General features: G+C 35.9%; 2 protein-coding genes across 4 annotated transcripts; both read left to right on the top strand.

Moving 5' to 3' along the window:
- Positions 1-16,119: 16,119 nt before the first annotated feature.
- Positions 16,120-34,834, top strand: mapk13 (mitogen-activated protein kinase 13). The gene is made up of 12 exons (XM_067394473.1): positions 16,120-16,491; positions 21,662-21,791; positions 22,204-22,262; positions 22,488-22,593; positions 23,821-23,850; positions 26,357-26,404; positions 26,492-26,606; positions 28,363-28,434; positions 29,644-29,723; positions 29,985-30,063; positions 32,228-32,401; positions 32,497-34,834. The coding sequence occupies exons 1-12, from the start codon at positions 16,379-16,381 to the stop codon at positions 32,574-32,576; spliced, it is 1,086 nt and encodes a 361-aa protein (XP_067250574.1). The 5' UTR covers positions 16,120-16,378; the 3' UTR covers positions 32,577-34,834.
- A 401-nt stretch (positions 34,835-35,235) lies between these two features.
- On the top strand, positions 35,236-52,456 carry brpf3b (bromodomain and PHD finger containing, 3b). 3 transcript variants are annotated; one of them, XM_067394474.1, is made up of 13 exons: positions 35,239-35,607; positions 38,770-40,306; positions 42,714-42,870; positions 43,283-43,414; positions 44,942-45,070; positions 45,560-45,872; positions 46,125-46,406; positions 46,836-47,411; positions 48,278-48,356; positions 48,453-48,547; positions 48,629-48,717; positions 50,528-50,682; positions 50,828-52,456. In XM_067394474.1, exons 2-13 carry the CDS (start codon positions 38,805-38,807, stop codon positions 51,009-51,011), a joined length of 3,693 nt encoding a protein of 1,230 aa, XP_067250575.1. In that variant the 5' UTR covers positions 35,239-35,607; positions 38,770-38,804; the 3' UTR covers positions 51,012-52,456. The 3 variants fall into 3 exon arrangements, 2 of the variants coding, with proteins under 2 accessions (XP_067250577.1, XP_067250575.1); XR_010895946.1 differs by lacking the exons at positions 48,629-48,717; positions 50,528-50,682; positions 50,828-52,456 and adding an exon at positions 48,096-48,130 and having other exon boundaries at positions 35,236-35,607; positions 48,453-48,472; XM_067394476.1 differs by lacking the exons at positions 48,453-48,547; positions 48,629-48,717; positions 50,528-50,682; positions 50,828-52,456 and adding an exon at positions 48,096-48,137 and having other exon boundaries at positions 35,236-35,607.
- The last annotated feature ends 2,405 nt before the right edge of the window (positions 52,457-54,861 follow it).

Below are 54,861 nucleotides of genomic sequence, written 5' to 3' on the forward strand. Positions count from 1 at the left end.
ATTGTAGTTCTAGACTAAATGTGAACTTGCTTTTACTCATCTCACTTGCACAAAAACAGATTAAGTATTCCTCAGAATGAATAAAAACAGAGAAATGCAAACTCAGTATATTACGCAAAGCTGCAGTTATGTTAAATAACACAAATATACTTTATGTATTTAATCTCACTTTATTAACCAATATCTTTGCTGCTGACCTTCCATGATCCAGATCAGCCATACTAATAATTTTTGTCACAATTGTTAAATTATTTTTATGTATTTATTTATTTATTTATTGCTGAAGTAATAGTGTTTAACTTTATTCACCTGTGTCTTTTTTTTTTTTTTTTTTGAGCTGTGCCCTCTACTGTACAGGCATTTACAGGCATGAATTAGCATTTCCTTCAGCCTGAGGCTTATTCATTTATTCAGGGCCTTTACAGTTGCCAAAAATAGGCAGGCCATCCCAGGTGAGAAAAAGTAACACAAAAGTAATGAAACATATTACTCAGTTAGTTCCTTTTTTAAGGAGTGTAACAATATTGTAATGCATTATTTTTAAAATAACTCTCCCCAACACTGAATATAAAAAGGTGACTATAAATAATGAATAAAAGGCAGAAGTAACAAATAAAAGACACATGAAATATGCTTATTACTGCATTTTGTGTAGTTAATTAATTTATTTATTTTATTTTATTTTTTTTACGCAATTAAACCTTTAGCATTCCTGTAAAATTTGCCTAAAATGCCTAATATATATATATTTATATTTATTTATATATAATATTTATTTTAATTTTTTTCCTTTAACATTTTTATATTTTCTGCAAGACTGCTTTGGAACAATTAAGTAAGCTATAACTATAAGAACAACAAAGTGTAGTAAACTGTGAAACTATTTGCACTTCAAACCAGTGTGTTTATGATTGTGATAATAAATCAAAATTATATGAAAACAAGAACCAGTTTACAACATCAAGCAATATAACAGACTAGACCAGGCTAAAATAACTGGAAGCAGATGACACCGGTTTAAAATGGCAACTCCTATGTTAAAAATAAGGTGGATACAAAATAAATAGAAATTGAAACCTGTTTTAATATAAAGTTTGTTTCAATACAAGCACACAAAACTACAGTTTATGTTCTATGCGTTTTGTTGATAGGTTCATGTAAAAATTGTTCTATATTCCATTAACCCTTAAACAAAATATGAAATTACTTTGGATTAAAGAACCCAAACTCAGAGACTTTGCCTTCTTACTTCAGAAGCCTTCAGTAACTCTCTTAGACAAGCAAGGTGAAATATCACTATGTGCCGTTGGTTGTTTTGGTTTTCAGTTGTACTGACTACTGTATTGAAGTATGACTCTCTTTGGATATCCTATGTGAGTATGAGGTACTAAGTGATGCCAAACTGAAATTTGGGAACTTTATCATGCATAAGCCATATTTGCTACATACTTTGGCATGCCTATGAGCCCAAAATAATGTGAAGTACTAAGGTGAAACTGAAATTTTGGAACTTGCATAATTAATACTAAATAATTGTGGAATCGATCATTTGTAACAAGTTTTTGAGTCATGCTGGCACACATAGAGGCATTAGTGTAATGATTCACACTGTTCTGTACACTTTGTACCCCGGGGAAAATGCCGTTGACATGTAGACAAAGTGCAAGAAAGAACGGGAAAAAAATTGTCATCATCCTGCAGGCGTGCCCTGATTCTAAGAATTATTTTCTGTTTCAAGTCCAGGCCTGAGCTGTTCAGATCTAACCAACAGAGAGAGAACGAAAGAAAACTAGTCCCCTAAGGACATTTCAAATCAGGGTAACAACCATAGTTAATGTTGAATTACAACGCCCATAAAGTTTTATTCATTCGACATGATGGTTGAAAGAAAACGGTTTTACATGGCAAGGTATGAATGTAATATTTCCCCGGTTTCACAGACAAGGCTTAAGCCTAGTCCCAGACTAAAATGCATGTTTGAGCTGTTTTAACTGAAAGCAATTTTGTTTTGCATTATTTTGTCTCAAAATGCACACCATAATGTTTTTTTTTTCTAGGCATTTTTATGAAAGATATATATATATATATATATATATATATATATATATATATAAGTGAACCAAGGCCTAATCCTGGCTTAATCTAATCCCTTTTTGTGAAACCAGGCCTTTGAATTCGATTGCTTAAAGGTGCCGTAGAACGTGTTTTCAAAAGATGTAATATAAGTCTAAGGTGTCCCCTGAATGTGTCTGTGAAGTTTCAGCTCAAAATACCCCATAGATTTTTTTTTAATTCATTTTTTAACTGCCTATTTTGGGGCATCATTAACTATGCGCCGATTAAGGCTGCGGCCCCTTTAAATGCTCGTGCTCCCCGCCCCCGAGCTCACGACTGCCTTAAACAGCATAAACAAAGTTCACACAGCTAATATAACCCTCAAAATGGATCTTTACAAAGTGTTCGTCATGCAGCATGTCTAATGTATTATATTATATATACCATTATATAATTTTTATTGAAAATGAATGGATCAAAATAATCTGTGTAAACAATGGTAAAAGAAGTCTATTTTGATTAAAAATCATGTTAATGGCTGATCATCATGTATCATGACTGATAGTGTGAATACAGGGACAATATGGTAACATTTGTCACTATGCAACTGATTTTGAGCAATATATTATTATGTTTAATTATTTAAAATAACCATGACAGCAAATGGTAAACAAATTGTCTGTATTTAATCACATTTCCTAAGATTGTACTCAAGTGACATTTATTCGAGATACATACACCCATATCTTTACATTTCAGCTATACTCATGTCTTTACTCTAGTCTACATGTCAAATGATGTCAGTGTAGTTGTGTTGGTACTTAAGAAAAATGTAATTAATACAGGTAAGCCAGACTAGAGCATGCAATTCTTAAAAGATGCATTATTTTACCAAACAAGTTCTTTTCCAGCACTTCCTAGAACATGTTCTGTATAATGCTAACTGTATTAGGAAATGCTTTTAAGAGTCTGCCTTGACAACGTAATATGTCACTTTAGACATACTGCGGCGGAAGTCAGTAACTCAAGAGCAATGTGCAAGAACCACATTACTGTAATTCTCTCTTCCTCCATTTGTGTGTGTGTGTGTGTGTGTACATAGCACGCAGGCACTTTGTTATAGGTGTGACATTAAACAGGATTGTGAGTGCTAATTTGCACCCCAAACGTGACAAACAGAAAAGCTGTGAACTATAAAACACAAGCAAAGTCTTTGTTCTTCACTCTTTTTTTTAACACATAGCAATCAGTGTTTCTCTCATTAAGGAAAACATCACCTTCTCTCCCACATCACAGTTTTAAAGTTCCCAACGGTAACCTTTTATTCATACATATAGTTAGAATGTCTGTTTCTGCCAGTTGCTTTTTACAAAAGCATGTTGCAAAAACCGCATATGCTTGTAAAGGGGGGGTGGGGGGGTGTAAGCAGGCAGCTATAGGTGCAAGTCAGGTGTCATATGAAGTGGGGACTTTTACATATTTATTTATTTAATTAATGTCAATAATTTATTGTGACTTTTACTTCAGTATATTTTTTATTATATAAAATAAATGTTAAAGGGTTAGTTCACCCAAAAACGAAAAGTCTGTCATTAATTACTCACCATTGTAGTCACATGAACTGTTTAATACGTCTTAAACTTTCTGGGCATTTGAAAGTGTTAATTATCTTGCTGGCAATGGAGGCCTCACTGAGACATTGATTTTATCAAAAAATATCTTAATTTGTGTTCTGAAGATGAACGTCTTACGGGCGTGGAACAACATGACGGTGAATAATTATTGACAGAATTTTCATTTTTGGGTGAAGTAACCCTTTAGCATAGGAATGATTTCCATAAACTCCATTAATCAACTTATATATATATATAGGTCTTGACAACAGTCAATTATACAATTTAGCAATAATAAATCATAAAACATGTGATGCCATAGTTGTAGCAATAGAGTGATGTATACATACAGTCTCTATACATACAAACTCTATAGATGGCGCAGGCTGATGGGTCCTTAACACTAGCTGATAATACTTACAGTGTTAACTACTAGCACAAGCTGATTGGTTCATGTTGCATCTGCAGCCAATGAGCTTGCTGCTTTTAAATGGCTGGTTATCATTCACTATAGCAATTGCTGTGTGCTTTTAGAATTCGTCCAAAACCCCAGCTCCACCAGTATAGATCTGCTATGGGTAATTGATATATGCTATTTGTGCAGCACCAGTATGTCTTACATGCTTACAACAGTGTATCAGCATATGTGTTTGTAGTAGCAGCAGCAATAATCAACAGCAGCAGTGTAGCAGACCTATTCCGTCAAGACCGCAAATACATTAACATTGTCATCCATACCATGATAAAATCTTCCAAGAGTTGTCATGATAGAAATATTATTTAATATTAAAATTATATATATATATATATATATATATATATATATATATATATATATATATATATATATATATATATATATATATATATATATATACATATACATATACATATATATACATATATATATATATTGGGGACAAGTTACTTTCTGCAAGTTTTCATGCAAGTAAATATATATATATATATATATATATAAGAGCTGAGTGAGTCAGACAGGAAGTAGCACAAAGTGCTGAGAAGGACGTAGAAGTAATCATTAGTAGTGCTATTTAGAAGAATCACACAACCATTAGGTTTTGTTTTTGCACTGGCAGTTAAAGCACTTTGAGCACAATCAAAAAGCTCGACATTAAGCTTGTCCAGGTAGGCTACTTATTTGATTACTGATCATTTACTTGCATGAAAACTTGCAGAAAGTCACTTGTCCCCAAGCATTTTAGCAATACTGATTCAGCGCATTAAATTTATTAGCAAAATGGTATGAGCCTTTTGAAATATCAAGTCTGCATCAAAGTCAGTCAACTTGAATTTTAGCTATACAGCCCTGCTTGTAGGTCTTATGTACCCTCTCCCAGGTCAGATGTGAGACATGAAGTCAAGGACCTGACGATTGGGATGGAAGACAAGAAGGGTCTCTTTCCATCTCTGTCCCTGTCTCTCTCTCACAGGTGCTGGCCTCCTGGGCCCCACTGTCAGGCATGGAGCATCACTGTCACTTAACGGTCCGGAGCCGGCTGGGGGATGACAGGCGTGAGTAACACATTATTTTTTTTACTGACTTTAATATATAGTGACACGCAGTGCCCACATTCACTCAATCAGAAACAGACATCTGAATGCCCACCCAAAAACTAAAACGCACATATGCATTCTATTTATGTACAGACAAATATATGCAGACATCTGATGGACACACATATGTCATATCTAACTGGTCTTCTCATATCTGCAGAATAGCAGTGTGTGTGTAAATAAAATTCTGTCATTTTATTTACTCACCCTACTGCAAATCGTTTTTTCCCCCCATGCTGGCATAATGAATAGTTAATTGAAATTTCAAGCTGCAAAACGGATGCAAACACACCATAAAGGTAGTCTCAAATGTGAGCCCAAGTCCAGATCCTTGAGTGAGTCAAAGAGCACTGGATTGAGAACTGGATCAGACTGATTAATTCAGTAAAAAGATTTGACTTGAATTTTTCTATAATATGCAAAGTTAACTATAAATTCATTGGCTAATTCCCCTGAAAAGTGTAAACACCATGATTCCTGCACTTCAAAACTCTGCTCTGTAGGGCTTTTCACACTTGAAATAGTTAACCCTGGGTCATTCTAAATCCGAGATAAATGGAATCCTGGGTTATCTTTATTCACATTTTGCTCTGCTCTTACTCTTACCCAGGGTTAACAGTTAATACTGGGTATTCATAAGGTGCTGTTTCACACTGTACATTCCTAAACCCCAGGTTAAAGTCCTTATTTGCATATTTGTGGTGTCAGTGTTACTGACTGGACAAACGCAGCACATGACCTGTTTACATAAAAGCTCTAACATTGCATGTCCTCATTGCTGACTGGAATATCAAGTTTTTTTCTGAACTTTTTGAACTATAAAGGTAAGAATGATGGTCTCTTCTTCACTCCAATTGACCCTTCGCCGGGAGTTTGATTGACAAGCGATCTAACCAGTCATAACGCCAAATCTGCCATTTTGTTGGACAAAACAGTCAGGAGATAGAAAATTAACCTTGGTGGACTTGAAAATGGTGTGTATTTACGTCTTTCCACATTTTAAATGACATTCCTTCTCATGTTCATTCATGTTTATTTGATGCTATAAATTAACTAGTAGGAAGAGATGATCGTTCCCGAGCCGCTTGAGCTGAAGCACCACAGCCTGTCACGACACATTAAAGAGCCACAAACCATTTTTATTGTTTGAATTTCTTAAAAAATTACACAATTTGAAAGTTGGGACTTTGTTTAATATCATAAGTAACCTGCTCTGTCTTGTCTGTTGACGTGTTGTCAGTGTCCTCTTTGCTCCGTGATGTATTTTGCACTGCGTATGGCGTGACAGCACCATGGCTTGTTGGACAAAGCAACAGTAACTAAGGGGGGGCGGGTCTTTGTCACGTTTTCCATCGCTGTTTGACATTTTTCCTATCATATGCAAAAACTACTGTTTATATACATTGCACAGTGTTTCCATGACTGCCCAAAGCTTGTCGGTTGCTAAGCATCTAGTTGTAACATTCTAACACTGCATCGTTTCACACTGTACAAATTTAGCTCCGCAATGCAGAGTTAACGCAGCTAAAGTGGTGCTAACCTGCTCCAGAGCAGTGTATCATAACCCCAGGTAAAAAGCGATGCTACCCCCGCATCTAAATTACAAGTGTGAAATGCTCCTTTACCCGGGGTAAAGCCTTGTTTAGAACGACGATAAAAGCGCAGTGTGAAAAGCCCTTGTTTGCCTCTGAGCTAGTAATGGTCATTTTGCTTTTGAAACACTGCTTCATGAAGCTTTGAAACCTTTGTGAATGTTCTGTTTCAAATCTGGTTGGTTTGGAGCCAAGTCACATGATTTCAGCAAACAAGGCTTCACTGCCATTAGGTGTGTTTGACTTGAAGTGGCGCTGCACAGACCGATCGGTGTATGACATCAAAAGAGTGATGAGTGCAGACGGCTTTGTATGCTTTTGAATCGCTCTCACGGTACTGTGATGTCATACACCGATCGGTCTGTGCAGCGCCACTTCAATTCGAACGCACCTATTCACAAATTTTCACCTGTGGCCTCATGGGATAGTAAAGTGTCCATCCGGAATTTTCATTTTTGGCTGAACTAACCCTTTTATAAGCGAACAGTGACCTAAATAGCCATCTGAGTAGGCCAACTACAAATTCAATTAATAAAAACACAAATTATACAGAACACTTTATATTTAATTGTATTTAATGATTTTACATTTAATAGATTACTTTGATAAAAGTGTTTTTGTTTTTGGTTTGTTAAAGGTGTCTGTTGGTATGTTTGAGTAGACTTTTCATTGTATTTATACCATTTTGACCAGCAGGTACTGTCAGCGGGTCATGAGTGTTCAAAACAGTGAATCATTTTGCAAAGCAATTAGTTGTATTGATTCAGCGTTTCGAGCTTTGGGTTTTCCATTACTAATCTGAGCATCTGCACTAGCCTGTCATTGGCTTAACCTATGCTGTGAGTTAGTTTGACCAATGGAGAATTCGAGGAAACCTGTTTGAAACTATTATTTTCCCCAATACAATTTGGTGACCCTAGAGATGCAGAAATCACAAAATTCTGACCTCTTTTGTTTACAAACCAGATTCCAAAAAAGTTGGGACACTGTACAAATTGTGAATAAAAAAGGAATGCAATAATTTACAAATCTCATAAACTTATATTTTATTCACAATAGAATATAGATAACATATCAAATGTTGAAAGTGAGACATTTTGAAATGTCATGCCAAATATTGGCTCATTTTGGATTTCATGAGAGCTACACATTCCAAAAAAGTTGGGACAGGTAGCAATAAGAGGCCGGAAAAGTTAAATGTACATATAAGGAACAGCTGGAGGACCAATTTTCAACTTATTAGGTCAATTGGCAACATGATTGGGTATTGGCCAATCACGTGATTGGCCTCTCAGAGTGGCAGTGTCTCTCAGAAGTCAAGATGGACAGAGGATCACCAATTCCCCCAATGCTGTGGCGAAAAATAGTGGAGCAATATCAGAAAGGAGTTTCTCAGAGAAAAATTGCAAAGAGTTTGAAGTTATCATCATCTACAGAGCATAATATCATCCAAAGATTCAGAGAATCTGGAACAATCTCTGTGCGTAAGGGTCAAGGCCGGAAAACCATACTGGATGCCCGTGATCTTCGGGCCCTTAGACGGCACTGCATCACATACAGTAATGCTACTGTAATGGAATTCACAACATGGGCTCAGAAATACTTCCAGAAAACATTGTCAGTGAACACAATCCACCGTGCCATTCGCCGTTGCCGGCTAAAACTCTATAGGTCAAAAAAGAAGCCATATCTAAACATGATCCAGCAGCACAGGCGTTTTCTCTGGGCCAAGGCTCATTTAAAATGGACTGTGGCAAAGTGGAAAACTCAAAATCAAAATTTGAAGTTCTTTTTGGAAAACTGGGACACCATGTCATCCGGACTAAAGAGGACAAGGACAACCCAAGTTGTTATCAGCGCTAAGTTCAGAAGCCTGCATCTCTGATTGTATGGGGTTGCATGAGTGCGTATGGCATGGGCAGCTTACACATCTGGAATGGCACCATCAATGCTGAAAGGTATATCCAAGTTCTAGAACAACATATGCTCCCATCCAGACGCCGTCTCTTTCAGGGAAGACCTTGCATTTTCCAACATGACAATGCCAGACCACATACTGCATCAATTACAACATCATGGCTGCGTAGGAGGAGGATCCAGGTACTGAAATGGCCAGCCTGCAGTCCAGATCTTTCACCCATAGAAAACATTTGGTGCATCATAAAGAGGAAGATGTGACAAAGAAGACCTAAGACAGTTGAGCAACTAGAAGCCTGTATTAGACAAGGATGGGACAACATTCCTATTCCTAAACTTGAGCAACTTGTCTCCTCAGTCCCCAGACGTTTGCAGACTGTTATAAAAAGAAGAGGGGATGCCACACAGTGGTAAACATGGCCTTGTCCCAACTTTTTTGAGATGTGTTGATGCCATGAAATTTAAAATCAACTTATTTTTCCCTTAAAATGATACATTTTCTCAGTTTAAACATTTGATATGTCATCTATGTTGTATTCTGAATAAAATATTGAAATTTGAAACTTCCACATCATTGCATTCTGTTTTTATTCACAATTTGTACAGTGTCCCAACTTTTTTGGAATCGGGTTTGTAGTCTGACACTAAACAAAAGTCTCAGTTTATAAGCTTGGCTGAGCCATATCATTTCATTTTTGTGATCTTGGATGAAATTCAGCCCTCTGTATTTATCAGTTTTGGCTCATTATAGCTTTGTTTGTTTTGTAGAGTGTTTCATCTTCTCTGTCAGAAAAACATGACAATGAGGGGTAAGTGCTGTAGTCGAATAATGAAGGACCCAAAATGTTTCGTGTTTAATTTCCCAATGAATCCAAATTAATGAGTAAATAAACCCATGCATAAATAATTGAGATACATAAATGACCAGCGCAGCAGCCTCTGCAGCACAATAGTGTCTCATTAAGTGTTTATAACAATGATACAATGAGAAAAAGAAAGCGAGAGAGGGACCCTGGCAACGGTGTGGTAAAAGACTCGTCAGGTCCATCTCTTAATGTAATGGATGGTAATGACAGTGCTTACTGTTGCCCAAATGTACATTGACCGGTCACACAGTTCAGGGCCGCCAGCACTGTCGAACATAATTAAAAATGTGTGTGTATGTTTGCAAAGAGGAAAAGAAAAAATGATTGTGTGGATGCATGCATGTGTCTGTGGGGGAATAGAAAGAAAGCTTATTACCCATCTGCCATCCAATTTCAATCTCTTTAAAACAAATGAAACATTCACAAGACCAGAGACTTTTCATTATCTCTATTCTCGGCCCTAAAAGGAGCCTTTTTACTGCCAATGACTAAACACCAGCGAAGGAGGAAGTGGAGGTGAAACGAAAGGAAATGAAGAGCTAGAGGCAGGAGAAATCTGAACTTAGCAAATGGCATTTACATAGCCTTTACCATGCAGGTCACACCGCCAAAGCCGAGCAAATCAGCTCGTAAATGAGGCGAATTAAACAAGAAACCTGTTGCTTAGCGGAACGGTTTGGATCATAGTACGTTCCACGTAATCTCTGAATCATGAAGATGCAGTTACTCGTTCTCATGTTTGAAACATCATTCCCAAGGTGCCTTGTCGTCTTAAAAAGAACATGCTGAGCTCCGACAGCACCAAACAGAGCAGTTAGTGAGCCGTAGCGTGCTGTTGCCTGATCTCCTGTGGATTGTTGGTAGTATTAGCATGCTGAGGGCTCCTTATAAAACTTCCTGTCCTGAGGTCACATCTAAATGGAAGAGATTTGAGAAGAGGAGTCTGGGTCATGGAGAAGGTCATCGCCATTAATCATGCTTGAGTCTTTTTACCGCCAGTCCCAGATAGCATCATTGATTGAGGCCAGTGATTAATTCCTCGGTAAAGCAGGTGGAACTTGTGAAATCACATCTTTAATTTGTTTCTAATCACTGCCTGGATGGTCACATGGCATCCAGGACTCACAAAAAAGATGATAAGCTGTGTTCTGCTTCATAGCATCCCTGAGCAGTGTTCAATGTTTCCTATGGCAAGCGAGTTTCACTTGATTTGTGTGTTATTTAGGCAGCATCTGAAATTGCATACTTCCCTACTATATAGTAGGCGAAAAACTATTGTGGCAAGAGTAGCATGTCCAAATTCACATACTAAATGCGCACATGCGCATTTAAATTTTTTTTTTTTTGCAGTAATTAGTTTCTCCACAAGGTGGCAACTGTGCCCTGGGGGTGTTGATTCACAAGGTAGTCAAAGAAAAACTGCATAAACAGATCAGACCAGTGTAGTGACCATAGTGACAAATTTTGGATCCACGTGGTTCAAATTGCTTTTAATAGGTACTCTCTTTAGCGCCTGATTACAATTCCTACAAAATCATGTAAATACTTTTTCAACTAGGTTATGACTATTTATGTCTTATTATTAGTTATTTGTATTAGTTAGCTTATATATTAGCATAGCATACAGATAAGCGATTAGCCTGATAGCTTAGTTTATACACACATTTGCACTAACCTATATTCTCAATCATCTTTAATGTAATTATGTGTTAAATTAAGGGTTAAATGTCCAAATATTTAAGTTATAAAACAAAATAATGATGTTTAATTATTTACTTAATATGCTATTATTATTATTATTATCAGACAATTTATTAATTAACAGTTAATCAAGTGTAAGAAATTATGTTCAATTGGTTTTATTATCCACTAATGTGTTTTCATATGCATTATGAGACCTGATTTTAAGGAAGGACCCGATTTGTCATGACACCGGAACGCATGCAAGCTACAGCGACAATGGAGGCCTACATAGACGAGAGATTGTGCGAAGAGGTTACAAAGTACCCTCATTTGTACAACTCTAGCTTGAAAGAATGTTTACATGGGCAAGAGATTGCTCAAAACAAACACCTGTGTACATGTGTGAGTCGAAATATACTTTGCAAGGCTGTACTTTCCACTGTCTGTGCACTAGTGGAAGGAAATTTCAGTAACTCTTTCTGCAGGTAACATCATTACGCCAATAGGCTGCGACAAGTGAATATCTTTATAAGCAAGTCATTATGTGAATCATTTACTGATTTGTTCAACAACACTGGTTCATTCAGGAATGAATCAAGAATGGTTGCATCCAAAATCACATACTTCTCTAATATATAGTAGGTGTTTGTATAGTAGGCTTTTTGTAACAGTATGTGACAAAAAAGCTATGTCCGAATTCACAGTACCGAGTACACAGAAGGCAGAAAGTACTTTACTTCTGGCCATATTCTGAGTGTGCATATGATGTGTACGCAACTGACGCTGGTAGGTCACGTGACAATGACAACATGGTGAATGTTGTAAATCCGGATTACATTCACAACATCATTTTTTAGTGTCAAATTAAGTAAGAGAATATGCAATTTTGGATGCATCTACTGTCTTCATGAGCCAGTCATTGACTCAACAGCACTGATTCGTTCAGGAACAGTACAAGCGATTTGCCTTTATGAGTGAGTTATTGAATCATTCATTCAACCGATTTGTTCCAAAACAATGATGAATTCAAGAACAAAACAAGCGTGTCCTGAATGTGGAAGACTTCTGATTCATTAGCCGCTTTTGGTAAACAACTAGAAGAATAACGACATGCAGTAAATGGTGAAACTATTTGCGCTATAAGCCAGCTTTATTATGATTACTATAATAAATCTAAATAAAATGCTATCAAACAACATCAAGCAGCATAATAGACTGTTTTTGACCCCGGAAGCCTTACATATTCAAGTTGAAATGTTTAATCTTATGTATGCATCTTCTTAACTGTTATGTAACCAATTGTCATTTAGAAGTCTAGACAAATTTCATGCAGTAATGAGCACAATGACTGATGGGTACATTTCCCACTTCATATCCTGTTAGTTTCAAAACATTTGTTCCATATGCCGTGTCTTTCTGAGCATAAAAACTCCCTTAGATTTGAAATCTCACTAGACCGAATAGCATCTGAAGTCCACTTCGCAGGGCATTCTCTGGTATTTGGAACACAGCCCAACATAACCTCCACTTGTTTCCTGCATCCCTCAGCTTTTCCTCTCTCTCACATCACATCTAAATATGCACAAACTGAAAAGAGGATCAGAAATGCCAGTCAAGCAGTGTAATTTTCTAGAAGCAGAACGAACTGCTGATCTGATTACAAGAGGGATTTTAACAAGTGAAAATAATGAATGATTTGTTTGTTTGTTCTAACCCCTCTATATGACTGCAGTTCCCCACAGACAAGCAGCCAGTCATCTTCAATGTCCTTCTTTTACGGCAGAACACAGAAAATGTCTAAATATGCTCTAATATGAAATCTCATGCTCTTTAAATTATTCATGAGTTGAGAGGCAAACTAACCTGACACACTTCTTCCATTCTCCGAACTCTCTTTAGAGAGAAAGTGGAGTAAATTGGGTTGTTAGAAAAAAAAGACAAAGATTTGATACAGTTTTATACAGAAAAAAAACCTTAATATATGGTGAATGCACTGCATTTTAGTTTGTCCATTAAATTGTCCTTAACTGGTGGTTCATGACCCAAAAATGTGTTGCATGTCTGTTCTGATAGGGTAGAAATGAAATGCAACTATATAATAATACATAGTTATGCTTTTAAAAGGGAAGAGAAATGTTGTGGATGTCAGAAGGCATTCAAACTTTGTTTTGGGGTGTAATTCATTACTAATTAGAAAGCTATGACAATGTCAGCCAGTTGTTGTCTAAGTAAAATCTCAAAAATCCTTATAAAAGCCAGTTGGGAGCCACTATCTTACACCTGTCAAATTTTCTGTTGAAAACAGCCTGCAAGATTTAAATGCATTAAAACCTACGCTGAATGTTTTATTAAGACTCCCGAATGCATTATAATAGTGCATTATTCCAATAAACAAGATAGAAAAGCCTAAATGTATTCATTTGAAATGATTTGCAAATGTGTCAGTCCGGGTTTAAATGTGTATTTTAGCTGGGGTTTACATCACCACCCAGATCTTTTAATAAATAAAACCCTCCGTGTTATGAATACATATTAGAGCGACACTACTGACATTTAGATCTGGTGTGATTAGTCAGAGAGGATAAAGAGCCAAAGCCCCCCCACAACCGTTAGTTCAGGAAGGAAGAGCCCACCACAACGCAGTCTGCTGCTAATGAGCCAATTATCTCTGCACTGCAACACAGGAAGTCGTGGCCGTAAAAAAAAGTGACTTTTTATTCATCATTTTTACAAGAGCATGTCATGTTTCTGACACTGAAAATCTTAGATGTTTTTAGAAGGGCTTATTAGACAAGGCAAGTTTTTAATGCTTTTATGTTACTTTTTTACCAACACATCTTAATATTTATATATTAAACTTAGTGACCTTATAAGTTTTCATTGGTTCACAACCTAAAAGATGGAAAATGCAGTAAAGTTGGGTCATGAATCTCACATAATATATTTGCAATGACGGCGTCATGACTAATGTTACACTGCTGTCACGTTTAAACCAATGATGCTGCTCACATTATGACTGTCTGACAGTGCCATCTAGTGGCCAACAGATGTTTAAATAAATAAGCTTTCATTTATGGGCCAGTGCAGAGCCTGTAAGAATTTATTTTTGTCTTTCACAGTTATAGCCTTCAAATAATTGAGTGGTTCAGTGCCCATAAAACTGGTAAAGAGATGAATATGCCCCAAAGGGAATATTCAAGAAATACTGCTCCCAGATTCTCCACTGCATTTAATTTTGTGATGGCTCACTATAACCTTTACTGTACTATCCATCACATTGGTTTAACTGTCCTGATGTACCAATAGGATGTGCCAGTTTCCATTACAGCCAAGCCGAATATTATTCCCGTATCTTCTGATGTCCCATGAGTGAATTTGGGCCTCACAGATTTGCTTTTGAATGAATAATATGTAGGCTAATATGCAATTAAGCACATTTTTAACAATTTCACTTAGCTATGTTTGTCCAAGTTTATATATATATATATATATACACTACCAGTCAAAAGTTTGGAAACATTACTTTTTTTAATGTTTTTGAATGAAGTCTCTTATGCTCATTAAGGCTGCATTTATTTCATAATAAATGCAGAAAAAACAATAATATTGTGAAATATTATTACAATTTAAAATTATGGTTTTCTATTTTAATATCCTTTAAAATATAATTTATTTCTGTGATCAAAGCTGAATTTTCAGCATCATTACTCCAGTCTTCAGTATCACATGATCCTTCAGAAATTTTGATTTGATACTCAGTTATTATCAATGTTGAAAACAGTTGTGTTGCTTAACATTCTTTTTGGAACTTTTTTCAGGATTCATTGATGAATAAAAGGTTAAAAAGAACAGCATTTATTCAAAATATAAATCTTTTCTAACAATATAAATCTTTACTATCACTTTTTATCAGTTTAACACATCCTTGCTGAAAAAAAAGAAAGAAAAAAATTACTGATCCCAAACTTTTGAACGGTAGTGTATATTGTTACAAAACATTTCTATTTTAAATAAATGCTAATATTTTTTATTCATCAAAGAATCCTGAAAAAGTATCACAGGTTATAAAATAATATTAAGCAGCACAACTGTTTACAACATTGATAATAAACCAGCATATTAGAATGATTTCTGAAGGATCATGTGACACTGAAGACTGGATTTAATGATGCTGAAAATAAATAGAAATAAATTACATTTTAAAGTATATTAAAATAGAAAACCATAATTTTAAATTGTAATAATATTTCAATTAATATTTCCAAACTTTTGACTGGTTGTGTATATATAGGCCTAGCATATATTTTGTTTTTACCTTTTTATTTTCCTAATTTTTAAATGTTTTTGCTGAATTTCTCAGTTATTACTTTTTAGTTTCCCCTCAAATACATTTATAAAACCGGACAACATACTTTTTATAAGAGTCTAAAAATCATACTTTTAATTAATTCGGTTTGATTATTATTGTTTTATAACAAAGAATTATTTCAAAGATTCTTTCAGAGAACAAGATAGATACTTCAACAGAGTTTATATGATTATTGATCATCAACGTCATTCATCGAAAATCTGAGGATCACAAATATAATTTATTTTAAGATGTATTTATTTATTTATTTGTAAGAATTAGCGAATGTTGAACCCATCATTTTCTTTTCAGGTTTTTTATTATATTGTTATTATTTTTGATTTTTAATTAGCTAACATGTTGTGTCAAGTGAACTTTAAAATAACCCAGATATGTGTTTACATGAAGGTGAGCAGCAGTGTGTCAATCAAAGCGGCTGTTGCTTGAATCGAAAGTGGGCGTCTGCGGGATCATGACGTCAGCGTCAGACAGATCTCAGCGCGTTCGATTACAGCGACCTTTTCAAAGTTTCAATGGCTCGTGATTTAAAACGTCGAATCCGCGGCCAATCCGCACTACATAGAACCAGATAGACGTCCGTTCTATTTTGGCGTGAATTAGAATCGTTCCTACGCAGTGACCTTTTGGTGCTCGAATGCAGAATATCGCGTAGGAGTCGCTGTGCGCGCGGTGAACGTTTGATTTCTGCCTGTTTTCCTTCACAGCTAAATGGAGTCACGGGTGGAATTCAGTCGACAGGAGATCAACAGTACGGTATGGGAAGTTCCGGAAAAGTACATTTGCTTGAAGCAGATCGGAACTGGAGCGTATGGCAGCGTGTGGTGAGTTCCTTACAGACAGGTATGAGCTGCATCTCAACAGGTTCCCACATGAAGCAGGAGGACGCTGTGTGGCAAGCCGTATTAGCATTCATTGCTTTCAACTAACTACTAGTATTAATTCCGATAGTCTTTAGTACTTTTTACTAGTCACTATCCCAATACTTAAGTATTTCATACGTAATGTTTAGTTACTCATTACTAAATGCTTAAATAATAAGTACTAGTTACTATCTGTCTAGTGAATTTTTACTTGTAAACCCGCAATAGTTACTAGCAACGATTGAAATACATTATTGCAAGACAACAGGGCAACACTACAATAATGTCCCATTAGTTAATGAATTAACTAATGTTATTTAAGTACATTTATTGCTGTGTTTATTAATCTTTGTTTACATTAGTTAAATGTTCAATGTTAATTCGTGTTAGCTCAAGTCCATTCAATAATATTAACAACATAGAAAGCATGCACATCCAAAAATATCTGAAACAGTTGACCAAAAAAAAAAAAAAAAAATGTTGTGGGAGCAACAGCACGCTAACTTTGTTTTTTATTATTAACAAATGGCTTAACAATATTGTTCATGTGAACTATTACTAATGTGTTAACAAATGGAAACTCGTTGTAAAATGTTACCTTCAGTGGCTAAAGTTTGCAATTTGTTACCGGTAACAATGAAATAGTTACTTGTAATAAGTACTAGTGGCATCTTAAAAGATGCTAGTCACTATTGGATTCACTTCAGGGCTTTTCATATTTGAAATGGTTAACCCTGGGTCATTTGAAGTGGTTAACCCTGGGCCATTCTAAACCCTGGGTAAGCAGAATCCTGGGTTATCTTGCTTCACTGCTCATAATTTACCCGGAGTTATCGATTAATCCTGGGTATTCATAATCAGAAGTTTCACATTGTACATTCCTAAACCCCGGGTTAACGTTTTTATTTGCATGTCATTGATTGGATAAATGCAGCACACGACTGTTTACATAAAAGCTCTAGCATTGCGCAAATCCTCTTATTGCTCACTGTACTATCGAGTTTACTGAATGGATATTTTAAGACTATAAACGTAAGAATGAAACGGTCTCTTCTTCACTCAAATTGTCGCATTTTCTCTCAGTATTTGACATTTTACTTCTCAAATGCTGAATTTACTGTTTATATACAATGCGCAGTGTTTCCATGAAGTTTAATATGAGTACGCGATTGGTTGTCTGTTGCTAAACGTCTAGCTGTAACATTCTAACACTGCATCATTTTACACTGTGCAAGTTTCAAAAGTGGTACCAAAGCCCTATTCGGACGGGATTAGTTTTACATGGGGAGGTGGGGGTAAAATAATTATTATCAGAGCTTCTCAGTGATTTTAGTCTCGTCCGAATGTGACATCTCGGTAGTCATTATGGACAATGTCATTAATATTACGGCGACTTTTACCTTCTGTAAAAAGGTCCAGAAAAATTACCTCAGGTAATACTAATCCCGTTTGAATAGCCCAGCTGTAAATATGTACGGTAAAATTCCGTCATTTCCAGTGTTCTGCGCATTTTTCAAGCATGGAAGCACTTGAAGAAACATTAATTTATATATTTAGATTATATGTGTTTTCGCACTTTGGGTCTCATTCATGAAACACGAGCAGAATGAATTTTTGTGTAAATCGTGTGTAAAGTGGTTCTGGCATAAATTTTCGGATTCATTAAAATGTTCGTATTTTCCAAATGTTAGTTGGTACGAAAGAAATCTACACCTGCTCCCAGCCACGCGTAAATAGTGCGTTTAACATCCGAACGTTTTGCTCATTAATAAGGCTGCATTTTAATTCAGGTACATATTTACACAGCATTTTGAAAAAATATTACATATATATATATATATATATATATATATATATATATATATATATATATATATATATATATATATATATATATATATATATATATATATATATATATATATATAGTAATTACGTACGTTTTTTCTTTTTACTTTTATTGTGAGAGCCAGTAATAGCATCTGCAAACGGAGCACTTTAATCAAATAATTAATTGATTTCAACAGGGCTGGGCAAACTAATGGCCCCAAATGGCCAAAATCCTTCGTTTGGTGTCATAATATGATACCCATATGTAGTTGTCGGTTGGATTTAATGGGTGGGATTTATGGTAATTGAGAATGAGCGTGCACGCGCGTCCCATTTACGACTGATTGGAATTCATTAACACACACACACAATTCACTATCACTTCTGACGTTTACGAAGTATTTGTGAATCAGGAGAAGAGTTCTCGGGAAGGTCTCTTTACGCGCAAATCACTCACATATTTACTCGTATATTTACGAATGTTTCATGAATGAGACCCATTGTATCAGGAAGCAACTACCCATATGATGACAGGGAGGTGACGGTGGTGCATAAATCGAGTTACCCCTCCCACTTCTGCTAGTTTTACTGACATGTCTTGTCCCGTGCGAATTGGCCAATGGACTATAAGACATGTCTTGGCAAATTAGGTAAATGTGATAACTACATTAAAATATAAATACAACATTAAAAAGTCAACCATAGATGGTTTTCTGTCGATGTACAACGACTACAGAATGAACAGCTAACAGTTCACCGGAATTGCTCGAGCTGGCTTAACTACAACCAGGAAGTAACCCGTGCATATAGTCCATTATATTACACACATCCTGAGGTAAAATTACTTTACTCCACCTCCCCACGTAAAACTAATCCAGTCCGAATAGGGCTTAACCCTGCTTCGAAGCAGGGTTTCATAACCCCAGGTAAAAAGCGGTGCTAGCTAACCTCACTTCTAAATTACAAGTATTGAACGTTCTTTTACCCGGGGTTAAAAGTGGCGTTTAGAACAACGATAACCTGGGGTTAAAGGGTTAGTTCACCCAAAAATGAAAATGATGTAATTAATTATTCACCCTCGTGTCATTCCACACCCTTAAAGGTGCTAAAGAGGATGTTTTGTTTTATACATTTTTGAAATATTACTTGAAACTGTCTTTACTAACTGATAAAAGACTGTTTATTAGGTGCACTGAAAGGAATAATATTAATATACATAATCTGTGCACGAGGTAGGGCCTTAAAAACATCAGCCTATCATTTACACGATCATCGTGTAAACGATTGGCCCTCTGGCTTGTCAATCACTGCCGTGACGTTCCTTGTGAGAGACAAGCGCGGCTGCGCGCTCCAGTAACTTTCCACACTCTACAGGCGCCGCATGCAATGTTTTTGTTTTATGAGTTACCTGCGGTGAGTCCGACATAATGAATCCACTAACACGACACAGTGAATGCCGGTGGTAAACAAACACTCGTGTTCCAATACTCGTGCACGAGCTTTGGGAGGCGTTCCCTCGAAATGAGCTGTGAAGGAGGGGGGTTGTTCTTACGCATGTGCTCATTTCAAAAACTCACTAACAGTCTTTGGTTTCTCAGTCGACGAAAAGATCCTCTTTAGCACCTTTAAGACCTTTGTTCATCTTTAGATAGAAATTAAGATATTTTTGATAAAATCCTGTGGCTCAGTGAGTCCTGCATTGCCAGCAATAACACTCCCTTTTTCAATGCCCAGAAAGCTACTAAAACATATTTAAAACAGTTCATGTGACTACAGTGGTTCAACCTTGATATTATAAAGTGACTTGAATACTTTTTGTGCGCCAAAAATAACGACTTTATTCAATAATAATTCAATTTCAAAACACTGCTTCATGAAGCTTCTAAGGTTAATGAATCATTTGTTTAAATTCAGCGCGTATCAAACTGCCAGAGTCACGTTAACTATTTAAGTTTTAAAACACTTATGATGTAACGAAGCCTCGTTTACTGAAATCATGGGATTTTGGCGCTCTGAACCACTGATTCGAAACAAATGATTCGTAAAGCTTCATTAAGCAGTGTTTTGAAATCGCCCATCACTAGATATTGTTGAATAAAGTCGTTATTTTTTTTATCTTTTTGGTACAATAAAAAGTATTCTCGTCGCTTTATAATATTAAGGTTGAACAGATGTAGTCACATGAACTGTTTTAAATATGTTTTAGTAGCTTTCTGGGAATTGAAAAAGTTCTATTGCTGGCGATGCAGGCCTCACTGAGCCATCGGATTTTCTCAAAAATATCTTAATTTGTGTTCCGAAGATGAACGAATGTCTTACGGGTGTAATGACTGAATTTTCATTTTTGGGTGAATTAACTCTTTAAGCGCAGTGTGAAAAGCCCTGATCTAGTATCTTGTGAATAATCACTTAGGGAATTTATTAATACTAATCCTGGTACTGTAATGTTGTGCAGAACTTCCTTCCTAACCAATAAAATGTAGGGTAGCACTTCATTTTACAGTTATGTTCTCCAATGTATTATTACAGTAATTACAATAACTGGGTAATAACTAGGTACTAACCCTGAACCTACCCCTAAACCTAACCTTAAATCCTGTATTTACCTTATATTACCCAGTATTTTCTTGGGTAAGTACACGTACTGTAAAGTGCAACCAAATTCAGTTATGAATGATAACTGATATGTTAGAAATCTGATATGATAGAAAAGCCTGTTTTTCATACTAAATGAAATCACATGCGTTAAGTGGAAGCCTGGTCACAGTTGTCAAATGTACTGTGCAGTTGAAAAGATGAATCAAACAATGCTAACGATAGTTAGATATTTTCAACATCCAGTAAAGGCAAATCATACTGACTTTGCTACTGATGTCACCAATATATCATGCATTGCTAATTTTGCAGGTTTTTTGCAATAGACGTTTATGATCAACTGTGCTACTGTATTGTGTATTTACTATGGCAGTCACATTATTGCTAAAATTAGTCATGATATGATCTATCCCAGCAGCATTGACATTTCCTGTTGAGGGTTTGATGCCACAAAACCTTCACAACAGCTCTAAGATCAAACACTGGTAAAAGTGGGGGACTGTGAAAAACCCACATGCTCTGACAACTTAGTCAGTTTGCAAGAAAGCAATGTTTGTGGATAGTATCACAAAACATGTTTGAGTATTTTCTTATTTGAATATTGCACTTTCTGTATCAGTTCCTGAATCTATTACAGTTGCTTCTTGAATCTTTAACCTCAGTTCATAATATTTGGGTATGATAGTGATTGTTCTCCTTATCTTAGCTCGTCCATCAACAATAAAACCAAAGAAAAGGTGGCCATCAAGAAGCTGCACCGGCCCTTTCAGTCGGAGATCTTTGCAAAGAGAGCCTATCGTGAACTGAGGCTACTCAAGCATATGAAACATGAAAATGTAAGTGTCATCTGTGCCTGACATGCCTCGAGGTCATATTTTGTTGCTTACATTGTTTGTGCTAGTTTCCAGCACAACCAGAAATTAGAGTGGCTTTTGCAAGGCACAAAAGGCTTGTATCACACCATACTCATTGTTTTCATTGAGAATGGTACGAGTATCAAATGTTTAGCTTAGTGGACTGATTGTGTGTGGACTGAGCGGATACTTGTGGCGCCTGGAGACATGATGATGATTGATTGCAGTGTCATAAACTGTGTCTTATATAACTATCTAAAAGATACACAGAACACTCAAACCCAGGCAGCCTTATTCAGTCAGTCTGTCCATCTAATACCATTATAATATCTTGATGAAAAGACTGTGACTCACTTCTTGCCATTTTGCTGTGTTTTTTGCTGTCCAACCCAAGGTAATAGGCTTGCTAGACGTCTTCACTCCTGCCTCCAGACTGGATGATTTCCAAGACTTGTAAGTCTTTAATGAGGCGTGTGTGTGTGAAATCTATCTGATAGCCATATGTCCAAAGACATATTTAAAGAAGTAGTTCAGCCAAAAATGAGAATTCTGTCTTTATTTACTTAACCTTTATCTCTTTTTCATAAAACAACAGTTTATAGTGACTTTAATATTAGTCTGATGTAAAAGAACTGTTCCTTAATAGAGAGAGAAATAAGCAATTCATTTTTGTTTTAGCTATCTGGTGATGCCGTACATGTACACGGATCTCTCTAAAGTCAAGGGCGTCCTTACAGAAGACCGTATCCAGTTCCTGGTCTATCAGATGCTTTGCGGACTAAAGGTCAAACCAAAACATCTCACAAAGAGAGGCCAAATTTTCCTAACCAGGCATGATGCAACAAGTTTCCAATAGTTTCTTTCCTCATGGAAAATAAATGCTGTGTGATGCAACACAGCCAGTAAGAACAGAATTGTAATTGACTGAGAATCTTCATGTTAGTTTACTGTTTATACACTTTCGTTCAAAAGTTTGGGGCCAGTAAGTTTTTTTTTTTTTTTAAAGAAATTGATACTTTTATTCAGCATTAGTGCATTAAATTGATCAAAAGAGACAGTAAAGACTTTTATAATGTTACAAAATATTTCTGTTTCAAATAAAAATGTATCACGGCTTCCACAAAAATATTAAGCAGCAGAACTGTTTTTAGCATTGACAACACTATGAAATGTTTACTAAGCACAAAATCAGCTAGTTAGAATGATTTCTGATGGATCATGTGACTGCAGTGGCTGCTGATTCAGCTTTTCCATCACAAGAATGAATTGAAAATATATTGAAATATTTCACAATATTACTGATTGTACTGTATTTTTGATCAAATACATATAGCCTGGGTGAGAATAAGAGGCTTCTAAAAACTTTTTTTTTAGAAATCTTACCGACCCCAAACATGTTTGTGGACTTACTGTGCATGACTTATCACTGCACTTTACTCAAAAAAATGGAAGTAAAATGCATTGCGAATGCAGTTTCCTGTTGACTTTAAGTTGGTAAACGTCTCACAATACTGAAGTAACTGAATATTTGAGAAAAATGACCAAATACTTGGCATTGTAAATCACATCAGGCATTCACTAGGTCAGAACAGAAACACGTCCACCTGCAAGCCCTTTAATTAATGCAAAGCAGTAGTGCTGCAAGAAACAAGACATGCACTTAAAACCACCAGTATACACCAGTTTTCACGTTAATGTTCAGCATATGCGCACAATCGAATGCAAACTTTCAAAGTATACTTGATTTGATAGTGTGCGTGAACAAAATGTACATTGCATGCCTGGTTAGAAAATTTGTTCTGCATGCGCTCAGTGAATTTTATGTACGTGTAAAAACAGAAATCTACTTTAGGCTTAGAATTATTGCCAGTAGGAATGTTAATAAAATCTTCCAGATCAATCCTATTAGTGTAATCAAATACTAAAACATAACACTGTGAAAATATCTCATAATACTGATTTGTGGTATTTCTTTTTTCTCTCTGTCCCTCTGTTTCTCTTCACTCCACAGTACATTCATGGTGCTGGCATCATTCACAGAGTAAGTGAGACTGGCAGTGAATAAACAGCATCTGTTCATAATTATCATTTCCACACAGAGCTGAATTAAAGACACATGGCATCTCTTGGGATCGTTGTAGCTCTTCGCCGGGAGATGCAAATGTGATCCGTGGGGGAGATTTCATCTCCATGAATTACATTTACTTGCAGCTAATTCGCTAATATGTATTGATCAGTGGACTATCAACAACCATTAACTACACTTCCTCTCCTCTGAGAAAATCCCTCTCAGTTTAAGAGTAATAAATATATTTATAACTTATATTTATTAATAACTACTTTACAACAGCTTCAGACATTTAGATTTAATCCAATTAGATTTAAAATAATGTATTGCTGTTTTGAGTTCTTGTTTTTTTTTTTTTTACTCATTACATAGCATATGCCCTACTTTTCAAATGTTTGGGGGTCAGTAATACTTTTAAATGTTTTTGAAAGTCTCTTTTGCTCACCAAAGCTGCAAGGTATTTGATTACAAATACAGTAAAAACAGTAATATTTTGAACAGTGCTGGGTAGTAACTGATTTTAATGTAATCTGTATTATATAATCAGATTTCAAAAAATATATATTTATAATTAGATTTAATTACATTTCATAATCAGATTAGTTACATTTTTGTTTTATTACATGATTACTTAATATTTACAAAATGGCATTTATTCATAATTTACTGATTCTCACTAATTCTTTTTTTATCTTTTAAATTATCCTTTCTAAAACAGGCTTTTGCTTATGTATGTTTAGAAAGTCTACAAGTTTTGTGGAATTACACCAGTCAGAGGCCACACAGCATAACAAACAAAATATTTAATCTTTTTTGGATTTTATTTTGGTTGTTTTAAAATGTTACATTTTTGGTTTAATTAATTATTATCTTTTCATAAACTTACAACCCCCCTGCAGTTCCTTCACAAACTCCATTTTGGGAAACCCTGATGTTATGTAATGTTTAATTATCTTCATTTTGTTGATGACAAATATATATATATATATATATACATATATTATATATATTACATACAATGTATATGTAATACATTATTTATATTTATATATATATATATATATATATATATATATATATATATATATATATATATATATATATATATATATATATATATAGATTACATAGGCTTATTTACATACATACACACATGTGGTGCTTTTCTTTTGACATTCTAACAGTATGTTTTAAAGGTGCCATCGAATGTTTTTTTTACAAGATGTAATATAAGTCTAAGGTGTCCCCTGAATGTGTCTGTGAAGTTTCAGCTCAAAATACCCCATAGATTTTTTTAAATTAATTTTTTTAACTACCTATTTTGGGGCATAATTAGAAATGCGCCGATTCAGGCTGCAGCCCCTTTAAATGCTCTCGCTAAACCGCCCCAGAGCTCGCGACTGCCTTAAACAGCATAAACAATGTTCACACAGCTAATATAACCCTCAAAATGGATCTTTGGTGTTCGTCATGCAGCATGTCTAATCGCGTAAGTACAGTGTTTATTTGGATGTTTACATTTGATTCTGAATGAGTTTGAGGCTGTGATCCGTGTCTAACGGTTAATGCTACACTGTTGGAGAGATTTATAAAGAATGAAGTTGTTTATGAATTATACAGACTGCAAGTGTTGAATAATGAAAATAACGACGGCTCTTGTCTCCGTAAATACAGTAAGAAACGATGGTAACTTTAACCACATTTAACAGTACATTAGCAACATGCTAACAAAACATTTAGAAAGACAATTTATAAATATCACTAAAAATATTGTGTTATCATGAATCATGTCAGTTATTATTGCTCCATCTGCCATTTTTCGCTATTGTCCTTGCTTGCTTACCTAGTCTGATGATTCAGCTGTGAACATCCGGATGTCCTGCCCTTGTCTAATGCTTTGAACATGGGCTGGCATATGCAAATATCGGGGTCATACATATTAATGATCCCGACTGTTACGTAACAGTCGGTGTTATGTTGAGATTCGCCTGTTCTTCAGAGGTCTTTTAAACAAATGAGATTTATATAAGAAGGAGGAAGCAATGGAGTTTGAGACTCACTGTTTGTCATTTCTATGTACTGAACTCTTGTTATTCAACTATGCCAACATAAATTCAATTTTTAATTCTAGGGCACCTTTAAGTAGTAGATGCACAATCCTTATTGCCAGATTGAAATGTCCTTTCTGAAGTGTGCTTTATTGTTTCTCTAATTCTATTCCTATCAATGAGTTCAAGGCTTTTTGCTTTGGGTTTCCTATCGTGCACTGTCCTATGAGGTAATGCCAGTGGTTTCCTGTTTAGTGAGACCGTGCCTGTACACGCTCAGAACTGTTTGAAGCCACCCAGCTCACTTTGAATGTGAAAAATACAGCTTGTGGAATTCAGATTAAAGATTTGCTAAGAAACCCACTAAGATCTTGTGTAATCGTTGAAGAACAATGTCTTTGTAGCAAGATTAACACCTTCATGCATTGCAGGACCTCAAACCAGGAAACCTGGCTGTGAACCAAGACTGTGAGCTGAAGGTCTGTGCCACCATTCTTTCACCATAAAAGAGGAAAGTGTAAACCCCAGACAGTTGACAGTAACACACTCCTTTGCTCTGACTGCAGATATTGGATTTCGGCCTGGCGCGTCATGCAGAAGCAGAGATGACAGGTTATGTTGTGACGCGGTGGTACCGGGCCCCTGAGGTCATTCTAAACTGGATGCACTACACACAGACAGGCAAGATGTTTGTCATTCATTAAGATGTACATTCCTATTCAAATTATTAACAAGAGCTACTCAAGAGGTGAGAGGTGTTTCAGACAAGAGGTGTTTCAGATTAGGCAAAACATTTGTTCATAAATATGAGGTAAATAATTATTGATTCAGTCATCTGTTATAGTCCAGTTAGTTTCTTGAAATCTGTCCGATAGCACCTCTGTTGGTCTATATGAGCATTTACTGTATAACACTGCATTAGAATTCATAGGTATACAGTAGTGGCCAGAAGTGATGTCAAGCCTAGGTGAATTGATATCTACATCCTTTATTCTAATATTGTTAAAGAATTTGTAAGCATATTGCATAGTTGAGCTTTTTGTTCTTCCCTCATATTTAAATTATTTTAAAAAATATAAAATAATTTTTCATAATTTGATGGTTTAATCGAACATGTAGGATTAAAATATCACCTCTGGCTATCACTTTTGGCCACTACTGTAGTTCTAACACAGAACTGTTTGGATAGACATACAATATCAACGTATGGCCATCTTCCACTTAAATGCATACAATTTATTTCTAACAAATTTATATATGCAAATCTTTACCAATCCTCTTAAAGGGATAGTTGACCCAAAAATGAAAATTATCCCATGATTTACTCACCCTCAAACCATCTTAGGTGTATATGACTATCTTCTTTCAGACAAACACAATCTGAGAAATTTTTAAAAATATCCTGGCTCTTCCAAGCTATATAATGGTAGTGAATGGGGGTCAATATTTTGAAGTCCAAATAAATGTATCTCTCCATCATAAAAGTAATCCAATACGGCTCCAGGGGGTTAATAAAGTTCTGAAGTGAAGTGATGGTTTTTTGTAAGAAAAATATCCATACTTAAAACTTTATAAACTAAAATAACTAGCTTCCGGCAGACAACCGTATACATACTGCACAAGTCAACTTGCGCCACAAGAGTAACCCCTGATGCTATGTATGACACAGATTGTAGGTGTAAGCGATGTTTGCGTGTTTTGTTTTGCTCTATCCATTGCTTCACTTCAGAAGGCCTTTATTAACCCCCTGGAGCCGTAGGGATCATTTTTATGATGGATGGATGCATTTTTTTGGTCTTCAAAATCTGGCCACCCTTCACTACCATTATAAAGCTTGGAAGAACAAGGATATTTTTAAATATGTCCCTGATTGTGTTCGTCTGAAAAAATAGTCATATACACCTTGGATGGCTTCAATGTGAGTAAATCATGGGATAATTTTCATTTTTGGGTGAACTATCTCTTTAAGGTTCATAGAGTATTGAATTGATTGACTCTTCTTGTATTTACAATAATGAGAATAGTATTTAACACATGTTAATGAATTGTAATTAATGAAAAAAAGTCAAATGCTCTGCATTTGCTGGCTGTGGGATTGTTGTCCAAGTACTGAACTGTGGCAGTACTACACTTATATGTGCTCATATGTTGTGATTGACAGAACTGTATAAACAAGCTCTTCCTAACCATTCGTTTAGAACTCCATATATCACTATTCCATATGAATGTTAATGAGATAACATTAATATTTACTGTGCTAAATAATGATGACACTTAAATGTAGATATCAGTCTTTAATTGCCAGTTAGTCTGAATGTGCTCTGATTTTTTTTTTTTTATTACTAAGATCAATACTACTATTCCTTTTCAAGGAATGGTAGTTGTAGTGATTGTTATAGTTCAATATTTGTGATTGTTGCCTTTTTCCTTTTTCTAGTGGACATCTGGTCTGTTGGCTGCATCATGGGTGAAATGTTCAATGGAAAAACACTCTTTAAAGGAAAAGACTGTATCCTTCAGCATTCAATTTGCCTAATTTATTTCCAGTTTTTACTAAATGGCCACATTCTGAGGGCTGTATTAAATATATTTTAAAGGTGCCCTAGAACGTTCTTACACAAGATGTAATATAAGTCTAAAGTGTCCCCTGAATGTGTCTGTGAAGTTTCAGGTGAAAATACCCCATATATTTTTTTAAATTAATTTTTTTAACTGCCTGTTTTGAGGCATCATTAACTATGCACCGATTCAGGCTGTGGCCCCTTTAAATCTCGTGCTCCCCGCTCCCCCCAAGCTCTCAACTATAAAACAGAAATATAGCTCAACTATAAAAATAAAAATAGCGACGGCTCTTGTCTCCATGAATACAATAAGAAACGATGGTAACTTTAACCACATTTAACAGTATATTAGCAACATGCTAACGAAACATTTAGAAAGACAATTTACAAATATCACTAAAAATATCATGTAATCATGGATCATGTCAGTTATTATTGCTCCATCTGCCATTTTTCGCTATTGTCCTTGCTTGCTTACCTAGTCTGATGATTCTGCTGTGCACAGATCCAGACGTTAATACTGGCTGCCCTTGTCTAATGCCTTGAACATGGGCTGGCATATGCAAATATTGGGGTCATACATATTAATGATCCCGACTGGTACGTAACAGTCAGTGTTATGTTGAGATTCGCCTGTTTTCCGGAGGTCTTTTAAACAAATGAGATTTATATAAGAAGGAGGAAGCAATGGAGTTTGAAACTCAATGTATGTCTTTTCCGAGGAACTGAACTCTTGTTATTCAACTATGCAAAGGTAAATTAATTTTTTTATTCTAGGACACCTTTAATACTTCTATAAAGGGATAGTTCTGACATTTACTCATCATGTCCTTCCAAACATATATGTTTGTTTGTTTTTGTTTTTATATAAAATACAATCATTATGTAGCTCTTCAAATATTCTACTTTTGAAAAAATAATAGCATACCGGTTTGGAAAGACATGAGTGTTTTGAAATAACTTTCTTTTTTTATTTTTGGGTGAACTATCTTTTTAACATTCTGTTTCTTAAATTTCACTGTCACTGATGTATAGTACTATCATTTAGTTAATTGTGATTGCATTTAGAAATGCTGTGCCCACTTATTCCCTTTTGTCTTGCTTGTCAAGAACAGAAATAACTTGGAAATTACATGCCTTTAACTTTTGACATTCAGACATGGATCAGTTAACTCAGATAATGAAAGTAACAGGAACACCAGGTCCAGAATTTATTGAGAAACTTGAAAGCCCAGAGGTAAGACTTTTTCAATGCAACCAAAGATAGTATCTTTAATACATGATGTGTCTGAATCTTGATTTAAAAATTAGACTGATCTCTGATGCAACTGATGCAATGAATTGTTAATGCGATGCGAAATAAGATGGTCCTGAATATTTTGGGGAAAATTTCAACTTGAATTTTTAACATATTGTGTGGCAGTTGCTGTAGCTACTGTGCTCAGCTGTCATTCTTGTTCTTGATCAATGTCAATATCTCTTCATTGCTGTTAAATAGGCTAAGAGCTATATAAAATCCCTGCCCCACTACCCACGCAAAGATTTCTCTACATTGTTTCCCAGAGCCAGTAAAAAAGGTAAGTAATACCCCAATAAAATTACTCCTTTGTCATGTTGTCACATTTCTTGCTTAGCAAGAGACTTTTTTCAGTCTAAAACTTATGATTTAGTTTGACTGCATAGTTACTGCCTGTCAATGTGATGTGTCATTATTTCTGACAAAAATGACAAGATGCTGAGCAATTGCAACAGAGCAATTTAAGCAAGTTTTTACATTTTACACCAAACTTCAGGTAGAAAATATTGCCACACATATTCTATACTATTGCACAGCAGTGGAAACTTCTAGATTAGTTTTACCTTGCAACTTAGAATTTAATAAGTATCCCAAAAAATTGGAATAGACAGCCTAGCATTTTAATTACATTGTTAGTTTTCTGCAACAAGCTTCGTTAGCTTTGCAGTCATTTAAAGATTTGGTATCACCTTACAATAAAGGTTCAATTAGTTAACATTAGTGCACATTATGAACTAATGATGAACAGCATTTAATAATCTACTATAGTGTTAATTTCTACATATACTAATACATTTTTAATATTTAAAGCTGAACAAACATGAATTAACAATGAACAATAGTATATTTATAAATTAACATTAACCTAGACTAATAAATGCTGTAAAAACATGTCTAATGTATTAACTTGCGTAAACTATTTGAACCTTATTGTAAAGTGTTACCCAGGAAATTTCTAGAATTGCAATCCTACTAGAATATGGAAATGTAATTCCTGCAACTGGAGAAATATTCTAAAACACTTCAAATAAATATATTATTTATAGGTTTTTCCACATATTTCAATAGGTAGTCACATCATCTGTTTTAAAACTTGTCTCTAATTTTATACCGGCATATTCGATTACCTTAAACCAACCTTAATCAGATCCGACTAGTCTTAATCAAGGATAAAAATGACTAAACTATAGAGTGCAACTGTTGAGTTTCGGAAGTAAAAGTCCATTTAATTTCTCCATAGGGAAACAGATTTTTAACGATAAGTTATAAACCTTTAAAGACAGCATTACTAGTCTTAGTATTTGCTTCTGTTGAAGCTGCCAAACTGCATTATTTCAACTCCATTTTAAAATAATCGTGTTTAACAGAAAATTACACCAGTCAGAGTCGAAACAAGCAAAACATGCCAAAAGACATCATTAGCTCCGCCCACTCTCATGAAGCACTCTCGCAGTCTTTTTACACTCTCAAAATACTTAAATATTTGAATATATATGCTTATTTTGCAAAAAACATTATTATATATATCTCCGATTCCGTTCGTCTGAAAGAAGATTATACACCTAGGATGGCTTGTGGGTGAGTAAATCATGGGATAATTTTCATTTGTGGGTGAACTATCCATTTAAGTTTCATAGAATATTGAATTGATTGACTGACTTTTTTCTTGTATTTACAATAATGAGATAAATTAAAATGCCAGAATTTAAAACTTCAGAATTCAGGGTGAAAAACTACATTACCCATGATGCTTTATAGAAAATTACACTAATCAGAGTCAAAACAAGCAAAACATGCCAAAAGACATCATTAGCTCCTCCCACTCTCATGGAGCACTGCAAATGACGTCTTCTTACGCTCTCAAAGTACTTAAATATTTGATGTGCTTATATTGCAAAAAAATATATATATATATATTTATATATATATATATTGTATATTATACTTATGTTTTATACATATAATCAATATTTTTAAATGAGTAATTTAATATATCTCCATTGTTTTCAATTAGTTTATGCTGTTTGCAATGCTTCATGGGATTGTAGTTCTTTTTTCTATCTCTAAAGCCATTAAGTACACAGTCTTGTTCCTTTTGTATTTTTGTCTGATTTTCAGATACTTGCTTCAAATCAAAGCTTGTAATGTTATGATTTACCTTGTAGCTGGTTGGCTTAGTTCATTGCTTATAACACTTATTTAAGACTTTTTTTTAAATCCCTATGGGGAAAGAAATGGAAAAAATACTTCCCGAATGCCAAACGTCATTGAAAAGTGTACGGCCACTGTTGCACTCTAATGTCAAACAATAGCTCAGCTTGCCCTGCACTAATACAGTAATGCTTACATAATAATACATGTATCAACTCTTGCTATTCTAATGCTGTCACTTTGTTTCTGACACATTGTGTCCCTAATTGCCACTGCACTGGTAACTAACCCAGCGGTAGATCTACTTGAGAAGATGCTGGTGTTAGATGCTGATGCTCGACTCACTGCTGATGGTGCATTGGCTCACAGTTATTTCGATGGCCTGAGGGATCCAGAGGACTGGCCAGAGCCCGCGTCATACGATGACAGCTACGACAATGCCACGTTGCCCTTAGAAGAGTGGAAACGTGAGCAACAGATATAACACATATTGTTATGGCTTCTGTATTTTACAATGACATAAATTGTGTATGTAAATGTAATGTGACTATTTTTTTTACAGGTTTATCATTTAAAGAAGTGAGGAGCTTTGTTCCTTTCCCAAGAAGAGACTCAAAGAGAAGAAACACACTCACAATGTGATAGTGGGTCTGACATTAACGCTGTACTGTATTGCAATTATGCGATTTAGTCTCCGCCTCGAAACAGTTTAGAATGTTTATTCACTCCTTAAAAAATATATGAATTGCAGTATTTTGTATTATTATGTTCTCAATAACCAACTCCTTTTGGAAAATGTGGGATATTTTCTGGGCTTCTGGTGAATGAACATTTTATTTTTAGTCATGTCTTTCTTTTAAAGTCGTACAATAGCTTTGTGTGGGGAGCAAAACTTTCATTCTGCTAAATGTTCTTGTGCTTTCCACAAAAAAGAAAATAATTTCAAATGCTATGAGTGTGAGTAAATGATGACAGATTTTTTTATTTTTAAGTAAACTATCCCCTAAGTGCTATCAGGTTAAAATTGCTCTATAAAATGACAGCCATAAACAATTTTAGTGTTATGGGTCTTAAAATTCAAGTATATCTCAGTCTGTATACCGTTTGAATGTTGGCCTTTTTTATTTTAAAGAAATTAATACTTTTATTTAGCAATGATGCATTAAATTGATCAAAACTGACAGTAAATACATTTAAAATGTTATAAATAAATGCTGTTTTTTTTTTACATGTCTATTTATCGAAGAATCCTGAAAAAAAAAAAAAAAAAGGATTACGGTTTCCACATAATTTTAAGCAACATAACTGTTTTCAACATTGATAATAATAAGAAATGAGCAGGAAATCAGCATATTAGAGTGATTTCTGAAGGATCATGTGACACTGAAGACTGGAGTAATGATGCTGAAAAATCAGCTTTGCATCACAGGAATAAATTACATTTTAAATTGTATTAAATTGTAATATTTCACAATATTACTGTTTTTTGATCAAATAAATGCAGCCTTGGTGAGCATAAGAGACTTCTGTCAAAAACATTTTTGTTTTATTTTATTTTTTTTGTATGTGTCTTTTTTTGCTTTCAGACACTGTAACCACTGTTACTGACTTGACTTCAGTTAAACACTTAAAGAAAGCTTTAGTATTGTAAGATGTTTGCCTACTTAAAGTCAACATGAAATAAAAATCACAACCCATTTTACTTCAATAATCTGGTGTATTTCTGAGTGAAACAGGATGTGCTTCTAGTAAAATCTGGCATTGCCTGTTTTTCTAGTGGGATTTTTTCCAGTGGGAATTAATGAATAGTGAAAACGGTGTAAAAGTTAAATTCCATAATCAAGATAGATGGTTAAGAGGGGGAGGGTGTACCGTTAAGTGCAATTATCGTATTTTATTGAAAGATTACCGAGACAAACATTTAGATTAACGTGAACAGACAAATTCACATTAAGACCAAGAATGTGCATTAAAAGGGTCAGTTGTAATCTCATGTTGACTTTATGGCTTGTTTTTGCACCTTCAAATCCTTTGAAAGGTGTGACAGGATGCTTAGCTGGTGGAAGTGATTGATTGGCCATGACAAATGGCACCAGCAAGGTATTGAGTAGCACATTGGTGTGAGATAAAAGAAGCTGTTATAAAATAAGGAATCTTACGTAAAGACTTATTTTGACTTATTTTTCTTTCTTTTTTTTTTTTTTTGCTTTAACCCTTTGATGCACAAGCTATGAAAACGCCTTCTAATGCACAACATGGGTCAAAAATGACCCGTATTCATTTCCTATGTTATTTCAATTTTCTTTGCTGAATCTTTGAAAGAAATGTATTTTATCATTTATTTATTCCAGGTATTCCTTAAATATCTTGTTTTTGATTTTCACAAATCATTGTTTATTTTTTCTTTCTTACTTTATAAACAAACACAGTTTTTGTATTTCTACATAAATTTTACACACATGGGTCCAAAATGAACCCATTTGCAAATTTTTTGCAAGTTGGAACATATTTATTGCAGAAAACTATTAATCTGCCACCACATCTCAACAAAAGTAACAGTTTTGGACAAGGTTTCTGTCCAACAGTGAATTAATAAGTATATCGATCAACAGTTTGATGTGAAAATATCATCCAGAGTGTTAGTATGGCTGGTCCATACTAAAATGGCTGAAATGGTTGTAGAGAATACGGGTCATTTTAGACCCATGTTGTGCATTAGAAGGGTAGTGATACAAAGATGAGTTTTATTCAAAAAGAAAAAATGAAAATGAGGATTTGTGGTGATCAAAAACACGTTGATTGAGGAATACCTGGAATACTGAATGATGAAATTAATTTCTTGCAAAGATAGAAAATAAAAAAATTGATCCATGTTGGATTAGTGTCGTTAATTGTTTGTTGTATATGATAATGCATGCTTTAACTCAAACGTACTTGAAATATACCCACCATGTCTTGAATACTGAAAATGTCATTTCTCTCTCTCATGCAGACTGTGTTTGTACACGCCTGGGTTCTTGAACATGTTTGTTGACAGAAATACTCCTGTTTCGTTGATCTAGTAATATGTAGCTCCTCTTTGCTCACTGGCCTAATATCTGCATTTCTCCAACCACTCGAGCTGTATGCATTAAGGCTGACAGGTCGTGGTGAACTCTGACCATAGCATGAACTGTGTGGGAAGCACACTTGCATCTATGCACACTCAAGTGTCACAAACTTCCACCCCCCGTTATGAGTTAAATAAACACTAACGTGATGCTTTATTAAATTAGTCGTATAGCTGACAGAGTAGATGGCCTGCTTTTCCGAAGGGGCGTGTTCTTACTATCTCGACAGAAAGCTCCGCTCCGCTCTGCTCTGCCTGTGTATCTGGCGAGCTACTAACTATCTACCCTGGCAGCGACGGTTGTAGTAGTCGAAGCTGAAAATAGCCAGCTAGGTTAGCTTTGCTGCTCCCGTCTAATCCAACTGAGAGTCGATCAGAAGTTAAAATGCTGAAAATTGATCCAAATTCATGAGTGCGCAGAAGACATTTGCAGGAGGAAATTATGGAGGACTGAGAGACATTTTATCGGCGAATTTTTACCGGCTTTTCGGCCAAGCCGCCAGCTTAAACAGCCTTCGCAAAAAAGATTCTGCTTCTCTACGGAAGTTGTGGTCGGAAAATACGGTAATTTGTCTGTTTTTAATGGTGTATTTTGTGTATGTTACCAATTCAACTTGTGAAGTCAATGTCAACGGTCGCTTAGCTGAGCCGGTTGGTTGGTTGGTTACCGCACGCGGCGTTATAGTGCTGATTACCCGGGCTCGAGCGGCTAACTAGCCCGCCAGCTTTAGCCGCCTCGGCGTTTCGATCGCCTCGGAGTTTATCAGTGAGCTTATTCGTGTATACGCTGTCTCAGAGGAACAGTTTTATAATCTGAAGTGGTAACGGTGTTGTCATTGTTTATTTTCGTGTAAGGGGTTCTCGGGGAAACTTAGCTGAATCTGAAGTTCTGTTTGGACTGTAAATATGGCTGACGTTTCGTTCTAGAATCGAGGACGCTCAACCTAACTATTAGCCTGTGTTATACTTTTTCTCGCAGCTGATTGGCTAGACGGAGGGGGTGGACGGCTGTGATTGGTTGTCTAAGTATGTGGGGTTGATAAACTTCGCAGCCTCTGGTGGTCGTCTCACTTCAGTGACAAATTCCTCAAAACTCCACGTTAAGTTTTGTAATATGCTTCTTAAAGTGTTTGAGGCAGCTGTTAAGGATGTATAACGGCGACGTGATCCTGAAATACAGTTTTATTGTGGGTTTAACGTTAAAAGAAAGGGCGAACTGCTAGAGGCCTTGAGATCAAAAGTCCCGCCCATTGGACAGCAAAAATAAAAACACACTAAGTTGGCGACCGGCCTGAACTTAATCCTTCCAATGAATTTGTGTAATCAAATGTCGTATACTGAATTAAACTAGAAATGGATATATTTGCTTACCTATATATTGATTTCATTGTGAAATGTATGGATTTATAAGTGTGAATAGCACGTGATGGTTGACAGAACTTATTACTATTTTTAAAAATTGAAATTTATTTTCTCTCCTGAATACTTTTTAGTTTTTCGTTTAATGTGGTATTGTTTATTCTATTATGTAGACATTTTTTATATTCTTTTGTGATTTAGGCTTGTTAATATTATACAAATACCAATGTTCTTTCATAAAATATAAACAAACATATACTTTCAACAAAGTGACCAGTTAAATTATGCAAACAAAAAAAAAGATGTAAAAAAATAAAAATGTGGCAGACTATAATAATATATATTAAAGGTGCAATATGTAATATTTTTGCAGTAAAATATCCAAAAACCACTAGGCCAGTGTTATATATTTTGTTCACTTGATTACTTACCATATCCCAAATGTTTCCAACTATTAGTAAATCGTGAGAAAATTGCAATTTTAACCAAGGCTCCAGGACGTGTGAGGAGTCGCCTGTTGATTGCGTCATACCCACGTTACCCTCGGTTTTGCAGTTTTATTTTGTAGAAACCATGGAAACACCAAAGATGCTTTAATATATTTACATGTTTTAATAGACAAGGACAAGGGTTTGGTTACATTTATAGACAGAAAACTAATTGTTGTTATATAGAGCATTACGTTTAGTCTTATTGTTTAAATCTAATTTTCTTGATTTTTTTTTTTTTTTTTTTTTTTTTTTTTTTTTTTGCGAGTACCATGCTTTACCATGCCTCAGAGAAAACACTATTTTGTCAAGTAGCTAACATAGCGTAATCAGATGCAGCTTTATTTTTAGTAACAGTAATACAGAATTTTCTCCATCATACAATACGTTTTAAAATGAATTGCATGCCATTTATCAACACAAGCCATCCAGCATTTAATATGATATTCTAAAATCAATCTATCTTACACTGGTGTGTAACAGTGTCTCACAGCAGCCGCCGAGTGAATGCACAGAGTAACATTATAACATACATTTGAGAGTGTTAAAATTTATCTGATATGATAAACAGAGCTGCGTTACCACATACTCATGACCGGAAAAGCGGAAGCGGTGCCGGCGACTGTGGCATAATAAAAGTCCCGCTGCTCATGAGGCATGTGTTGCGGATTGCTCTATCGGCCTCGTTCAGCTCCCATAACACTCGGCCCTGTTCTGCTACATACTACAGTAACGTTAATAATCGCATTCATGAACATGATTTCTGCCCGAGTCCTATCCAAATTCTTTTCCGCCGGCTGTGAGGTGAAGACCACATGTCCCAAGATTCCACGCTCAAACTTGCTGTCATCAAGTTACGCCTTTGTTTTTAATAGGCCTCTAGCGACCTCTAGCGGACAGAAATCTTACATATTGCATCTTTAAGTATAATATGTATTAATAATAGTATTACAGGGCTTAATATCTTTTTATTTTATTTTTTACATTTATACAAAACACTGTGTGGTTGTTTAATTGGCTTATTTTTTCCTTTGAATAGTTTGTAACTTGTAATTTTTTTTTATCATATTTATTCTAGTATGTAACAAAATTATTACATTTTTGTATAATTTTTATTAACATAATGCATATTAGCATAATACAATTAGAAAATTTCTCTCACAATATATAATTAAAGCTGCAGTCCACGATTTTTGGCCCTCTAGTGGTTCATAAACAGAACTTCACACGTCTTGCAGAAGAACATTGTAGCCAGAGCTACTTTTCTCCGTGTATGTCTATGGTGAGTCACGCAGTTACTGTGATACTCTGTGGCGGGTCCTACCAGTCCGGTCTGAAATAGTCCGAATATAAACACTTATTATAAGTGTACCATAATGATTCAGGGTAAGACAAAAACACTGTTTGGAAAATGGATTCATGTTGTACATTCTCATTATATAATTTTTGTAAAATTTTAACACAAAAAAAGTTGCGGACAGCAGCTTTAACCAAATGTGTTTGTGCAAACAATTAATTTTTTAATTTGTTTTTAACAATTAATTTTATTTGTTTTTAAATTGTGCGAAGATGTAAAAATAAAAAGATGGTATGATAAAACAACAAAAAGTGCCTATCTATCAATATTATATTTATCAATAACAGCGTTGTTTAAAGTCATGTATAAAAAGAACATCATTAGCGTGTCACGATGCAGGTTGTGACCACTTCCAGGAAATGAAAGCATGCTGTATTTACAGACACACAACCAAGGGTGGTATGAAAATTTCTCACTGTTGACTATTTGGGATGGCAAGACATTGAGTGAAAATTGCACATTGGTATTGTCATGTTTTGTAAATAAGAAATCTTATGTTTTTTGTTCTTCTTTTTTATACAGGTCAAGGTACAAGGGGCTGCGTGGTGTGAGTGCCCATGAGAAAACCACGACGGAGGGTAGGCCTGCCCGGGGGCCAAAGTGATGCCGCGGACACGGGTACATCAAGTATGGGGGCATCACAGCCACGCTCACCCTCTCCCTACAGGCTAAAAGTTTCACCCACCAGAGAAACCCTAACGTACGCCCAGGCTCAGAAAATTGTGGAAGTGGACCTTGATGGAAGGCTGCATCGGATCAGCATCTTTGACCCCTTGATTGTGATCACTGAAGATGAGATGACAGCTCAGGACATTGCAGAGTGCAACAGCAACAAAGAAAACAGTGAGCAAACATCGGTGACCGCCGTTGTCAGCTCGCCGCGCCGATCGACGGCCCACAGGGGTAAAAAGAAGGATGTGAAACAGTTGTCGTCGTCTTCATCACAAAACCACTGCTCCAACTCTCACGGACAATCTCAAACGCAGTCAAGTGCGAACAGCCACCACAGTGCTTTACCCAAGCCTACTTTCAGAGAACAGGAGTCATATGAACCGGTCGAGGCGCCTCCTCGCCCTTCAGCATACTACCGCTATATTGAGAAGTCCAGTGAAGAGCTGGACACGGATGCGGAGTATGACATGGATGAGGAGGACATGGCGTGGCTGGAGCTGGTGAATGATAGACGAGAATCAGAAGGCCAGCCGCAAGTATCACCTGACACTTTTGAACTCCTGATAGACCGTCTGGAAAAGGAGTCATTCTTGGAGTCACGAAGCCAAGCGCCCTCGCAGAGCGTCATTGACGAAGACGCCTTCTGCTGCGTCTGTCTCGACGACGAATGTCTCAACAGTAACGTCATCCTGTTCTGTGACATCTGCAACCTGGCTGTACACCAGGAGTGTTATGGAGTTCCCTACATCCCAGAGGGCCAGTGGCTCTGCCGCTGTTGCCTGCAATCGCCCTCTCGGCCGGTTGACTGTGTGCTTTGCCCGAACCGGGGCGGAGCATTTAAACAGACCAGCGACGGACGATGGGCGCATGTGGTCTGCGCTATTTGGATCCCTGAGGTGTGTTTTGCCAATACGGTCTTCCTTGAGCCCATTGAGGGCGTGGACAACATTCCACCGGCTAGGTGGAAGCTAACGTGCTACCTGTGCAAGCAGAAAGGTTGCGGAGCGTCCATCCAGTGCCACAAGGCCAACTGTTACACGGCCTTCCACGTGACCTGTGCGCAGAGGGCGGGACTCTTTATGAAAATAGAGCCAGTCCGAGAGACTACTGTGAATGGGACTACGTTTTCGGTGAAAAAGACTGCGTTTTGTGAGGCGCACTCGCCGGCTGTGAAGGACGGGTCGGATGATGAAGAAACCGGGGGGAGGGTTTTGGGGTGTAGGGCTAATAGGGGTCGCAGTGCCTACACGCAGACGCCACAGCTGAAGAAGCAGCGACGAAGCAATAAACTGGATTCTAAGCAGCAGCAGAAGAAAGGAAAGAAGGAAGAGGTGTCCAAAAAAGTCACAACACCATTGGTCACTGTCCCAGAAATACCGACTCACAGGTAAATATATAATGTTTAGGCAGGCAGTGTTTGTATATATATATATATATATATATATATATATATATATATATATATATATATATATATATATATATATACATATACATATACATATACATATACATATACATATACATATACATATATATACATACACTGCCTGGCCAAAAAAAAAATCGCTATTTGAATTTTAATAGGCAAATACTTAAGTCTATGGATGGGTCATTATTACAGTGATTATTATGTTTCTAGCATTTTAATTGTTTGGCAACAGTTCTTTTAACCCTAAACAACCATGTATTAAGATGTATCATGGCCATATTTTCTAGGATGACAATGTCAAGATTCATCAGGCTCAAATTGTGAAAGAATTGTTGGGAGGGAGCATGAAGAATAATATTCACACATGAATTGGCACTGAGCTTAACCTCAGTGTAAGTTTTTGGGATGTGCTGGAGGAGACTTTACAGAGGGCTCACCTCTTGCATTGTCAATACAAGATCTTGACCAAAAAATGATGCACCTCTCGATGGAAATAAATGTTGTGATGTTATTTCCATCAAGAGGTGCTTCAATTTTTAGTCAAGATCTTGTATTGACAATGCAAGAGTCGAGCACTCTGTAAAGTCTCCTCCAGCACATCCCAAAAAATTAAACTGAGGTTAAGGTCTGGACTGAGAGATGCCAATTCATGTGTGAAAATGATTCTTCATGCTCTCTGAACCATTCTTTCACAATTTTAACCCTGATGAATCTTGACATTGTCATCCTGGAATATGGCCATGATTTGTCTTCCTACATGGTTGTTTAAGAAATTAAAAGATACACACTCCCATCACTTAAGAACTGATGCCAAACATAAAACATGCTAGAAACATAATAATCAATGTAATAATGTTATATACATACATTCTCAAAGGGTTAGTTCACCCAAAAATGAAAATTCTGTCATTTATTACTTACCCTCGCACTGTTCCACACCCATAAGACCTTCATTCATCTTCAGAACATAAATGAATATATAAATCTGATGGCTCCGTGAGGCCTGCTTTGGGAGCAATGACATTTCCTGTCTCAAGATCCATAAAGGTACTAAAAACATATTTAAATCAGTTCCTGTGAGTACAGTGGTTCAATATTAATATTATAAAGCGGCTATTATTCAGCAGTTTGGCTGTTTGACACGCGATCCGAATCATGATTCGATACGCTGATTCATTATGCTTCGAAGCTTCCTCAAGCAGTGTTTTGAAATTGGCCATCACTAAATAATTCGTTATTTAGTTTTTTTGGTGCACCAAAAATTTTCTCGTCACTTTATAATATTAATATTGAACCACTATACTCACATGAACTGATTTAAATATGTTTTTAGTACATTAATGGATCTTGAGAGAGGAAATGTCATTGCTATGGAGGCCTCACTGAGTCATCGGATTTCAAGAAAAATATCTTAATTTGTGTTCCGATGATTAACAAAAGTCTTACAGGTTTGGAACGGCATGAGGGTGAGTAATAAATGACAGAATTTTCATTTTTGGGTGAACTAACCCTTTAGGTATTTGCCAATTAAAATCCAAACAGCAATTTTTTTTTTTGGCTGGGCTGTGTATATTATATTATATATATCTTGCTGCACGGCCAAGAAAAAGAGTTGCAGTTTGAATTTAAATAGGCAAGTGCTTAAGAGTATATGATTGGATCATTATTACAGTGATTATTATGTTTCTAGCATGTTTTATGTTTGGCATCAGTTCTTTTAACCCTAAATGATAGAGTGTGTAGCTTTTCATTTCTTGAACAACAACCACATCATGGCCATATTCCAGGATGACAATGTCCAGATTCATCAGGGTTAAAATTGTGAAAGAATGATTCAGAGAGCATGAAGAATCATTTTCACACATGAATTGGCACCTCTCAGTCCAGACCTTAAATTCACTGAAAGTCTTTGGGATGTGCTGCAGTAGACTTTACAGAGTGCTCGACTCTTGCATTGTCAATACAAGATCTTGAGCAAAAATTTACGCACCTCTTGATGGAAATAACATCACAACATTTATTTCCATCGAGAGGGGCATCAATTTTTGAGCCTGAAGAATCTTGGCTATATTTCAGGATGAAAATATCATGATGTGTCTTCCTACATGGCTGTTTAAGAAATTAAAATCTACACACTCCATCTTTTAGGGTTAGAAGAACCGTTGCCAAAAATATAACATGCTAGAAACATAATAATCCCTGCAATATTGATCCAGTCATAGACTCTAAAGCATTTGCGTATTTAAATCCAAACAGCATTTTGGTCAGTAAATGCAAGTATACATATTTAAAATATTTTTTAAACAATTCACTTGATAAATATTTAATAATTATGTAATTATTTTGTTGGTGTTTTTTACAGATTGAACAAAATTTCTAAAGATGTGATCATACAGAAGAAGAATCAGTTCATGCAGAGACTTCACAACTATTGGTTACTTAAGCGTCAGTCACGCAACGGAGTGCCTCTCATTCGTCGTTTACATTCGCATCTGCAGGGCCAGAGGAGTGCAGAACAGGTCAGTGTTTATGCATATTTAAATGTTGTGGGTAGGGCTGCATGATTTGGGGAAAAAATCAAATTGCATTTTTTGTGATTAAAAATCATGCAATATTATCTTTGTTTTATTTTTTTATTTTTTTAAAGCTCCAGGTTGACAGTGCTTGTTTGTAGGGCTGCACAATTTGACCAAACATTTTACTATATATCGATATGAAAATAAAACAATAAAGTTATTTTTATTATGATTATTGATAACTATTATTTTTATACCATATTATACTATATAATAATATAGTATATACTATATTATTAATAAATCTGATTAATTGTCCCAGCCCTAGTTTTATCCATAAGCCACACTCCTTAAACACAACTTCAATATTATGTGTTTTTTGTGCTTATCTTTGGCTCTTATAAACTGTGTATAGGCGGAGCCAGATGAAAAGCTGAATGCTGTGAGAGAAGAGCTGAAATACTGGCAGAAGCTTCGTCATGATTTGGAGAGAGCGCGACTTCTGATTGAGCTCATCCGCAAGAGAGAAAAACTAAAGAGAGAGCAGGTAACTTACGGAAACATTTCATATGATTAGAGTTTTTTCTTGTTAGGTGGATTGGATGTGTCAAACTGGCTGTGAAAGTGTGAGTGTGTAAAACCTGGGCCAAGTCCAATGTGTGGATAATGAAGCGGACACTGCAAATGAGTGGGACTAACGCTAGGAATATAATAGTGTATTCTTGCATAATGAAGTCGATGAAGTTATCTTAAATAAATAATGATAACCAGTTAACTCGTGAAATCCTTATAAAGGATTAGATCAACCAAAAATGAAAAATCTGTCATTTACTCACCCTCATGGTGCTCCAAACCTGTAAGCCTTTTATTCATCTTCGGAAAGCCTAAATTCAATCTGTTCATAATCTAAAGCGATCCTGTCTCTTCAGAATTTGGACTAAACCTCTCAGATCATATGGATTTAGTTCTCTTTATGAACTTTTTGAAGCGTCAATGTGGTAGTTGCGTGGTAGCTCTTAGATTTCATTAAAAATATCTTCATTTGTGTTCTGAAGATGAACGAAAGTCTTTAAGGCCTGTGTAGTTATTTCTGCACTCATATTTACAGTTTCCAGAACTCAAAATGCATGGCGTAGCAGCACTGTGCCTATTTTTGCCCCATGTAGCAAGCTGAATTGAAAACGTACCATTAAACTATCAATGAATATGGTCATTTGCAATTTAGGCTTTTATGAAGCAACATAAAATGCTGAAGTCAACTATTGAATGAAAAAAGACACGCATTTGGCTTGGTGCAATTGGCAGTATATCGTACTAAATCCAGATGATTAAGCTGTTAATACAACAATTTGTTTCATGTAAATTACCATTTGGGTGTAAATGTGTCACCCCTCCTCATCAAAATTAAAATCCATGAGGATCAAATTTGTACTAGTTCTTGATTGGTTTTTGGAAAAAATTCTCAGTTACTCACTCCCAATATCCATTTCATAATTTATAGCTGTTATCAAAGAGAATACTCAATGTTGCAACCCAGAATTCTTTATCGCTGTAGAAAGTCGAAGCTCTGTCATTGTGAAACTAGCCTGCTGTTGCCGTTACGCCGCAGTGTAAAACGGCCCTAAGTACTGTTACTTGATTTGGCAAATATTGTACACTAGATTGGACTTAGTCATTTCTTTAGTTTTGACTTGGCTGCTTTTTCAGCCTGGCAAAACCACATGTGACATCTAATACAATGGATGAAAGCGATGAAGACATTTTTAAGGTGAATACATATCAACCACATCCTTCGCACCTAATTGGTGGTTGACAAGGAAATAATCTACATTAGTGCCACTGAACACATATTGACAACACTGTGATTTTCTACTTGCTATTATAATATTATTATAATGTAAAAGGGAAGGAGATGTTCACATTGGAAAGAACATTTTATTGGACAGACCGCTCACAGACATGAAGTAATTTGACCTGTTACGGATTTGTTTAATGACATCTGCTGCCTCATATGTCACCTTGACCATATAAAATTAGCCAGGTGTCTCACTATAACCAAGTGTTGCTTCTGTAGGTGAAGATTCACCAGGCTGTGACTGAGCATAACTTAACTCCGGTCCTGGTACTGCTGCGGTCCACTTTAGACCAACTTCAGGAGAAAGATACTGCAAACATATTTGCACAACCTGTCAACTTGAAAGAGGTCTGTCTATATTTATATACATTCATACACACTACCATTCAAAGGTGAATGCTCACAGTTTACAGTATAAACTGTAATACTGTGAAATATTATTACAATTTAAAATAAGTGATTTCTGTTTTAATATATTTTAAAATGTAATTTATTCCTGTGAAGGCAAAGCTGAATTTTCAGCATCATTACTCCAGTCTTCAGTGTCACATGATCCTTTCAGAAATCATTCTAATATGCTGATTTCCTGCTCAAGAAACATTTATTATTACTATCAATGTTTGAATTTGAAATGTTTTGTAATATTATAAATGTTAGATCAATTTAATTCATAACAATATTGCTAATATACAACAGCTTCAAACAGATTGATACATTCAGGTTTTTAAAATAACAGTTTACTTATATTAAAATCCTAATATCTTAATTAGTCTCATACTCATTTATATTAATGGAAGCTTCAAGCCTTAAACAGAAACTGTGCTATTGGCTTCTCAGGTCCCAGATTACCTGGAGTTCATCACGCACCCCATGGACTTCTCCACCATAAAATCCAAATTGGAAGCTCACAAATATCGCTCTGTCGCTGACCTGGAGGCTGATTTCAACCTCATGATCTCCAACTGCCTGCTTTACAATGCTAAAGACACTGTGTTTTACCAAGCTGCAATACGTCTGAGGGACTTAGGGGGCGCTATCCTGAGGCACGCTCAGAGACAAGCCCAGAGTACAGGCTTTGACCTGGACACGGGAATGCACCTGGCAGAATCGCCACACAAAAATGACTACTACCGCTGCACTTTGGAAGATGGTGAGTTGTTCACAAGAAATAATATAAGATTTACTAAAAAAGTAACTTGTTGGCAGTGGTAAAGTTCATACATTTGTGTGAGATTTCTTGCAGCAACACCATAGCAGCTGCATACAACGACGTGGCATGTTTTCTTCTAGAAAAACATTTTCTATAAATAATTTTATCATAGTAACTTGACTTGCAGTGTAATAGTAATTTAGCTTCTTTTGTTACTAATGGTTTGGTTTTGTTGTGTGTGTGTGTGTGTAGTCGACACGCTGCTAGACCCTGATAATCGATTGCACATGACGACGGAAAACCAGTTGAGGGAGCTGCTAGATAAATTAGACGTGGTGACGTCAATGCGCTCGAGTGGCGCACGTACACGCCGCATCCGCCTGCTGCGACGAGAAATCAATAATGTCCGCTATAAGCAGCACTCGCGGAACTCGCACATGCTCAATGGAGACCTCAAAGAGGAAGACGAGGAGGAGGATGAAGACAAAGAGATGGATGGTGAACATAACCTGTCTTCGTCGTCATCAGATAAAGGTAAAACTTGACTAGGATTTGAGAATTGGGTATTCAGAATTCAGTTTCTTTCTAGTTATTATTCCAGAATTCTGCTTCCGTTATTTTTAAATACTGGAAATAAGTGGTTTTCATGACATTAAGTTCGGTTAATGGTATTTGAACATATACATTCTTCCCGATTCTTCCCAAGTCAGCCATAAAATGAAAATGCTATAAATGGTATTTGAACATATACACTCTTCCTGATTCTTCCCGAGTCAGCCATAAAATTAAAATTCACCCTATTTTCTAAGATTCATGTTATTGATCTTATTGTAAATCCTACAGCCCTATCCTACAGCCCCCAAACTAGGTATTTAGGAAAAATAATAAACATTTTACAGTCCCCCACAATGCCAGTGTTATTCCAGATTTTCTTGACATCTGTCTGTCCCTCTTTTTATCCAGATGACTGTAAATCAACTCCCCCACCAACTCTGGAGCCCACAGGCCTGGCTTTGTCCCCTCCACCAGGAGATACACCCCAAGAACCACCGACCCTCCGACCCATGACATCCGACCCCAGGACCTCCCCATGCCCACCCAAGCGCCTCAAACTCAACAGCGAGAGCCAAGAGGCCGATTCAGAAGCCGCACCTGTGATCAGCTGCACCAAACCCGAGGACCGCCCGCCTGAGAACAAACTGATCAATGGCCTCTCCACCACAGAGTCACCGGCCCGGCCCACCACGGGCGGAGTCGGGAGGCGAACGTCCGTCCTCTTCAAAAAAGCAAAAAATGGAGCAAAGCTCCAACGTGAGAGAGACAATCAGATGCAGAATGGAAACAGGGAGGAGCCCATCAGCACTGACCCAGACCCTGCACGCACACCAAACTGCATCGCCACCGTCAAGACTGAAACTTCAGCCCAGCCAAAACCTTCAACACCTCCGCCCATATCAACCCTGGCCAAACAGAGAGCGAGAAGTCGCAGCTGTAGTCCAGAGCGTGAGAGAACGCCCCCTCGACTCACTTTAGAGCCTGGTAAAGAAAACAACTGCGTTACATGCTCCATTACAACTGATCTTATGATGTTTACTTGTAAGGCTGCACAGTTTGGGGTAAAATGTAATTGGTATTTTTCTGATAAAAATTGCGTTTGTGATTTAAAATGCAATTACGAAAAAATTAATATTTATTTATTTATTTATTTTTTCGTAATTGGATTTTAAATCACAAACGCAATTTTCACACACACACACACACACACACACACACACACATATATATATATATATATATATATATATATATATATATATATATATATATATATATATGTTATATATATACATATATGTTATATAAAATACTAATAAAAAATATTTTTATTACTAAATAAAATATTGGACAAAATAAGAAACATTGCTATTGTATGAGTACATTTGTTAGTAATATTTAGAAGAACTCTAAAATTACAATAGAAATTTTTGTTTCAATTTTTTCATTTTGAGATGTTTAGCCATCAGGCTTTATTTACTTGTGCCATTTACAGTGGGAATTGTAGTTATTTTACATGGTTTTCACCTTTATTGTTTTTTTTTTTTTTTCACTTAGTCAAGCTTTCTTGCACCTTTATGGCTGTTATCTGTTAATGACCTTACACAGTATGTAAATGTGCTCATGCTTGCATCAACATAACCATGACAAACACATTTTTTATCTCAGTTTCCATAAATAGGTGAAGGCCTGGAGGGAGATTGGTGGGATGTATTTTTGTTTTATTTATCTTTTTAATTTTAGAAAGCATAGACAATCCTGTATTTCATGACAACTGAAATTGTGGTATGGGTATTTCGTTTTTATTCAACCTTTCCTAAACACCCTTTTCTCTCTATTTTTTTTTTTAGCTCTCACAAATGGATTCAGAAAGCACAAAGATGGCGGCTCTGACTCAGAATGCAGCTCCTCTCCAACTCTCAGAGAACTGTAAGAGTAAAAGAAAAGACTAAAATCTCTCTGCATCATATAGCTTGGTTAACTCTATTTATGCAGTTATAAAAAAAAAAATTCTGTTGGTTTCAGTGTCTCACCTCCTAAAAAGAGCAGAGGGAAACCTGCTTTGTCCAAAGTACCATTCTTAGAAACTGTTAACGGAGATTGTGATTACACTGGGACTGGTAAGAACTTGATCCAAATTAAATGTCAGTATATTTATTTTCGAGTGCACAAATGGTTATTATAATTCTTGTTCTATGTAGATGTGCTGTCGAACGGGGACACGCCTGAACCTGAACCTCTGGATTTGGTGTGGGCCAAAAGCAGAGGATATCCATCCTATCCTGCTCTGGTGAGAGTGGGCGCTCTTCACTCACATTACATTCATACTGCATGTTGGACCATTATTCAGAGTTATGTCATTAACTTTTAAAGTGAACCTATTATGCAAAATTCACTTTTATATTGGTTTTGTATACATACCGCAGTGTGTACACAACCACCCTACTGTGGTAAAAATCCATTCACTCCGTTTGTTATTTTCCCCATAAATCTGAAACAGTATCTTAAAATGAGCCATTCAGGAATCTACTCCAATGTTACTTCACATTGGAACAGCCCCCGCCCACGACTGGCACCGAATTGTCCTGTTAGCTTAGCTCCGCCATGTTTATCTTCTCGCCAGAGCATTTAACAGCAGCATTTATGTAATAAATGTATTCTTATTAAAGTTACTAAAGTTATTCAGTCAAGAGCAGTAATTTTTCAAGTAATTTTGTTGTTTTTTTTTGTTTTTCTTTTGCTTGATTCATATTAACAGCATATAAAGCAATATTACGCTGTTTTCACTTTAATACACAGATCTAATATACACATGCAATTTCTTTCCCTGCTGTTTACGTTTACAGACATAGCTGCTTATGTGAACTTTGTGTGTTTTTTGACATAACCTTGTGTATTTAAGCTCAATAATAATACATGAGAGTATTTTTAATACTCATGCGACGAGCCGTCTCCCAGCTTTCTGTGTGCGTGCTTCAGATGTGTGCGCTCAGAAAACCATATATCAGACGTTTAAACTGATATGGTTTTAAAACACATGCCGATATTAAACTTTAATGATGTTGAAGAACTGCAATGTCACGTGAGTGTGACCGCAATAGAGATGATAATCAAAACCAAACAGATGTTTTAGTTTTTGGCAGAGTATCTGAGTTGTACAGACTCCACCCTCTTCTAGATAGGGGAGTGGGGAGCAGCAGCTCATTTGCATTTAAAGATACATGCATGTCAACAGCATGTTTTTGCTTCCACTCAAAAATAGGCATTTACAACATGGTATAATAAATAAAATCTGTGGGGTATTTTGAGCTGAAACTTTACAGACACATTCTGGGGACACCAGAGATTTATATTAGATCTTGTAAAAAGGGGCATAGTAGGTCCACTTTTAAAAAATGAGATTTTAATATTAGAGTCATTTTTTAGGCTTGAGAGAATTTTATCATTCCTTCACTATACTGATGAGATGAGCCTCACATAAAAATTACTTCATGAATGCACATTCCCAGTTTCATTCTAAATGATTCATTTGTCCAGGGATTCCTGAACTTTTTTTTTTGTCAGCCGAACTCATTTGACTTAAAACACCCCTGAGAAATTAATATTTAATAATGCCATCATTTAACAACATGATTACATGTTCACGGTTCTCTGTTGAGTGGTCACATGAATTTTTTTGATTGCTATTATTTATTAGATTTTGATTTGTTTTTATTTGATTTGAGATTTTACATTTTTATGATTTAACTAATTAACTAATACTCCCAAACCTCTTGCAGTTGTGTAGATAAACAAAGAAAATAATTTTCTAGTTAATAATGTTCTATTTTGAATACTTTTATTATTTATTATACATTTACATTTATGTACATTATACATTTTTAGTGTTACATTTTTATGATAACACTACTAATCCCTTTTTCCAACTTTTCAATCTGGTACTCAAAAAAGTTTATTTGGTGAGAAAGAACCTACTTTTTTTTTTTTTTGCAAATGTCTAATAAATCAAATGGGTTGTGAACTGTGTTTAGCGCAGTGTAGTAGCAAACCACAGACATTTAAAGGTTAAATAAATGGTTGAAACTGTTCTTGTTTTGTAGATCATAGATCCAGACATGCCTCAGGAGGGTCTGCTGCATAACGGTGTGCCCATCCCTGTGCCTCCGCTCGACGTACTGCGCCTGGGGGACCAGAGACAGGAAGAAGCTGGCGAGAGACTCTTCCTGGTTCTCTTCTTCGACAACAAACGCACCTGGTGAGCACAGCACTGGAGATTCACTTTGTTTTCCTTTAGCTTTATCCACCAGACTTTGCTTTTCCAAATATCCATTGTAAGTATCTACTGGATTTGAGGATTTTAGAAGGAACTGTCAGTGATGTTCTTATGTCTGTATCTGCAGGCAGTGGTTGCCACGAGATAAGGTTATCCCTCTTGGCGTTGACGACACGGCTGATAAACTGCGTATGATGGAGGGCAAGAAAACCAGTATCCGGAAGTCTGTGCAGGTGGCCTACGACCGAGCTATGATCCATCTGAGCCGAGTTCGAGGAGATCATGGTTTTGTCGGTTCAAACTTCATGTAGAACAGAAACGCCAACCTCATCTGTCCTCACGTACCACTCACATGGGCTTTCTAAGGCAGGCTCAGAGCCATTTTGGTTAGTGCACCAGGTACTAGACTCCTGATCAGTCAGTTTAGTTTATCCATGTGATCCAGACACAACGCTCTGCAATGGATGAGTCATTTCAGATTCAGTCCAGTTTTTTTCTTTCTCCAGGTTTAGGATGTTTCCTAGGACGGGGTCACGAAAGGGCGGCGGTTTCTATGATGATTTGTGTTTTTATGAGGTGTCACTTTATGGTGATGATGAGTCTAAACCACCCAGACCCATAGTTTTAGCATTTGGGTACATTCAGAGCAATTAATTTCTGAATAATTAATCATTTTAAATGATTCAGTGAATGAACTTAAAGAATATAAACGTTTGAATGAATCACTGCCATTTTCTTAAGATAGCTTTTTACTTTTTAAAGTTTTACAAACCACTTCTTGTATATTGTAAAGACACTTGTGTAAATAGGTATGTTTTTTATCATATAGTATCTAATTTAATGTTTTTTTTTTTCCTTCTCTTTATTGTGAAATAAATTGCCTGGAGGAATGAAGAAATGAAGGTTGTGTATAAATGTATAAAAAGATTTTCAGATGAACTTACTTCCTACATAGTGTATCCTGCTTGTCTTTGATATCAGATAGTGTGAGTGTGTTCATATATATGTACATTACCGGCATACAATCATGTATGTATGTGTATATGTACCAACTCACAGTTGTCTATGGTTAAATATATATTCTCATTTTTTGATACAAAAAAGTAATTTATTTATGGACCGTAAAGAGATAAAGGAATTAAATTATATTGGTTCAAGATGGAAATCAGATCTCTTATTTAAGATGATAAACTATTGAATAGGCTTTTAAGATCTTACTTCACATGTGCTTTCAGATTCTGGTTTAGTTCTTTTTAAGATTTCAAGGTGGAATGCTGGATGGTTAATGATGATGTATTGTACACTTGCTGTTAGACAGTAAAAATCCCTTTTCACCATCAAGCACAGAACCTTGTATTTATTGTAGAAAGTTGTGTAGCTTTTGTTCACTGTTTATAAGATGGAAAAATTTTAAGCTTGTATAAACTGCAGATTTTACCTACCCACCAAATAACCTGTCTCAAACAGTATTTTCTCATGTGGGAAAATAAATGTTCTATTGAAAGTCTACTATGCCTGTCGCCATTGTAATTTGATTTAAACATTTTTTTTAAGACCATAATGCTTGTGTTTAGGTCATTTATATGGAGCTGTATGAACAATATCAATGTTTTGCTTATATATAACATATATAACACGCAGCTTTATATGGTATATCTATATGAATGTGTACTTCTATGTAAATATTCTCATATTTTCCTTGTTTGGCATCATGTAAAGGTGAAGCAGCAGGAAGGTAAATTGGTTGGATGCATATGTATTGTACATTGGAAAATACTATAGCCTTATAAGTGCTGTTAGAAATATATTTTTGTTTGTTGAATTTTATTATTATTATTTTTTTGGAACCAACATGGAATACCAGTCACAGCATGCAATCGTCCTGCCTCCGCCATACTAAAATGTATGACACGCCGGACCTCGGAACTCAAAATTTCCTCAGGACTGACTAGAAAATTCGTATTTATTATACAGTAGTATGAAAAAGTATGTGAACCACTTGCAGAATCTGTGAAAATTTTAACAAAATAAGGGAGATAATACAAAAGCATGTTATTTTTTATTTAGTACTGTCTACTAAATAGACAGATATTTTACATAAAAGATGTTTACATATAATTCACAAGACAAAAATAGCTGAATTTATTAAAATAACCCCATTCATAAGTATGCGAACCACTGATTCTCAATACTGTGTGTGGTTACCTGATGATCTACGACTGTTTTTTTGTTTTGTGATGGTTGTTCATGAGTCCCTTGTTTGTTCTGAGCAGTTAAACTGAGCTCTGTTCTTCAGAAAAATCTCCAGATCCCAAAAATTCTTCAGTTTTCCACCATCTTTTGCATATTTGAACCCTTTCCAGCAGTGACAATGATTTTGAGATCCATCTTTTCACACTGAGGACAACCGAAGGACTCAAACACAACTATTAAAAAAGGTTCAAACATTCACTGATGCTCCAGAAGGAAACACGATGCATTAATAGATGGGGGGTGAAAACGTTTGGAATTTGAAGATCAAGGTAAATTGTATTTCATTTGTTTTCCGGAAACTTGAAAGTATCTTCTGTTGCTTCTGAAGGGCAGTACTAAATGAAAAAAAAAAAAAAAAAAGATATTCAAATGAAATAAGAAAAATTTGGACCTGTTCAAAAGTTTTCACCCCCCGACTCTTAATGCATCGTGTTTCCTTCTAGAGCATCAGTGAATGTTTGACCCTTTTTTAATAGTTGTGTTTGAGTCCTTCAGTTGTCCTCAATGTGAAAAGACGGATCTCAAAATCATTCAGTCACTGCTGGAAAGGGTTCAAATATGCAAAAGATGGTGGAAAACTGAAGAATTTTTGGGATCTGGAGATTTTTCTGAAGAGCAGAGCTCAGTTTAACTGCTCAGAACAAACAAGAGACTCATGAACAACCATCACAAAACAAAAAAACAGTCATAGATCATCAGGTAACCACACACAGTATTGAGAATCAAGGGTTCACAAACTTTTGAACTGGGTCATTTTAACAAATGCAGCTATTTTTTATTCTATTTTATTTTTTGTCTTATGGATTATATGTAAACATGTTTTATATAAAATATCTTAATCAGGACAGTACTAATAAAAAATAACATGCATTTTGTAAGATCACTTATTTTGTTAAAAATATTGCACATTTTCACAGATTCTGCAAGTGGTTCACATACTTTTTCTTGCAATAACAATCAGCTTTATACAGATTTGTATCGACATACTTCTATGAAAATATTCTAATATTTTCCTTGTTTCGTATCATGTAAAGGCGAAGCAGAATTTTAAAATGACGGAATGGAAAACCACACAAAATGTCCATATTACCTGTATCACTAGAAGGTGTCCCGTAGAAGCGCTCTTACTCTATCTGTCAATCATCTTCCCTGCGCGCGAATTTGTTGGCATCGGGTTGGCTGACATCTTTGGAGGGCGGGGTTCTGCAAAGTTTGGCGTTCCTTCACATGCTATCGGAAAAATGTCCTACTTCTGAAGTGAGTACGAGATCGTCGAGTTAAAGTGCTTTTTTTGTATGTCTCGGAAAGAATAGGAATCATGGAGGAGGACACCAGGTTTATTCGTGCCTATTTCTTAGTAAAAGCCGAAATGTATTGGATATATTTAATTTTGAATAAAATGTAACGTCCCGTTCGTCCGTTGACAACCATATTCACCGCGAAATCTAGATAGCCAATGCTGACGATTCGGGAATTTCGGTCAAATACGTTTTCAATGTGTATACAACACAAAATTCTCCAATAAAGGGCTGTTCGCATGTAAATATGCACTCGTCACTGCCAACTGGGAAACTCGGGTAACAAAATGATCTCCGAATTTCCCAGTAACGTAAATATCCAACTAGGAAACTTGTACTTACGAAAATTACGATAGCTCGTGAAGTCAGCAAGCAAAAGGTCCAAAGTCATGTGCAACACTAATATTTTCCTTTTAACATTTTTATTTTTATTTTTTTTACATTGGGACACATTTTATATTTTCAAGATGGTGTAAGTGATATGATAAGTGTGTAATTTATTTATTTTTAGCTGTTCAAACGTGCGTCTTGTGAGAGGTCACGAGGTAGATGTTTCATTAAGGAACATTAGAAACGTTTACCAGTGGTGAGGTAATCGAAATTAGGCCTA

Source organism: Chanodichthys erythropterus, chromosome 9 (genome assembly GCF_024489055.1).
Source record: "Chanodichthys erythropterus isolate Z2021 chromosome 9, ASM2448905v1, whole genome shotgun sequence".
Lineage (NCBI taxonomy): Eukaryota > Metazoa > Chordata > Actinopteri > Cypriniformes > Xenocyprididae > Chanodichthys > Chanodichthys erythropterus.

Coding starts and splice junctions, on each gene's coding strand:
- brpf3b (XM_067394474.1), top strand. CDS start 38,805: ATGAGAAAACCACGACGGAGGGTAGGCCTGCCCGGGGGCCAAAGTGAT. Junction 42,871..43,282: donor GCCAGAGGAGTGCAGAACAG/GTCAGTGTTTAT, acceptor AACTGTGTATAG/GCGGAGCCAGATGAAAAGCT. Junction 45,873..46,124: donor CCGCTGCACTTTGGAAGATG/GTGAGTTGTTCA, acceptor GTGTGTGTGTAG/TCGACACGCTGCTAGACCCT.
- mapk13 (XM_067394473.1), top strand. CDS start 16,379: ATGGAGTCACGGGTGGAATTCAGTCGACAGGAGATCAACAGTACGGTA. Junction 16,492..21,661: donor GGAGCGTATGGCAGCGTGTG/GTGAGTTCCTTA, acceptor TCCTTATCTTAG/CTCGTCCATCAACAATAAAA. Junction 21,792..22,203: donor AGCATATGAAACATGAAAAT/GTAAGTGTCATC, acceptor GTCCAACCCAAG/GTAATAGGCTTGCTAGACGT.